The sequence below is a fragment of the Macaca fascicularis genome, chromosome 1 (genome assembly GCF_037993035.2).
Source record: "Macaca fascicularis isolate 582-1 chromosome 1, T2T-MFA8v1.1".
NCBI lineage: Eukaryota > Metazoa > Chordata > Mammalia > Primates > Cercopithecidae > Macaca > Macaca fascicularis.
In genome coordinates, this window is record NC_088375.1 from 167,033,575 (window position 1) to 167,105,663 (window position 72,089).

The 72,089-nt window shown below is 42.7% G+C and overlaps 2 long non-coding RNA genes across 5 annotated transcripts; one reads left to right on the forward strand and one right to left on the reverse strand.

Moving 5' to 3' along the window:
* Nucleotides 1–9,021: 9,021 nt before the first annotated feature.
* Nucleotides 9,022–48,313, forward strand: LOC123568364 (uncharacterized). Of its 3 annotated transcripts, none has more exons than XR_010577908.2 (4): nt 9,022–9,097; nt 17,948–18,148; nt 20,038–20,120; nt 47,625–48,313. It is a non-coding gene; the product is annotated as an uncharacterized lncRNA (long non-coding RNA). The 3 variants fall into 3 exon arrangements; XR_010577910.2 differs by having other exon boundaries at nt 47,762–48,161; XR_006691665.3 differs by lacking the exon at nt 47,625–48,313 and adding an exon at nt 21,404–21,541.
* LOC107127242 (uncharacterized) lies at nt 13,397–38,066 on the reverse strand. 2 transcript variants are annotated; one of them, XR_012418937.1, is made up of 4 exons: nt 37,952–38,066; nt 37,141–37,266; nt 29,894–29,990; nt 13,397–14,920 (listed from the first exon to the last, which is right to left on the reverse strand). It is a non-coding gene; the product is annotated as an uncharacterized lncRNA (long non-coding RNA). The 2 variants fall into 2 exon arrangements; XR_010577901.2 differs by having other exon boundaries at nt 37,932–38,066.
* Nucleotides 48,314–72,089: the final 23,776 nt, after the last annotated feature.

Below are 72,089 nucleotides of genomic sequence, written 5' to 3' on the forward strand. Positions count from 1 at the left end.
GTATTTCAAACATAAAGAAAGGGGCAAGGACCAAACATGTTCTCCTTGCAAACTCTCTCCACTTAGGGAGAAAGTCTTTGTCAAAAGGTTTGCCCTGAAATCTCACTGGCCAGAACTAACTCATATGCCTACCCCTAGGCGATTACTGGCAAAGTTTAATTCAATCGTGATTCTTCCCTGGGCTGGATAGACTGTGCACAGTTTTGATGAGATCAAGGGATCCCCATTTACTAACTGAATAAAACCAGAGTTCTGTTTGGCAGAGAAGAAAGTGAGGATGGTGGATGAATAGACAGTGAACAGTGTTTGCCACATTTACCATTAATGACTTGTGCCCATATGGCTTCTCCACCGGCTGTAGCTAGGCCTTGACCTTGGCCTTCATTTACAACTTGGAATTTTTCCCCCATTGAAAATTATTGTTCCTGCACAATGGATCTGACACATGCCAGGAAGGCAACTCAAAATTTCATCAGTAAATTCTTATTCAGAGAAAATCCCTTGGTCACGTCACATAAGATTGATGAATTAACATACCTTTATGTGTTAAGTTTTTAAAATGTTTTAAGTTAGGTACCATTTTTATGACTCCTTTGAACTAAACTGGCTAAAAATTAACCTACAGACCTCTAGTCTCAAGATAAGAATAGGTAAGTCTTTAGACACATCCAGATAAGTTTTAGATAAAAAGGCTTCTTATATTGTAGTCACTAGATTTTTTTTTGTCTTAATTCCCCATTGGATTGAAATCTAGAGGGCAGGGTTCAATGGGCTGTAGAACTGAGTGATCCAGTATAGTAACCACTAGCCACATACGGCTACTGAGTACTTGAAATGTGGTTAATGAGATGGAGGAAATGAGTTTTTCATTGTATTTTAATTTTAATTTAAAGTCTGATTTTGTTATTGAAAAACTTTTAAGTATGCTTGGAATAATTCACGTATGGGAATCTCCTTTCTCAATTGTAAGCTGTATGAAACCTAAAAGAGCTTGACTATTTCCAATGAAAATGTAGTGTTTGAGTTGAGAGGTGTCATAAGTATAAAACATATACTGCATTTTAAAGATGTAGTATGGTAAAAACTACATAAATAAATCTCTTAAATAATTTCTTATATTGACTACATCATGAAATGACAATATTTCAAATATACTGGGTTAAAGAAAATATACTATTTAAATTAATTTTACCTATTTCTTTTTACTCTGTTTCAAGGTGGCTATTAGAAAATTCTAAATTACATGTGTGGCTTTTGTTATATTTCAGCACTGCTGGAATATATACTGAGCACTCAAATGTTTGTTGAATGAACGCTTTGGTGACTTGACCAAGGTCACTCAGAAAGACTCAAGACTGAGTCCCAGGTTGCCTTTCTCTCCATGTCATCTTCCTTTCCACCATTCCTTGTGGCTTTCTGTATCCCATATTGTGCTTCCTGGTCACACTCTTATACTCACCTGCAGCACAGAAACTTTCCTCATGGAGTGAGTTTTACAAACTCTGAGGAGAGGGAGAAACATCTGTGTTGAGGGTGTGTAAAGGCAGCAGCTTATAGAAAATGGAACTCCCTTTGTTAGAAAGAAGTAAGTGATTTAGGATGCCAAATCTCAGATGACTCTTTTGTTTTATATTTTGCCATTGCTGGGTGTCTTTTCTGAGATCGCCGGTCAGCTCATTGAATGTTCTTGTTCTGAAAGTTCTCGTTTCATAAAAAGGGGGGTTTTACACTTCTGGACAGATTTCTTGCTATCCCTAGGGCTCTAGTGACACAGAGCAGACAAGAGAAACATAGGCTGTCTGAGCACAATGGGAGGAAAGCCGAGAACCAGTGGCCACCCACGCTGCTCACCAGAGAAACCCAGCACTCCCCTGGCTCAGAGAGCAGTTGCTTTGTTAGACCCTACACCAAAAGATTTGCTCTAAACCCGCTGAGACCATTCCCCCAGATTGCAATAATTACAGAACTGCGCTTCGCACTGCTCTTCATAAAACATGCACGAAACCAGCTGGGCCTGTGAATCATCCACTGAAGTGAAAGCACTGTAATTTCACATTTCCAATTTTTGGTCCTCATGTTCAAGCTGAAAGTGCCTTTATTTTTGCAGGATTTCATTCAATAGACATTCATTCACCACATATGTATTGGGTACCTGCTATGTGTCAGGCAATATGAGATGCCAAGAAAAATAATACATGCTGATTTATTGGTCTATACTATATAACAATTACTTGTGTAGCTGACCTATAATAAGTTATATATTTATTTATCTGAACTATCATAGACAAAGAGAGGCACAGATAATTTTTAAGAGCATAACCCAAAGATGTGTCTTTACATAAGTATACTCACCATTCTGGTTCAAAAACGAGATCTCTGTGGACCAATTTTTTGTCTCTGGCAGTGCACTAGAACACTTGGTGTGATTCTAGGAATCCTCTCTAAGGAAATAATCAGGGATTATGGTTAAAGGTGTATGTATATTGATGTCATTGCAGTGTTATTTAAGAGAGAAAAGAAAACTCTAAATAAGAGTGGTTTAGTAAAATTTGGGCCTGACTTTATGATGGCAAATCATTACAAATCATGTTTTAAAGAATATTTAGTAATGTAAGAAAATATTTCCCTTATATGCAGAGATTTAAAAGTCAGGATATAAAAATACACATTACATGTGTTTTTCAGTTTGGAAAAAATATCTATACAGATATGCAGAGAAAAGACTAGAAGGATATATACCAAAATAGTAGCAATTTACCTCTGGGGATGAGGTTATATATCGCTTTATTTTCCTATTTATATTCTACAGTTTTAAAATGTTTAATTGTTCACTATTCCTGAAATATGGAAAAACAAACTTTTAATTTTTATTCATTTTATTTATTATTATTATTTTAGTGAGGGAGTCTTGCCATGTTGCCCAGGTTGAACTTGAACTCCCAGTCTCAAGCTATCCTCCTGCCTTGGCATCCCAAAGTGCTAGGATTACAGGCATGAGCCACTGCGCCCAGCCATAACAAACTTTTAAAAGAAAATTGGTGCAGAGTCACCATTTTCCTCTGTGGAATTAATTTGAATTTTTAAAAAATACCTAGCCTCCCCCACTCCTCATTTCTATAGTTCTTTAAATAACCGATTCTGGATTTATCACACTTGACTTTATCTAAAACTTTTGAACCAATTTGTAACTGCCTAGGACACATTGTGTGGACAATTAAATCCATAAACTTACTTCTTGTATCACTTGGGTTAATACCATTGACTTTTCTGGGTTATTGAGAAGCCTGGATGAAGCGAAGAATGTGTGAAGTCTAGTTCAGTGCCTGGCCCGTGATGAGCCTGTGATGAGCCCTCTCTACTGTTTCCTACCTGGCTTTCTTCTCTTCACAACTCTCTGCCTTGTCTAGCATTTGTTTTATATATAATTTAAAGTCTAGGCTGGGTGCAGTGGCTGACACCTGTAATCCCAGCACTTTTTGCAAGGCCGAGGTGGGTGGATCACCTGAGGTCAGGAGTTCGTGACCAGCCTGGCCAACACGGTGAAACCCCGTTTCTACTAAAAATACAAAAAAATTAGCCAGGCATGGTGGCAGACACCTGTAATCCCAGCTATTTAGGAGGTTGAGGCAGGAGAATCACTTGAACCCAGGAGGTGGAGGTTGCAGTGAGCCAAGATCGCACCACTGCACTCCAGCCCAGGCAACAAGAGTGAAACTCCGTCTCAAAAAAAAAAAAAAAAAAAAAAAAAATTAAAAATTGATTGCCTTTTATCGTGGTAAAATATACATATTTTTAAGTGTACAGCTAAGTGGCATTAAGTGTATTCACATTGTTGTACAACTATCACCACCATCCATCTCCAGAACTCCTTCATCTGCCTGAACTGCAAGTCGGTACCATTTAAACACTAACTCCTCGTTCCTCGCTCCTCCCAGCCCCTGGCAACTGCGATTCTATTTTCTATCTCTATGAATTTGACTACTCTAGGTGCTTTTTATAAATGGAACCATACAGGATTTGTCCTTTGTGACTGACTGATTTCCCTTAGGATAATGTTCTCGAGGTTCACCCATGTGTCTGAAATTTCCTTTTAAAGACTCGATAATGTTCCATTGTCTACACATACCACATATTGTTTGTCCACTCATCTGTCCATGGACTTTGGGTTGCTGGCACCTTTTTTGGCTATTGTGAATAATGCTGCTATGAAAATGGATGTAGAGATACTTGTTCAAGCAACTCTTTTGCTCAAAGGAGAATTGCTGGATCATATATTAGGTTGGTGCAAAAGTAATTGCAGCTTTTCCCATTCCTTTTAAAGGCAAAAATTTTTTGAGAAACTGTTCAACTGCGTTCCATAGTAGCTCTACCATTTTACTTTATATGGTATGATTTTTATTCATTTTTGTTTTCCCTAATTAGATTGCTATCTTCCTGAGATCATTTACCCTATGGCACCTGAATCTCCCAGAGCCCCTACAAAATTGCCTCAAGCATTATAGATGCTCAATAAATATGGGAATAAAAGGTTTGTTTCAAGCTCCTGGAAGCTCATCTCCATTCTCAGTGTGTTCCTTCTTCTCGTCCTTGTTCTTTCCTCAGCTCTCATATCCCGTGATTTAGTAGACCTCTGCTAATAATTTCCATGTCTTTAATGACTTACAGTCTTTGGCCATGCAGCTGTTAAGAGCCTGGACACTGAGGTCAGAAATACCTGGCTTCAAGGCCTGGCTCTACCACTTACCAGTTGTATGACCATGGGCAAGCTTCTAATCTCTTGTTTTGGATATTTATTGCTGCATAATGAAACACTCCCAAATGTAGTAGCCTGATCAATGGCTATTTTATTATTTACTAGAATTCTGTGGGTGTACTGGGTTGATTCTTGTATTCCACATTGTGTCATCTGGGGTCACTCACATGGCTGCGTTCATCAGTGAGCTTGGCTAGGGTTCCAATGACCAAGAAGGCCTCACTCACATGTCTGACACTTCATGTCTTGGGTAGCTGAAATTGCTGGGGGCTGGCTGGGTCTTTCCTTCTTCCTTCTTAGTCTCTTATAAAAAATTGGATCCTTTTCTCCATGTGGCCTTTGTCCATGTGGCCTTTCTCTCTTAACAGGTTATTCAGACTTCCTGACATGGCAACTGGCTTCAAAGAGAGCAGAAATGGAAGTTGCCAGTGTTCTTAAGATGTAAGCCAGAACAAGCATGTCATCACTTCCAATTCATTCTTTTGTTGAAAGCCACCACAGGCCAGCCAAAGCTCAACAGGAGGGGAAATAGACTCCAACACTCAGTGGGAAGAGGGGCATTTGCATACTGGGATGGAGGAATTCATGGCCATATTTGCAGACAACCCATCTCTAAGCCTCGGTTTCCCCATCTGTAAAATGGGAGATAATAATAACAGCTTTCTTTGTAAGGTTACAGTGAAGATAAAATGTAATAATGCATGTAAGATGTACACTAATCGTGATTCAAATTATTCTTATTATATTATTATTTCTATTTTATTCCAAGGTTGATGTTTTTCAAGTTCATTTTGAAATTCTCCTCTCTTTCTCTATTCAATAAGATCGACACACCGCTAATCATCACCACAAAGAGTATTGCAATCAGTATAAGAATACCTACCCTCCCTGCCATAAACCAGGGCTGGCTTCCCAGGAATCCTCAGGGTTTTCCAGGCTTTGTGCCTGTGCCCCACTTCCTTTTTGAGATGTCGCTCTTGGACTGAAAGGGCATGACCATTTTTGGGATCCACTTTTGAAATCCTACAGCTTTCTGCAATTTGTTTTTATAAAATCATATTTTGCATCTTGAGAAATATTAATGCCTTCTCTCTTTGAACTTTGAAATTTCTTTCATGAAAGAAAAATAAAAAGCAGAGGTTATTAGGATGACATATGCACTCACCTCATAATTCAGATATTCAAACAAAAATGATCTTTCTTTGCTGATTTGGTCTTCCTCACCAAATCACCCCCTGGGGAGTGGGAGGAAATAAAATCTGCTCAAGAGTCAGCCTGATTTAAACAGTAGTCTAACATGATCATTTAAACAGTTCCTTTTAGATGGTGTACCATGTCTCTTGGATAAGATGCTGTGTGTCTCTGACACCCTTTCTTCCTCCTGGTTTCCTCCCTGTGATGGTTCCTGGGTCTAAGGGGGCTGGCATGGCTATTGCTCCCTACTGGACAGATGGAAGAGCTAGAGTCCTTGGGCCCTGTCCCTTCTCTGGTTTTCAGGGTGATGTCCCTTGTCTGCCTGCTTGCTGCTTGTTCTACAGGCATGAGAACCTGAAGTCCAAGGCTGGTAACTAGTCATTTCCTCTCTGGGTTTGGGTGACGGGGTGCTGCTCTTGCCTCATTCAATCTCAGCTTAGCTTTTATGGGTGCCATGGCTGCTCTGTGGCCTGGCTGTGGCTCCCTGGCTATCCTAACCCAGGCAGTCAATGCTGAGCCCTCTCTCTGGGGCAACCCTACCCTGATACAGTAACCCACTAGCATTCTCCATGGCTCTCCTCTCAGCCTCTCTGGGTCCAGCCTCTCTCTGTCTGACCACGCTGCCAGTGCCAGCCCCTCATTCTTTCAAAGCTTTTGCTTTCAGAAATAATGCCTTGGTGAGCATATTGTATGTGTCTGTTGCTTTCTAGGAATAGATATAGAGAAATAAAATTGTGGGATTTTAGGTTACATACATTTTTATATTTTAAAATAGTCCCATATTTACCTCAAAAGTCACTGTTACCAATTTACATTCTATCACTCCTCACACTTGCTAATTCTGGAGATGAGCAAATTGTTTACAGAGTTTGTCAATCTGATGGTCGTTAAAAAGGTATTTTAGTATTGCTAAGCATTTTTCTTATGTTTATTGACCATAACCATCCTGTGAATATCCTGTTCATATCTTTGACTTTTTAAAATCAGGTTTGTTTTTTTTTTTGTCTTTTCTTCTTCTTCTTCTTATAGGTTGATATATCCAGGTGTCTTAGTCAGCCTGGGCTGCCATAACAAAATACTATAGACTGGGTAGCCAGACAACAAAAATTTCTCACAGTTCTGGAGGCTAGAAATCAAAAATCAAAATGCCAGAAGGGTTAGTGTCTGGTGAGGGTTTGTCACTTGGGTTGCAGACAATGCCTTCTTGCTGTGTTCTCATAGGGCCTCTCCTTAGTGTGTGCAAGGAGGGAGGGAGGGAGACAGAGAGAGAAAGAGAGAGAGAGAGAGAGAGAGAGAGAGAGAAGGTCTCTTCCTCTTCTTAGGCCATCCGGTTGCATGAACATGGTAGCTCACACCTGTAATCCCAGCATTTTGAGAGGCCAAAGAGGGAGTATTGCTTGAGCCCAGGAGTTTGAGACCAGCCTGGGCAACATAGGGATACACCATTTCTACAAAAAATGATTTTTTTTAAAAAAGGCTATCAATCCTATTGGATTAGGATCCAACCCTTATGATCTCATTTAACCTTAATTACCTCTTAAAAGCCCTGTCTCTAAATATAATCACATTGGGGGTTTGTGCTTCAATATATGAATTCAAGAGAGAACACAATTCAGTCAATAACACCAGGATACCATTCTTTTGCCTGTTATATGTGTTTGCATTATGTATGTGTATGTATGCACATATGTGTATGTATGCACATATGTGTATGTGTGTATATATGCACATACACATATATATCTGCAAATGCAAATATTTTCTCCTAGACCATAACTTTTGTTAATGACGTCTTTTGTCATCGATAAGATTTTAGTTTTGATGTGTCAAATTTTCTCACCTTTTTCTTTGTTTTTATGACTTAAGGAGGCCTTCTGTACATGTAAGATCATGAACATACTATTTGTTCATCTATATTTTAGAAGAACATGCCTATAAGCCTTTTGAGCCTGATGCCCTTGCATGGACTGGAAGGAGGTACACATTTAACTAATAGTTCAGTTTCCGTAATGGTTTATTAATGTTTTCTATTCTTCCCAAAGTTTGGTTATTTATATTTTCTTAGAAAATCCTTTTCATCTGGGTCTCAAATTCCTTGTTATAAAATTGTGCATAATGCTCCTTTTAAGTGATCTTTTATATCTGTACAAATCCCTTTTCATGCCTGATATGGCCTATTAAGCAATAGGTAATATTGGTTTTTCTTTTTATTAACTATTCTAGCCAAATAATTTTTACCTTAAAATAAAGCAAATCTGTGGTTTTATTGATTAATTTTGCTGAGTTTTTTTCCTGTTTCAGTAATTTCTGCTTCCATATTAATTTATTTCTTACTATTTACTTGGCTTTATTTTGTTTTGCTTTTCAATCTTTTTTATATTTCTAATAAATAAATGTAAGACTAGAGTTTTTTTCTAAAAATTGGTTTGGCCATATTCCATTAGTTTTGATGTGTGCTACTTTCACTGTGGTCTAGTTCTAAGTGGTTTACTTCCTCTTTAAACCAAGAGGTCTTTAGAAGTGTGTTTTTATAGTTAAGGAGTATAGATTTTTTTTTTTGGCTCCCTGTTAATTTCTAAATTTATTGCATTCTGGCTAATGAATGTGGCCTGTAAAATAACAGTTTTTAAAAATGTGTTGTAATTTCCTTTGAGCATAGAACAGAGTCAAATTTGGTGAACTTTGCATGTGTGTTTTTAACTTTTAATAATGGTGTAATATTGAATGTTTTTACCTTCCAGTGTTGTCTTAGCTTCTGAGATAGGCAGTTGCATTTAGTAGCAAAACCATCACTGATTCATTTAATCAAAAGATATTTACTGAGTGCCTGCAAGGTCTTGGGACTGGAGGTTGACAGCCTTTTCAGAGAAGCAGACACAAATTACAGTAAAATAATGGGCTGAAGAAAATGCATTTGATTCTGTGAGTGTGTACCTTATATAAAAGAACATGGGCTAGGGAAAACTTCTCTGCTGTTTGAACAGAGACAAAGGGTGAGTGGACATTAACTAAGAAAAGGGCTGGGGAAGGGCGGAGAAGAGTGTCCTAGGCTCAACAGCGCGGTGTCGAGCCCTGTGTACAACACGAACAAGGTGTGCTGGTGTCGCAGAAGTGCCAGTGGGTCAACGTGACTGCAGCTCCCCAAGCAAGGTATTTGTGGTGCAGAAGGAAGCTGGGAAGTATGTGTGTGTGTGTGTGTGTGTGTGTGTGTGTGTGTGTGTGTGTGTGTCTGTGTGTGTGTCTGTGGCGCGCACGGTGGGAGAGAGGGTGCAGAATACGTAAGGTCTTATGAAGAATTTGTGCCTTTATTTAAGAAAAAAGAGAAGTCCTTAAAAGAGTTAGGTAGGCTCACAGGATCGTATTTGTGGTTTTAAAGGGTAACTTAAAGAGGAACTCTTAATGTTTGTTTGCTCTGAGGACCTTTTTTTTAATTCCTTGATGTTGTACATAGAGAGGTTCTATTTCCCGTCTCTCTCCCTGTCTTTAGTGAAGTTGACCTAGTTGTGTGAAGAAAATAATTACCCACTGTGTCTTCTATTAGCAGCCTGAAAATTACCCTGTGCCTTTGGAACCAAGTCTGCACTCATTGTAGATTAGAATAATAATAACAACAATCGCATAATAAGAAGATGAATAACATAGCAGCTATTTTATTTTTTAGAACTTCCTATGTGTCCTAGCTCTGTGCTAGGTCCCCTACAAGTTTTATCTCGTTGCATCTTCACTATAACCTTAGGAGACTTTTTTTTTTGGGGGGGGAGGGCTACTACACATCAATCACCTGCACTCAACAAATAGGTTGCCCTCAGTGGCTTTCATTTGCCCAATATGACTGTCCTCAAACATACACACACACTAGTGCACACACACACACACCTCTGACTACATCGGGGATGCACCCTGGGCCCAACTGCAACCATTGTCTAGCCAGCAGTTCATAGGATATCAAAAAACAAAAGGCTTTATTCTCATTAATTTTTGCTTTTAGAAAGTTCAAGTTGAGAAAATAGAGGAAATCTATTGTCCTCTATTTCACCGTAGAAACTGAAGTTGAAAGATAAGAAGCCAGAGAGGCCATGACGAGCTTGAGTGCATTGAGGGCATGAGTAAGTCATGGACATGAGTAAGCAGAAGCCATGAGGGAGAGAAAGGATACCTGGGGTGAGGGAGAGAAACTACTTCATGAAGGAAAGAGAAGCAGACCAAGGGTAGGCCAACACTTGGAGAGTGGTATTAATAGCCACATAGGTGGTGAGCACTAGAGTAAAGATCCACACATTCCTGCCCTGGGGCCCAGTTCCAGTCTCTGAAAGACCCCCATGCCCTGCTCCTCAGAATGGTTCCTACTCTCAGCTTTCATGGGATGCCTACCCTCATCAGGCCTTATCAAAACCTCATTACCAGAGTGAGCCTAACAGAATCTCTGCTCCATGGGACCCCAGAGACAGTGTTCCCATGTCCAGATAAAGAAACAGATTCAGAGAGGGAAAGTAACTTGCCCAAATTGCCACAGCTAATTGGCAGAGCAGAAACTTGAACTGAAATTAGTGTGATTCTTTTCTTGAGACAGGTTCTTGCTCTGTTGCCCAGGCTGTAGTGCAGTGATGCAATCATAGCTCACTGTAGCCTCAAACTCCTAGACTCCAGATATCCTCCCTCCTCAGCCTCCCAAGCAGCTGAGACCACAGGCGTGTGCCACCACACAGGGCTAATATTTTATTTTAGATATGAGTTCTCACTATGTTGCCCAGGCTGGTCTTGAACTCCTGGGCTCAAGCAATGCTCCCACCTTGGCCTCCCAAAGTGTTGGAATTACAGGCATGAGCCACCATGCCTGGCCCAATTAGTGTCATTCTAAAGCCCCCATCCTTAAACATATTGTTTATTAAAGCAGCAGAAATTATCTGCTCAAAAATATTTGCTCAGACTATTAACTTTTCCTTACCTTGAACACAAACACAAGGGGCACACAACTTTCATTATCAATAAGCCAAGTTATTTGGCATTATTGACCTGTTGTTAAATCTTACGACTTAACACTCTTTAACATAAGAGGACTTTTGCTTTTGAGTGGACTGCACAAAAATAGTTTTTCCACCTCGTCAGCTATGGGGTGGGTAGGGAGTGAGGAGGCAGCAGGGATACTTTAGGAGATAGGTTTATATAGTTTTATCCAAGAACTGGATAAAGCCTTGCAGCTCTGGGACCTGATTATCCATTCACTCAGGGAGTGGTCCTGGGAGAACTGCGTCATGCAAAAGAAACTCCCAGTAATCATTAGAAAGTAGATTGCTGCATTATCTAGTTTTCAGTAGTGGAGGAACAGAGCTGGGTGCCTAGTCAACTCTAATTGTGGTCCTCTACGTAGAATGTTCTCTCCCAAGTGCAGTGGCAAGGGGAGTGAATTCAGAACAATTTTAATGAGTACCTGGAAAGTATGAGGCTTCATGCCTACAGAAAGAGTAAAGGTCAGAACGATAGTTACACAGGCCTGAAGCAGGTCGCCTTCACTGTGACAGCAGGAAATCTCTGAGGCTGCAGCCTCCTGGTAAATACAACAGCCTTTTCCCTCCAGAGACCCTCTCTCTGTGTGTACATGCCTCTCCTGACTTGCCACAGGTCCTGTGCAGAGGACAGAGGGGATCCTCATCTTTCGTGTCGCTTCCCAGCAAGCCCTTGTGTGTCCTGAGCCCATTGCAGCTGAAGACATTTCGTTTCCTGATATTTGCCAAATCCCCTTTTACCTAGTTTCTGATATTTATTCTGTCAAGATGGGGCACAGCCATGACCCGAGAGATGAGACAGACCCACACAGGCATGACCAATTAGGCAAAGCCCAGTAAGATGCAACAAACCCCAGTGGCACGTCCCATGAGGGTTGGCAGACTGACAGTGTCACAGAGTCCAATAGCAAAGATCAAAATCAGCCCTGAGGGCGGCCTGAGTTTCCCCAGATCATCACCTGTGTTCATCTTCACTCTCCCTGTATCCATATATCCACTACACCATTACAGAACACTTCTCTTTTAAATGTTCACTTTCAGACTTTATTAAATAAAACTTTACATACTTATAGTATATGAAAAATGACCATCACTTATCAAGATAAAAGAAAAAGACTTTAAAAATAGATGTAACAATTAGGGTAGAAACTGTTTGTCCACTTTTCTTCTAAAACCGCAGCTCATTGCCACTGGGGCCTGCATCACCTTGGCCTGGCTTGGGGCTGGAGTGTCTAGGCCTGACCGAGAGAGTCAGCCCTGCTTGTGGGTCCTGTTTCCACCATGTGTGGTTGAGAGACTGCAGAGAGGTAACTGAAGCCTGCTTGGATCTCATTTCCTTCCCTGTCAACTGGGGATAACAATAGCCCCTGCCCCACAGGGCTGCTGCAAAGACTAGATGGAATATTGCAATGCAAGCACTCAGCACAAGGCCGTGCACATACTATACCCTCCAGCCGTGCTGTTCATTTTTCCAGAGTTTTCTCTATAAGTGCCCTTGTGACTATCAATCACAATCCGTGTTTGGGAAATGTGGTTTTTATAGGTAAGACCACAGTTCTATTTGAAATAGAAGGCTTCTAAGAAATAGTGAGAAAAGTGTAATTATAGTGCGAATATAGCTAAGGATGAGAAACAGTAAACTAGAACAATGGTTCATGGGGATCAATTAGCTAAAACAAAATGCATCTTTATGAAGACAGCCCAGGCCGGCCTCCACCAGAAGGCATTGGCCAGGTTCTTCCAGCACAGCTCATCACCTCAACAGCTCTTTAGAGAAACCTAACTTTAGGTTATTGACAGCACAGGCTAAAGGCAAATCAGGTCTGTTTGAGTCCAGAGTCCAGAGTTCTCTGCCCCACCTGGCACAGCATCAGCCCTAGGTCAGGGATTCCCAGGCGCAGCCAGAGGTGTGGCTCTCTGCAGTCAGGACACCTCCCAGCCAGACAGAGGGTGAACTTTATGACAAGTCCCCAGGCTCTGCACAGCCACCTGCCTTTTTTCTGCCATGGAATTTTCCCAGATGAAACATCCACTTCCTTCCTATACACCTAGTGCCTGCCGCCTTAACCTCCTCTCACTTAGATCCATTTCCTTGCCTTGTCAGCACCCAGCTTCCCTCTACATGCCCAGAGTTTATTCACAGTGTCCTTTCACCCTTCTTCCAGGACACTAATCTACCTTTCTCCTTTCCTCTCCTTTCCTTCCCTCTCCTCTCCTGTCTCTCTCTCTCTTTCTTCCTTCCTTTCTTTCTTTCTTTCTTTTCTTTTTCTTTCTTTCTTTCTCTTTCTTTCTTTCCCTTTCTTTCCTCCTTCCTTCCTTCCTTCCTTCCTTTCTTTCTTTCTTTCTTTCTTTCTTTCTTTCTTTCCTTCTTTCTCCTTTTTCTTTCCTTTCTTTCTCTTTCTTTCATTCTTTCGTTCTTTAGTTTTCTTTCTCATTCTTTCTTTCCTTTATTTCTTACTTTCTTCCTGCCTTTCTTTCTCCACAGGGTCTCACTCTGTTACTCAAACCAGAGTGCAGTGATGCAATCATGGCTCATTGCAACCTCAAACTCCTAGGCTCAAGCAATCCTCCTGTCTCAGCCTCCCAAGTCACTGGGATTACAGGGGCGAACCACTACAACTGATTTCTCTTTCTTTTCTTTCTATTTCATCCCTTCTTCTTCCCTCCCTCCTTTCTTCCCTCCTCTCCTCTTCTTTCCTTCTTCATAAATGTTTATTGAGCTCTTCCTCACAGGCTAGGCATTATGCTAGGACTTACAGTCCTTATGGGATTTTTAATTGAAAATGGAAGACCAACACTAACAAATAATGGCTCAAATAATTTAATTATACCAGCCACAATGCTGTAAATAAGAGATCTAATGGGCCACATTCTACAGAACTCATTGGACACTTTCCACATCTGATTGTCTTTTTGCATGCACTACATCGTGAGTACTCCACAGAGCTGGGAGTATGGCTGCTTTGCATTGTGTCTCCAGTGTCTAGTACAGAGCCTGGTATATACACAGTGTGTGTTCAACAATTATTTGTGACATAAACAAATAAGACACTTTAAAATATAACTAGTGTTAGTGCTAATGTGACCTGGGAGTCATGAGGGGAAGTCAGAGGTGGCAAATCTCCTCTTTCTTCATCTCATATTTCCCCCATCCTACCAAGAGCCAAATAGATGCCAAAGGTGTAAGGTGTCATGGAATGGATGAAGGCCAAGTGTTATCCTAGATTCTCTGCCCTTAGCTCTCCCTGTCAGGAAAGCCCACCCAGGAATGCTCTTCTACAAACCCCTGGCTTTTGGAGAAATAAAGGGACAATCACTCTGCCCAGTTTGTATCTTCTTTGCCATGGATGCAGTTTCACTCCCCTCACCATGGCTGGATAAATGTCTTCCAATTCATGCCCACTTCGGGATTTTTATTCTGACCACCTCAATTATGTAGGAAGCAGCAGGTTATTGAAAATCATGTAAATATGATCAGAAACTAGTCAGAAAATAATCAAATATGAAAAGAAATGAGTCAAAATGGGGAGTGTGACTTTGGTAGTAACAGAACAGAGAAAATAGTCAATATATTTACTCCATCACATTTTCACTTCATACAGGGAAATAATAAGGTATTGAAGGATGGGAGGAAACAAATGAACAAACAAAACAAAACCCTAAAGTTATAGCAAAGGCATCATTTTAGAGCTGAGTGGTGAAGGATCAGAGTACCAGTGTCCGTCTTCCTTGTTACCAGGCCCTCAGGAAGGTGTGCAGAATCCACGGTGGGTGAGGAGGCCACACGAGAAGCGTGGACATCATGCAGAGAGATGGCAGGCCTTGAGTTGTCCTTGGATTTGACTGGGCTCTGATAAGAATTTGTCCAACTTGGCAATGATGTGGCAATAAATTCCATGGATTTGAACAGCACAATGCATGCCAAGAAAAGTTGTTTTTTTGGCAGAATTACCCTCATTGTTACTGTGTGCTGGACAAAAAAAAAAAAAAAAAAAAGTGCAAGAGATTCAGTATCTCTAACTTTCTCGCTCAGGACACAATCATTTCTTTTCACAGGGGAAGGAGGCTGATGTAAGGGCTGGTGAGGTCACCTTCAACACACTGTGTGCATCCCAATGATGCTAAAAACGGATGTATGCTCACCCACTTTAGGACAAGCAATAGCTCAGTGTGCTAGCTGCTCATAAACTCAGAACTTTATCTTATATTATCAAGGATATTAGTGACCTCCCAGTCAAAAGCCCTGAACTAGTTCAACTCGACTGCTTGCAGGGTGAGACTGAAGTCAAGACACAGGAAATGACTTACTGAGAAAACATTACTAAGTTAGCAGCAGAGCTATGACCTGCTTACCAGGTACCTTCTTCATTGCCATTGCCTTGCTGGTAAGTGCTCAATAAATGTTAGCCATCACCATCATCATCATCATTACTTTTATGTGCTCATCACACACCCTGTGGCAATTAGATGGCATTTTCCCACTTTGTGAATACAGAAACCAGGAAATTTACCCACAGTCTCACAGCTAGCCAGTGTCACAGCAGGCCTGGAACCCAGGTGTGCTGACTGTACCTCCAGTACTTTCTCCAACCCTCATCCTGACTGTCCTGTCATCTGTGTATTGTGAAGCTATGACTCCAGAAAGGCCCTGTGAATGTAAAAGTCTAGAGAATAGCTCTTCCAACATTGTCTTCATAGCAGCTATGCTGTTGGGATGCTCTGCAGCAGACAAAATAAAAGGTCTCTTCAAAATAAGTATTTTCTTCCTCTCTGGTGAGTGCACAATGGGAATGGTGCTGGAAAGCATAAGCAGTTCAGCCATGATTCTGAAGAGGTGGGCAAAGGGCAGGTCCCAGGAGGCCCCATGTCATAACAAGGTGCTTGGTTTTATCCTACCAACAGAGCCTTTGAAGGGGCTTAAGTCAAGGATACTGTGGCAAAAAATTTGCGCTTGAGATATTTCACACTGGCGATTGGGTGTAGGATGGATTTGAGAGGATTGGGGGAGAGGCAGAGAGAACTGAGGGGAGGCAGCAGCTTGGGTGAGGTGGTCTTAGGAAAGGAGTAGAGGGGCAGATTCAGGATTGACTTGAAATCGAGATGAGAAAGAGGGAAAAGATGAGTCTCTAGTTTTTAGCTTTGATGACTGATTGGGGTAAGAGTAGAAGAAGAAGAGTTGGATTGAGGGCAAGACCAAGAGTCCTGCTTTAGACATATTGAGATAGAGGGGCCTAAAGGATATTTTAGCCTTGATTCCCTCAAAGGAAGGCCTGGGACAAAGGTTTATGCATGGGTCATTTATCTGGGAAGTGATCCCAAGAACAGAGAGAGGGATCAGGGAGGGTGGGATAAAGAAAAATGGAAAAATGGAAATCCAGTAATAGATGTGTATCATATTGGTCACTGCCATGGGACACTGATGCTGGGCCCCTGGGGCCTCCAAGAAGCATTTATGCTGCATTTCAGGACTGTCCACCTGAGAGATAAGAGGGAGAGGCAGTTATCCACTGATTCTTGTACTTTAGTAATCCAGTTTCCCCAAGAAATGTTATCCCCAACCCCCACCCCCAACCTGGGTTGCACACGCCTAGGTGTTAGCCATGTCCACAGGCAACCAGAATGACTAGGCATCCAGGGACATCTGAGAAGCCCCAAGGTACAAAGCATGGTCTAAGCCAATTGTTGAAAAAAGTTACTGTCAGTGTAAACTGAGTCAAAGCCAGGGTAGAACCACTTGCCAGAGCCACTAATGGACTCAGAAATTAGGCCAAGAAGATATGAGAGGGTGCATAAAAGACACCCAAGTCATGGGACCTCCAGGTGGGTCTCTCCAGGTGGCAGATACGTAAATCAGCTAAAGTTCTGGAGAGAGACTGGGGCTGGAGACAAAGATTTGGCAATCATCAGTATCCAGGAGGTTGTTGAAACCATGAGGAAATTGTGTCAAGTGCCCATAGCAGTGAGCTGAGGACAGCATCCTGGAGGACCCTGAAGGAATGAGCAGAGGAAAAAGAGCCCACGGAGGCACAGGAATGGCCAAGGAGATATAAGCAGAACCTGGAAAGGATGGTGCCATGGGAGCCAAAGTAGTAGCAGGTGACAAGGAGATTAGCTGAAGGTCTCCAGTGCGTCACACAATTAAAAAAAAAAAAAAAAAAGTCCCACTGCATTTGGCAATCAGAAGGTCCTGGGTGCCATCACCAAGAGGAAGCTCAGTACAACTGCAGTGTCAGAGATCAGAAAATATTGGCCTGAGGTATGAATGGGAGGTAGAAATCTGGAAAGAATAGTGTACCCTGCTTAGTGCCCTTGAACAGGGCAGTGAAGGCGTGAGCACAGGTACAGAGAGAGGCCAGATTTTAGGTCAGAGAGTGAGGCACTGAAGGGGATCAGGCAAAACAGCCTTAGTTTTCTTGGTGAAGCAATATTCTGTGCTGAAACTGTAGGAGTACGTGAACTAGAACTGGCCATCTTCCTTCTCCTGCTGAGAGCTTTCCACCTGACGACTGCAGGAGAGAGCTGGGCTAGCACTGAGTTATTTCTGTCAGTCAGTCAGTCCCTATTTACTGAATAGTAACAATGGACAAGGCCTTATGAAACTGGGCACAATACAAGATGACTGCAATTTATTCCCTACTCATAAGGAGCTTTCAAGCATAGGTCCTGGGAATTTGTTACACACCAGAGGAAGCTAGAAACTGGACTGGGTCAGGGATGCTGGCCTGTGTCCAGGAGTCTATTCATTAATTCAACAAATCTACTGAGGGATTATTATGTGCCAGGCACTGATCCAGGTGTTCAAAATATATCAGAGAACAAAACAGACGACAATCCTGGTCTCATGGACCCTATATTCTAATGGGGTCTATTTGTCAGGGAAGTCTAAGTTATACTGTATTAATAAGGGCAGAGTATCAGTGGCTTAACAAAACAATGCTTTATTTATTTCTCTTTTGCACAAAATCCATTGTGATTCTACAAGGCAATTGTCTTCCAGGCAGTGACTCAGGGGCCCAAGAGGTTTCATCTGAGGTTCCTTAGTTGTGATGGCAGAGGAAAGTGAGACCGAAGAACTTCCCATGGGCTTGTCAGTACTGCAGCTTGGAAGTGACTCACAATGCTTTCTCTCAGGACTAATCACACAGCCTCGCCTACAACAAAAAAACTAGCAAATGTGAGGAAGCACATGGAATATTTGGTGAGTGTTATTGTCTCTGCCACATGGCAGGAAGCAGTCTATAGGCTAAATAAATAAATCAGTTACATACTGTATTAGAAAGGTATGAGTGCCATGGAAAAAGCAGAGGAGGGTAAGGAGGACTGGTCATGTTGGGGGAAGAAGTGGAGGGGGTGGAATTTTAAAATCAGGGTAGTTGGTGTGGCCTCAATGAGAAGGTGGCATTTTGAGCAAAGCCTTCAAGGAGATGAGAGAGCCATTTGGATCTCTGAGAGAAGAATGATCTCAACAGAAAGAATAATCTGTGCAAAGGCCCTGAGGCAGGAAGATGTCTTAGAGGGTGAAAGAGGTAGAAAGTGAGGTTAGAAAGGTATGGGGGGAGGGGCAGGGAAGGTGAGGAACAGCATGCAGATTGGGTATGGCCTTAGAAGCCCTTTGTCAAAACTTTGGCTTTTACTTTGAAAGAAAAAGGGAGCTGCTATTGGGTTGAGGCAGAGGACATCACGGCCTGTCCGAGGCATTCATATGATCACCCTGGATGCTCTGTGGCAGATAGGCTATAGGGCAAAGTGGCTGCAGGGAGAACCAATAGAAGGCCATTGCAGTCATCTAAGTGGAAGACAATGCTGGCTTGGACCAGACTAACAGTTGTGAGAAGCAGTTGAATTCCAGAAAGTTTTGGAGGTCTGTGCCCTCACGTGGAGTTTCTGGGGCTCCCTTGCTTCATCAGTCATGACCTGTTAGGTCACAACAGCCCAGAGCCCCTGAAGTGAATTTATCTCTGAGTCCATGGTGGGCTTGGAGGGGAGGGGAGGGGCCGGAAAGGTGTCTCACGCCAGGTGGATTCTAAGGTACAGCTTCCGGAGCACGGGGACGCTGCCTCAGGAGTGATCACACTCACTTCCCACAAGATCACAAATCTGCAGTCTCCCAAACATAGGTCCTGGGAATTTGTCTTAAATCATGGAAATACACTCTGAAGAGCAAGACTGAGGCCTGCAGAGTCCAGGTGACTTGAAAGTCCAGGGTCAGAATCACAAAAGGAGCCCCAGTGGCCTGTTCCCAGCGGAGAGCTGCTGCTTCCTTCCCTGCCCTTCTCTCCTGTGACCCGCTCTTGTCAAGATTAAGTTACGTGGGAGAGGGGAAGAGGGGCCGAGGGAGTCTTTCTTATTCTCTCCTTCCCACCCCAATCTTCTGCTCTTGGCACAGGCTTTGGGAGTCTCTGCACTCCAAGAGAACTTTCGGGTTTTTTTTTTTTTTTTTTTTTTTTGAGACGGAGTCTCGCTTTGTCGCCCAGGCTGGAGTGCAGTGGCACCATCTCGGCTCACTGCAAGCTCCGCCTCCTGGGTTCACGCCATTCTCCTGCCTCAGCCTCCGAGTAGCTGGGACTACAGGCACACACCACCACGCCCCGCTAATTTTTTGTATTTTTAGTAGAGATGGGGTTTCACCGTGTTAGCCAGGATGGTCTCGATCTCCCGACCTCGTGATCCGCCCGCCTCAGCCTCCCAAAGTGCTGGGATTACAGGCGTGAGCCACTGCGCCCGGCAACCAACAGAACTTTCTAGGTCTTGTGCTATGAAGGACATGGAATGTATCAGGATGTAGAGCAAAACAGCCCATGCGGTGGTCAGAGATGGAAAGCACAGACTTTAGTATCAGAAGAACTGTTCCAATCCCAGTTTTTTCACACAAATCAGTTATAGTACCTTGTGAGGTTACTTTACCTCAGTGAGTTTTCATTTCCTTGTCTGAAAAATGGGGATAATAAACCTATCACATAGGATTGTTATAATAAATGTAATATGTATAAAATGTCTAGCTCAGAATAGAAGGATGTGACAGATCCTCTAAACTGGTTCACTCAAAATCCCTTCTCAAACACCTGCTTCTTTGCTTTCTTCTACTAGAAAGTGTCGAAGAGAAAATACCCAAACTCCCAGCTTCCCTGCAGCTGGGGGTGGCCAGAAAACTCAGCTATGGCCAATGAGATGTAAGTACCTGTCTTTGACTTTTCCAAATAAAAAGGCAAAGCTTCTAAGCCACAAGTCCTTGCTCCTCTCTCTCTGTCTGCCCCGCTCTCTCGTCTTGCCTGGAACTTAACTGTGAGGCTGGAGGTAGAGCAGCCCTGTTGATGTCATGAGGCAACAAGCACAAGGTTCACGGCTAAGGTTGATGACGTGGCAGGAGAGAAAGAGCTGGGTGCTTGATGACCTTGTTGAGCTACTGTTTTACTCCAGGGCTACCTGGCCAGGAGTTTATTGTTGTGTGAGACAAGCACCTCATTGCTGGTATTCACTTGTGTTTGTTAGGGTCGGTCTTTGCTATACGAAACTGACGTAATCAGTAATAGCTATCAATATTGTCATCATCATCATCATTATATATGTTCTCCTACAACTTCAACACCCTCTGGCTCACAGCTGTAGATTTTATTATCTAACTGGGGAGCCAATTAAGATTTATTAATCAAATCTTTAAAGTAGCATTTCCCAGGGAGTATTCCAAGAATGTTGGCTCTTACAGATATTAATAGGTCTTCTGAGAAAAAAATAAATTAAAAAAAGCTCTATTGTCAAGTTAACAAATGACGATACTTGGCAGAAATCTTTGTAACAGTGGTTTTCGAATTGGTATACTATTTGAGGACTTTCCAAAGGATTTTAAAGAATCAATTACAGATCCTGAACTATGATAAGTACACTTTCCAAAAATTAGTATGTGTAAGGACTCTTTCTTCTGGTCCTCCTCTCCTTCCTGTTCCCTCATTAGGTTCATTCTCTCACCTTACAAAAGAAAATCACACCTCACTGCTGACCAGACTTACCCTGGGGCATTGCTCCAAGGTGGAGAAATCTCTGTGCTACAAAGGGACAACTCCAGGCTGGGTACGGTGGCTTGTGTCTGTAATCGCAGCACTTTGGGGGCCTGAGGTAGGCAGATCCCTTGAATCTAGGAGTTCAAGACCAGCCTAGGGAACATGGCAAAACCCCGTCTCCACAAAAATTAAAATTAGCTGGGCGTGGTGGCACACGCCTGTAGTCCCAGCTACTTGAGAGGCTGAGGTGTGAGGATGGCTTGAGCCTGGGAGGCAGAGGTTGCACTGAGCTGTGATGGTGCCAGTGTGCTCCAACATGGGTGACAGAGTGGCGCCCTGTCTCAGAAAGAAAAAAAAAAAAAGGACACTTCCAAATATCAGTATTTAACTGGATTCTAATGACTGAGAAATAAATCTATTTGCAAGTCATGTGGCTTTCAATTCTTTGCTTTCAACAGAATTGAAGGACATCAGAACTGAATTGTCAGCTGATAGATCATTTAAAACATCTTTGTGGTAAATGACTATGTGATCTTTGTCTTATATCTATGAAATAGTTTAAACTTAAGTGTCAATGCTATGAAATCTATTCCTACCTACTTACTTATGTGAACACAGTTTTTCAATGTTTCTATCCGTAAAAATAACAAATAGAAATAGAATGGATACTACACCCTGTCTCATTCTAACAATAAATAATTCATTCATGGATACAAGAAGCAATTGAGAAAAAGTGCTACTCAGCTTATCAATATATGTAATTCTAATAAAAACATTTTATGTTTAACAATTATGCATAAAAATTTATAATATTTCTCTGTTGTATTGGTTAATTCTGTGCTAATCATAACTAAATTCGGAAAAAATTTAAAACACTTGCAGCATTTAACTTACATATTTATTTTGTTTTGTTGTAGAAGTAGAAAAGTATAATAGAATGATAAATAAAAGGTTTTTGAACATTATTATTTTAGAATGAACTTCTGTGTAGAAGTGAAATGGAGAAAAATGATGAAAATGTATATTAAAGAGCTTGTTTATATAATTTTAACTAGATGATGGATATCAAATCACTCTAGTTGGTATCAAATTGCTGTGGTATTAAGAATTCTTTGACATTTAAGAGAGTAATGTAAGAGCTTTATTTTTTTTTTTTTAATTTTTTGAGACAGAGTCTCATTGTGCCACCCAGGCTGGAGTGCAGTGGTGCGATCTCAGTTCACTGCAACCTCCGCCTCCTGGGTTCAAGCAATTCTCCTGCTTCAGTCTCCCAAGTAGCTGGGATTACAGGCACAGACCACCATGCCTGGCTAATTTTTGTATTTTTAGTAGAGACATGGTTTTGCCGTAGTGGCCAAGCTGGTCTCAAACTCCTGACCTCAAATGGTCCCCCCACCTTGGCCTCCCAAAGTACTGGGATTACAGGCATGAGCCACCATGCCCAGCCAAGAGAGTAATATAAAAGCTTTATTTTTAAATGGTACTATTTATAATATGTCAGAAGTTACCTCCTTAATTCAACAGCCTTTTATGCTAAAAATTCTCAACAAACTAGGTATTGATGGGACATATCCCAAAATAATAAGAACTATTTATGACAAACCCACAGCTAATATCATACTGAATGGGAAAAAACTAGAAGCATTCCCTTTGAAAACTGACACAAGACAAGGATACCCTCTCTCACCACTCCTATTCAACATAGTGTTAGAAGTTCTGGCCAGGGCAATCAGGCAAGAGAAAGAAATAAAGGGTATTCAATTAGGAAAAGAGGAAGTCAAATTGTCCCTGTTTGCAGACGACATGATTGTATACTTAGAAAACCCCGTTGTCTCAGCCCAAAATCTCCTTAAGCTGATAAGCAACTTCAGCAAAGTCTCAGGATACAAAATCAATGTGCAAAAATCACAAGCATTCCTATACACTGATAACAGACAAACAGAGAGCCAAATCATGAGTGAACTCCCATTCACAATTGCTACAAAGAGAATAAAATACCTAGGAATCCAACTTACAAGGGATGTGAAGGAACTCTTCAAGGAGAACTACAAACCACTGCTCAACAAAATAAGAGGACACAAACAAATGGGAGAACATTCCATGCTTATGGATAGGAAGAATCAATATTGTGAAAATAGCCATACCGCCCAAGGTAATTTATAGATTCAATGCCATCCCCATCAAGCTACCAATGACTTTCTTCACAAAATTGGAAAAAACTACTTTAAAATTCATATGGAACCAAGAAAGAGCCTGCATTGCCAAGACAATCCTAAGCCAAAAGAACAAAGCTGGAGGCATCATGCTACCTGACTTCAAACTATACTTCAAGGCTACAGTAACCAAAACAGCATGGTACTGGTACCAAAACAGAGATATAGACCAATGGAACAGAATAGAGCCCTCGGAAATAATACCACACATCTACAACCATCTGATCTTTGACAAACCTGACAAAAACACAAAATGGGGAAAGGATTCCCTATTTAATAAATGGTGCTGGGAAAACTGGCCAGCCATATGTAGAAAGCTGAAACTGGATCCCTTCCTTACACCTTATACAAAAATTAATTCAAGATGGATTAAAGACTTAAATGTTAGACCTAAAACCATAAAAACCCTAGAAGAAAACCTAGGCAATACCATTCAGGACATAGGCATGGGCAAGGACTTCATGACTAAAACACCAAAAGCAACGGCAACAAACGCCAAAATTGACAAATGGGATCTAATTAAACTAAAGAGCCTCTGCACAGCAAAAGAAACTACCATCAGAGTGAACACGCAACCTACAGAATGGGAAAACATTTTTACAATCTACCCATCTGACAAAAGGCTAATATCCAGAATCTACAAAGAACTTAAACAAATTTACAAGAAAAAAATCAAACAACCACATCAAAAAGTGGGCAAAGGATATGAATGGACACTTCTCAAAAGAAGACATTTATGCAGCAAACAGACACATGAAAAAATGCTCATCATCACTGGCCATCAGAGAAATGCAAATCAAAACCACAATGAGATACCATCTCACACCAGTTAGAATGGTGATCATTAAAAAGTCAGGAAACAACAGGTGCTGGACAGGATGTGGGGAAATAGAAACGCTTTTACGCTATTGGTGGGACTGTAAACTAGTTCAACCATTGTGGAAGACAGTGTGGCGATTCCTCAAGGATCTAGAACTAGAAATACCATTTGACCCAGCCATCCCATTACTGGGCATATACCCAAAAGAGTATAAATCATGCTGCTATAAAGACACATGCACAGGTATGTTTACTGTGGCACTATTCACAATAGCAAAGACTTGGAACCAACCCAAATGTCCATCAGTGATAGACTGGATTAAGAAAATGTGGCACATATACACCATGGGGGAAGGGAGAGAGAAGGTCAAGTGTTGAAAAACTACCTATTGGGTACTATGCTCACTATCTGGGTGATGGGGTCAATCACACCCCAAATCTCAGAATCATGTAATATAACCATGTAACAAACCTGCACATGTACCCCCGATCTAAAATAAAAGTTGAAATGTTTTTAAAAAAGAAAATACAGTCCATAATAAACAGCTTCAAAGAGAAGTACATTTGAAGAACAAAATACAGAAAAAAAAGAGGATAGGGCTCATAACAAAAAGCAAATTAAATACGTTGCCAGTGAGGCTGAAGAGAAAAAATAGGCAATGACAAAGCGATGATCGCTACACTTTCCACCCCAGCTGTCTTTTGTAGACTATATTTTCTATTTTTATGAGATACATATGTTGGGGCCCTGCAGTTCTAGAAAGGGATGGAAAAGGCAAAGAATAGCAATCAAGAATAATAAAGAGCTGATTTTGAGAGGCCTGGATACATCTTAAAGCAGTATATTTACTAAAAGATTTACGTTTCTGTCTAAATGTAACAGGAAGTCAAATGGCAACCCAAGGCATGTTTTAGAAAGAGCCAAACTTTGAGGAGGAAATTATTTAGGGTACATTAGGATGTATTTCAATTATTTTGAAAGGTTTAGCTTTAGTAAAGGATCTTTGGTGATCAAATTCCTGCTGAGATTTCTTCCACTATATAAAAGAAAAAAATACAATAAAAGGAAAATAAAATGTGGGGTTAAAATGGCATTACTGGGCTGGATGCGGTTGCTTATGCCTGTAATCTCAGCACTTGGGGAGGCCCAGGTGGATAGATCACTTGAGGTCAGGATTTAGAGACCAGCCTGGCCAATATGGTGAAACCTGTCTCTACTGAAAATACAAAAATTAGTGGGGGTGTGCTGGTACACGCCTGTAATCTCAGCTACTCTGGAGGCTGAGGCAGGAGAATTGCTTGAACCTGGGAGGCAGACGTTGCAGTGAGCAGAGATCATGCCACTGCACTCCAGCCTTGGAGACAGAGCAAGACCCCATCTCAAAAAGAAAAGGCATTACCCCTATTACGAGATGATCAAATTGTAGCTTGAAATAATTCTAAAAACTAAAGGCAATTTTTGGTTATGAATTTAATAATCATGGATGTTTTTAATACTATTATACCAATAACCCCATTATTAACAATATTAATAACTGAGTATTCAGTTTTATACCTAGTTTTCAAGCTTCATTTAAGCAGGAAATCCTAAAATCTCTGGTAGAGGTGTCAAAATGGTCTAAAGGCAGAGGGATGTGTAAAAGACTTGAGTGATTCACAGTAGAGATTTTTTATGTGTGAAAATTAAGGAGCCAAGTGAATATAGCAGGAAAGTGGATGTTTTGTTTCACTTAAGAAAGAATAGGCTTGCCTTTTTTTTGTTGTTGTTTTTTTTTTTGGAAACAGAGTCTTGCTTTGATGCCCAGGCTGGATTGCAATGGCATGATCTTGGCTCACTGCGACCTCCGCCTCCCAGGTTCAAGCAATTCTCCAACCTCAGCCTTCTAAGTAGCTGGGATTACAGGTGAGCACCACCACGTCTGACTAATTTTTGTATTTTTAGTATTGACAGGGTCTCACCTTGTTGGCCAAGCTGGTCTCAAACTCCTGACCTCAAATGATCCACCTGCTTTGGCCTCCCAAAATTCTGGGATTATAGGCGTGAACCACTGCACCTAGCCAAGGCTTGCTTTGAATAAAACAAAACAATTGTCTCAATTGTGGTCCATTCCAACATCATATATTAAGTGGTGGTACTTAAGTGGTGGGATCAAGTGTAAGGCTCTTCTTCATTGAACTTGTGCCTCCTTCTGCATCTGTGAGTCCACAACCTGCCCAACTGCACATGCCAGCCCTAATCCACTACCACCCATTTGCCTAAACTAGAAACCTGAGACTCATCCTTGATTTCCTCTCTTATTTGTCTTACCCACTTATCTCACTCCTGACTGCTTCTGCCTAGTTCCTAAGCTGCTCCTGGGAGTGTTTGTCTCCTAGCAAAGAGTTCAGTGAACATGTATAGAATAAACGACTTGATTTGATATGAGCTATGATTAACTCTTTTCTTCAGGAGTGCTCTGCCAAGAATGGACACAAAAACCCCTTGTTCTTTACACTGTTCTGGTGTCATCTCCTCCAAAAAGCCCTTTGGATTCTCTCCCTCCAATCAGACTGCGGCATGTGATCCTCCTCGGATTTTCCAAAGCAACCTGTGCTTACCTTTACCAAAAACACAATTCTGTCTCATAACAATCAATTTACTTGTCTGCATGCCCCACTAGATGGGGACTTTTACACTTGGATCCTCAACACCTCACATAGTATCTGGTACAAAGTGCAAAGACAGTGAATGTTGTTGAATGAGTGGATGAATGATATAGAGAGCAAGTGCAGTAAGAGGTACATACAAAGTAGTCCTAAGGGGAGACAGATGAAGGAGAAGCTAAATCTGCTGTTGGGGTGAGTAACAGTGCCATTTGAACTCGTCTTGAAGGATGAGTTGTAGTTCTCCTAGTGATCAAGGCAAGGAAGGGTATTCCAAGCAAAAGGAATAGCATGAACAAAAAAGCATGTAGGCAAGAAAGCACATGCAGTATTTAAGACCATGGGAGCCTGGCAAAGCTCAAGAACAGCTTTCAGTTCTTGAGCAGATGTGGAGGAAAGGAGGAAAGGAGGCAGATGTGGCTAGAAAGATTGTTTTAAACAAGTTATGAAAGACCTGGAAGTGATACCAAGGGGTTTGAAGATTATAAGATAGAAAGCCACTGAAGTTTTAAGGCAGCGTAATAACACGATCAGCTCTCTAAAAGAAAAAAAATGATATTTTGTTTCCTTTTAAGTGACTAAAAGTCATAGATCTAACTTCCTCCATTTTTAGATTTCTTGATACTTCATGAAAATAAAAAGCAAAGGCCAGCTGAAGCAATTCTTCCCCTGACTGGTCTGAACGAGGGATTTTTCTTTTTTCTTTTTCTTGTTTTCTGGCCAGTCACTTGGTGAAGTGAGTGCATCATACAGCTGGGAAAACACGAGCTTCTCGAGTTTGTTTGGCTTCTGAGCGATGTGGGTGAGCGCGAGTCTGGGCAGTGTGTCAGCTCCTTCCTGAAAGTCTGGGTCAAGGAAGTCCACAACACAACCTTGTTTACTTGATTTTGCTTTCAGCATTGAGAACGCTGGTTCTGATTACTGCAAAGGTGTATGTGGTTGCTGTTGGCTCACAACCCTGTAATTCCTTTGAAAAGATGATCTGATTGGGACAACTGTGACTTTAATACTTCAGTTCCTTTGGAAACATCCAGATGAAAAGTGATGCATTATTTTCCTAGTGGCTTTTGTTCCTGGCTAACCGTAATAGTTTGTTGGATCACTGGGAGTAATTCTGTGGAGCTGAGTTTGCTGGGCTGGCAGATTTGGAGGGGTAGACAAAGAATGACCAGTCTGAAGCAACCCTTCTAGCCCAGACACGTGAATTTACAACAAATGTTTACTGAGTGCTTGCTATGTGCCAGGCACTGCATCAGGCACAGGGCAATGAAGATGAACAAGACAGTTTCTACTAGAGTCTGCTAACTAGACTGAAAACTCATCAAAAATAAATGCCAACTCTTAATTCTGTTTACATCCCCCAAATTGTCTAGGGCAGTAGCTAGCTTAAGGCAGAGTCCCCAACAAACACCAAATGTTTAAACAGGCATATTTCCATTTTGCACAGTAAATATTTACTAAGTGCCTACTAGGGGCTGACGTTGTGTTAGATAGTAGAGATACTCAAGACTACTAAAATAGAGCTCATACCCTCAAGCTGCTCACGGTCTGGTGGGGAAGACAGACATTAAAACATTAATCACCTGTAATCCCAGCACTTTGGGAGGCAGAGGTGGGTGGATCGCTTAAACCCAGGTGTTGGCAAAACCCTGTCTCTACAAAAAAATCAAAAAATCAAAAATTAGGCATAGTGGTGCACACCTATAGTCCCAGCTACTCAAGAGGCTGAGGCAGGAGGATCGCTTGAGCCCAGGAGGTCAAGGCTGCAGTGAACAGTGTTCACACCACTGCACTCCAGCCTGGGCAACAAAGTGAGACCCTGTCTCAAAACAAAAAACAAAACCACAACGTTATTCAACTTGTACAAATTTGAACCCCCTAGGAGCCCCTGAGCCCCTGAGAAACACCTTGTCACCTAGTCCCTCCTCTGGAGCCCCCAGATCTCCCTACAAAATGGATAATAACTGGCATAGAAGAGAGACCCCAGGATGCTTCTCTAGCAAGCACTATGTCCATTCTGATTGGCCAATGCATTTGTCTTTTTGGTTGATAATATTTTAGTATCATTCCTGCAGGGGGTAATAGCAACACAAGACACTCATGTATGGGAGACAGAGGAAGAAATAACTTCATCATATGAGAGGGCTGCCCAATTCCATTTGGAGGAGGAGTATGCAGCCTCCAGCAAAACCCAACACAGCAGGCGATATTTTGTTTCCGGGAGTCTACTCAAAACCCCTGCTCCCACAAGCACGAGCACAAGTACAGACCCCAGCTTCAAGGAACTGTGTGCACCACAGGTGAGGGGGCACCTGAACATTATTTCATATTAATAATTATGGATTTTAGGCTGGGCCTAGTGGCTCACATCTGTAATCCCAGCACTTTGGGAAGCTGAGGCGGGTGGATCATTTGAGGTCAGAGTTCAAGACCAGCCTGACTAACATGGTGAAACCCCGTCTCTACTAAAAATACAAAAATTAGCTGGGCGTGGTGGCAGATGCCTGTAATCCAAGCTACTCAGGAGGCTGAGGCAGGAGAATCACTTGAACCCAGGAGGCAGAGGTTGCAGTGAGCTGAGATCGTACCACTGTACTCCATCCAGCCTGGGTGACAGAGTGAGACCCTGTTCCAAAAAATAAATAAATAAATAAATAAATAAGGATTTTAGATACAGAAAATCATTTTGAAGTGATATTGTAAAATATTTTAAGTTTAAGGTTAATTTTTTAAATTTCTCCTATTCTAGGCCAATCGTACCCATAAGCATAGTGTTGTAGTCTTCATTCAAATAACCTCATTATCTACTGAGTCATTAGATGCACTTGTGAGCAGTAATGATCCAGAGAACCTCCTGAGAGCTAGTTTAAAAATCTTTGGAGCTAATCCTTCTCTCAGGGGAGAGAGGAATGCTTTGGTTTCTTCTTCATGCCTTGCAAAGCTGAGGTTTAGAGTCTAGAAATGTTATTGGAGCCTTTGATAGTCTGCAAAATTGAAAGAAAGGGAAGGAGAGAGAGAGGAAGAAAGGAAGGAAGGAGGGAAAGAAGGAGGGAGAGAGGGAGAGAAAGAGAGAGAAAGGGAGAAAAGAAAGAAAAAGATAATCAACCAGGTCAGGCTTGGTGGCTCCCACCTGGAATCCTAGCACTTTGGCAGGCTGAGCAGGGAGGATCACTCGAGGCCAGGAGTTTGAGACCAGCCTGAGCAACATGGCAAAACCCTGTCTCTACAAAAAATACACATACACACAAATTAGCAGGGTGTGGTGGTACTCACCTGTAGTCCTAGCTACTTGAGGGGCTGAGGTGGGAGGATTGCTTGAGCCCAGGAGGTCAAGGCTGCAGTGGGCCGAAATCACGCCATTGACTGCAGCCTGGGTGACAAAGTGAGATCTTGTCTCAAAACAAACAAACAACAACAACAACAGCAAACATACAATTCTTCCCAAACTTCTCAGATTTTCAAAATATTGACTCATGAGAACCTAAAGCTGAAAGGGTCAATTTTCCAGTTGCAAATCCGTCAAACAGCTTGTCTAAGCTGGTTTCTCAATAGGAACCACAATTATTCAATGGAAATATGTCAACTGTTCCTGGCTCAAATTTTATGAGAAAAACAATGAAACAAATTACACTTGTTGGTGTTTTATAGGTAATTGAAACTGGCTTCTTAAAATTCAGGTGTTGGACTGTTGAGAATATGCCTTCATTAACTCTTTTGTTGTTACCTCCTTTTACTCAAGGCAGGATTTCATAATATTGATTATTTAAAAATAAATTAGTGGGTCAGGCACGCTGGCCCACGCCTGTAATCCTAGCACTTTGGGAGGCCAAGGTGCGCTGATCACTTGAGCTCAGGAGTTCAAGACCAGCCTGTGCAAAATGGCAAAACCCCATATGTACAGAAAATACAAAAAAAAAAAAAAAAAAAAATCAGTAAGGCATGGTGGTGGGCGCCTGTAGCCCCAGCTATTTGGGGTCTGAGGTGGGAGGATCACTTGAGGCGAGGAGGCAGAGGCTGCAGTGAGCCGAGATCATGCCACTGCACTCTAGCCTGAGTGACAAAGTGAGACCTTATCTCAAAGTAAATAAATAAATAGAAATACATTGCTGGCATGAGACTAGGTTACTTTCTAGTCACTTCTCCAGCCTCATCTTCCTTTACCTCGTGTTGTACACACAAATGATAGCACTCCATCCCCAAGCAGATTCTGTACTGTTTCCCCTCCAGGCATTTAGTCACTCTGTCCCCTCTCCATAGAATGACCCCTCCCTCAATTTTCTCTGAAAATGTTTGTGTTCTCCAGGATGTCTCTCCTCATCTCCTTTCCTCCTCTGGATAAGGAGCTCTTCCTTTGTGCTCCTATTTCACACTCAGCACCTCTCCATCACCGCAATGACCACCTTCTATCATAAGCACCATGTTTGTATATATATTGCTGTCTTCCCCTCTCCCCAGACACAGTGACAAAATGAAGCATCACTCATTTTTCACATTTTAATGGCGTCACATACTACCTGAAAATAGTAGGTACTTGTATCAGTCATCTATTGCTGCATAACAAATTACCCCAAAACTTAGCTTTTGAAATTCACAATATTTATTATCTCACAGTTTCTGAGTCAGAAATTCAGGAACAGGTGCAGCTTAGTTGGGTGATTGGGGTGCAGATCTCTCACAAGGCTGTAATCAAGGTGTCTGTCAGGCTACAGTCTCAAGGGTCAACGGCAGGGGGGGATCTGTTTCCCAGCTCACTCGGGTGGCTGTTGGCAGTCCTCAGAAAATCGACTTTCCAGCTCAGTCACGTGGTGTTGGCAGATGTTAGGATCCTTGCTGACTGTTGACTGAAGATACTATTTCCTTGCCACACAAATTTCTCCATAATGTTACTCAAAACAAAGCAGCTGGATTTCCCCAGACTGAAGTCTGAGAAAGAGTGAGGTGGAAGTCACAGTCCTCTTGTAACCTAATCTCAAAAGTGACATTCTGTCACTTTTGTTGTATTCCAGTTGCTAGAAGTGAGTCACTAGGTCCAGCACACATTCAAGGAAAGGAGATTGCACAAGGATGTAAATTCTGGAAGGTGGAGATCACTGGGGACCATCTTCAGGCTGCTGACCACAGTGCTCAATAAATCTGTAAACAAATGGACACATCTCTCCAGAAAGGAATGAGCCCTTCCTTCCCTGAAGATCCACAGTGTTTGAATTATTAGAGAATGCAGCACAATGTGACTTTAGCTGGGCATGTGTTCATATACATTGCCGGATCATCAGCAACTGAGTAAAAACGGTGCCAAACATATGGCTGGCACGTAGTAAGTAATTCCTTGAGTGGGTGAATAAGTGAAAGAAAGGGTGGCAGAGACTAGGACTTGTCCATTATGTTCTTCAATGATACAATTTTTTTTATTTTTAGCTAGGCACATAGGCATGCCACTGGAGACTACATTTCCCAATATCCCTGCAACTGGAGGTGGCCATGCTACTAGTATTGGGCTAATGGGATGTGAGAACCTTGGGCAAAACTTTTGTTTCTCCCTTTCCTTTGACTGGAATATAGAGGTTTGAGTGAGACCCTGAGCAGGGAGAGATACAATGAGAGTGGCAGGACCATCCTATCAGACTACTGACTACCAGACAACCTCTGGGCTAGTCCATGAAGCAGAATTAAACTTTTTTCCTTTTCTTTTCTTTTTTTTTTTTTTTTTTTTTTTTTTTTGAGATGGAGTCTCACTCTGTCTCCCAGGCTGGAGTGCAGTGGTGCGATCTCGGCTCACTGCAACCTCCGCCTCCTGGGTTCAAGCGATTCTCCTGCCTCAGCCTCCCAAGTAGCTGGGACTATAGGCACATGCCACCACGCCCAGCTAATTTTTTTCTATTTTTAGTAGAGACAGCGTTCCACCATGTTGGCCAGGCTGGTCTCGAACTCCAAGACTCAAATGATCGGCGCGCCTCAGCCTCCCAAAGTGCTGGGATTATAGGCGTGAGCCACCACGCCCAGCCAGAACTAAACTTTTATCCTATAAAAACTACTGTTCTCTAGAGTCTCATCATTATACCAGCACAGAGTATTCCTGTCAAATACAGAATTTTAAAAGCAAACAAGAAGGCACCCACCATCCCTTCCTCTCCTTCATAACTAGCCCATGCTTTAAACACACCCAAAATACTTGTTAGATGTAATTGCGTCTGTGGGAACACCGGGCCGTCTTGGTGGATGAGAAGGAGTATTTCAGTCATCTTTCCCCTTTGTTAGGCAAGTGCAGGCTTCTTTCAGTCAGCACTTGTAAGATTCAGAGACTCTGGGGCTCCTCAGAGAAGTGGCCTACAGCAGCACAAAGTGGCCTTAACTTTCAAAGGTTGTGGCAGAAAGAGGACACATCAGAGTGGATTCGTCTCAAGGAAAATCTGTCCAGCCTGAGGTTTCCTTGCAGGGTTTGATTTGTTTTCCAAAAAAGGAGAAGAGTTCTCAGCACAAGCCCTGCAAAACACCAGGCCAGCAGCTCCTCCAGACCCCTGCAGCTGTCAAGGGCCAGTGTTCCACTGCGCAGAGGCGGCCACAGTCGTTCTGGCTCCCCACTCGTCTGCTCTCAGGGCACTGGCCACGCTGCAGTTCTGGAGGAGCAGGGTTTCTGCCTTCATCTGAAACTGGAGAGGATCCAGGACCTGAAACTGGATGGTTTAGTTCTGTTTGTATTCTTTCACAGTATACGGATGGAAGGCTCCACCAACACCATCTTCAAATGCCAAAATAAAATGCTCATCCAGCCAAATCATCTCTGCTGAGGCTAGCACAAGGAGATGACAAAACCTTGTTAAAATACAGGAAGGAGCTAGGAAGGAAGTGGAATAAGGGTTTCTTGCCTGGATTGAAAAAAATCTGTTAATGGGGTAGATATATGCCAAGTATAGAGTCATTTGAAGATATTTCTTTTTCATGGGCAGGCAAATTTGAGAAACCAGAAGAGAAAGAAGGGGTGAAGAACTCCAGGTTAAAGTCACAGATTCAGTTGTCTTAGAATGTGGGGAAGTTTTAAAGCACCTGCTCTCTGGGACCTTCTAGAAATATCCAAAGCACTTAAGAAGTCAGCTATGTCCATTCCCAACAACGATTCTGAGTGTGCAAAGACTTAGTTTTTTAATGCTGTTGATGGTAGAGGAGGGAGACAGTAAATCTGACTTGAAGGATGATTCAGATTTAATAGGTGGCCACTGGCAGACGGTAGAGAGCATTTCAGGCAGGGAGCAGCATAAGCTACATTCCTGGGGTCCGAGAGTACAATGGGTGTTTCTGGAACTCCCGATGACCCAGAGAGGAAGGATCACAGGGTACTTGAGTGAAGTCTTTGATAAGAAAGAATGGAGATGATTTCAATTAAAAATAGTGCAAAGGATATGGGAAGAAGTAAAGAAGGGTTAATGGAGCAGAGAGAAAAGAGACATTCTATTCTGTAGAATCCAGCTGCACAGCAGTATAGTGGTTAGCTCTGTGGCTCACGACTCCATGGCTTAAGTCAAAGCCTCTGGGGTCACCCACTGTATTAGTATCCTCGGCTGCTGTAACCAAGTACCATAGATTGGTGGCTTAAATTTATTTCAGCCATTCAGAAATTTATTGTCATGGTAACCATCTCTTCCTCTACTTCATAACTAGCCCATGTTTAAACACACCCAAAATATTTGGTAGATATAGTTGTGCCTATAGGACCATTGGGTTGTGTTGATGGATGAGAAGGAGTATTTAAGTCATCTTTCCCCTTTGTGGGATTGTCACCCACTGTATTAGTATCCTACGCTGCCATAACAAAGTACCACAGATGGGTGGCTTAAATTTATTTAAGCCATTCAGAAGTTTATTGTCTCACAGTTCTGGAGGCCAGCAATCTGAGATCAGAGTGTTGACGGAGTCCGTTCCTTCTGAGGCTATGAGGGAGAATCTGTCCCGTGCCTCTCTCCTATCTTCTCGTGGTTTGCTGGCAATCTTTGGCTTGTGGGTGCATCACTCCGATCTCTGCCTTCATCTTCATATGGCGTTCTCCCTGAATGCATGTCTGTCCCTATCTTCAAATTCCCCCCTTTTATAAGAATGCAGCCATACTGCATCAGGCCCACCCTAACAAACATATCTTATCATCTGCAAAGACTGCTTTTCCATGTTAGGTCATATACACAGGTACCAGGGTTAAGACTTTCATATATTTTGTGGGGACACAATTCAACCCCAAACAGCCACTTTGTATTGCAAAAGGTGCTTGGTCTTTTAGCCCCAAGAACCTGTCTAAAACAGGAAGAAGGGTGTTCTTGGTGCAAGGATTGGCATAAAGTCAGTGCCTAACACACATCAGTGGTACTACCATGCATACAGAGGACCCTCTATAGAAGCCAACCCCTGGCATAACTTCTAATTCAGGAACGTAGACAGAGGGACCGCTGACAGGTCCCCAATTTACTGATTTTCCCCACTCCCAACCCCAGTGCCTAAAGTCTTAGGGGCTTGATAAATATTTTCTGTAGTTTATGACTCTGTAACTTGACCTAATTTTTACTTGAAGCCACTATACTCCCATGGTAACAGAAACTGAAATGTCATCCATTTGAGGTTTCTCTCACCCTCTTTCCTGGGATTGTGGCTAAATTTCAGTGAGTCATGCCACGCCAGGACTCAGGGCAGAGACATGGGAGCTGGTTCTTAGTTCACTGGTCCAGCTAGGCTTCTGATGAGACTCCCAGTATCCTGCTGGTCCTAAGGAAGCAGTGCCCACAGGCATTGTTCCTGTCCCAACAGTCCCTGAGGTCTGGCAGGGCCCTCTATCATCTCTATGCCTCACAAGGGCAGAGGATCCTTCGACTGCCTCCATGCCAGGCTGGAGCAAAGGACTCCTCTGGGTCTGCAGCCACTCCCTCATGGGGTCTTCCTGCTTTCCCCCAGGGTTCTTCCCCCAGGGAAAGAGGTAGAGCACTCCTGCCTCGGGCTTCCCAAAACTTTCTGTGGGACCTGCAGTGCCTGGGGACTCCCCATGTTAGACTGGCCCACCCTGCTCTCATTAACTTCATCCTCTACCTCCTCAAACCCAACTAGATGGGGGGAACCTTCTGTCTCCCTTTACTGTTTCTCCCCAGACATTTTGGAGATACCTTAATCCTAATCCTCTTTGTTCCACTGAGGACACAAAGTTTTAGAAAGCAAAACCAGAAAGACAGAGGGGGCAGGGCACTATTTGTGCCTTCATCCTTGACACCCCTTCCACTGAGGTGTGGACTCAGACCAGCATACTGCATTAACAGGAAAACACCAGAGGAAATAAGTTAACATTTTAAAAATATTACCTCAGCTTGTTTTGGTGGATAAATAAATAAATAAATAAATAAGGCACTTGGGGCCAGATCCTGAGCCAGCTTCATGAAAATCCTCACTTCTGAGGTCCCACCAACACCTAGGTTTCCAGTGGGAGGGCCCAGAGCCCCCACACCTTTTCCGCCCAGAAGTCAGAGCTCAGGCTGTGATTTCTATGGTGTCCAAGAGCTCCCTGACCACCTGCCCCAAGCGGAATCACTAATTTCTTCTGCTGTGCTCCCAAGCGTGGCTGCAGTTCTAATGAGCAGGTACCCATGCTGCCTGGCATTACTACAGTTAATATTCTACAGAATATTCCGCCAGCTCTTCCCCAACCTATGCAGCAAAGGGAAAGCTCTGTCACTTACTACCCGGGTGATTTTTCTGTCCTCCCATTTTCCTCATAGGTAACATGGGGGTAAGGATCCCCACCTGCTGGGTTGCTGCAAGGGTTAGGTAACGCAGACTCAATGAAGTCCCAAGCCACAGCCCAACAGGTGGTGGGTGTGTGTGAATAGCTAGGGCTGGGGCTGGGGCCTGCTTGGGTACACTCTCCTTGGCCTCACTTGCACAGGCCAGGGGGTGAGCCATCATGCTAACGAGGCTGCTCCAGCAGAAGGGCCTCAGCCTGTGGACTTCACCCAACAGAAGGGCGATCACTAAAACCCACTCATGCCTTAAACCAGCCCAGGTTGAGGTCATGGTGACCCATTCAATAACTAAGCTCTCCTGGAACGTCAGCTATGAGCCAGGGGTTTTCATGCGCCTGACATCGGGCTCCGTGGGGTGCTGGGGGAGGCCGATACGGACAGAAGAACAGGATAATAATGTAAAGAGCTAAAAACAACTGGGCTCAAGGTGCTATGGGATCACAGAAGAACACTGATTGTTTACTTGTGGTCATTCATTTATTCATACCACCTTCATAGCCACCTGTTTTTCCAGAAAGGATGTAAGGAGGCGTGGGAGAAATAAAGAATTCTACGCCATCAGTCATCTGGAAGTCTGGCCCTGATGGCTGTCACTAAGCATATCAGGAGGACAGATTGTCCAGGCTCAGGGCACAGCAAGGACAAGAGCATGGATATGTGGACACACCAGCCTGAGATGCTGCTTTTCCCAGGCAAGTGCTTTTCCCAGTGAGTGCTGGTCCCCAGATGTCCCCAGGCCTTACGCCTTCACCTCACCTCTTTCAGGTTCCTGTTCAGATGTCCCTTTCTCAGCAAGGCCTTCGGTAATCACCAGTGGTACACCAGGGCTGGCTAGTCCCAGTTCCCAAGAGCTGATTGTTAAATTTCCAGGAAATTTGCCAGCTGGTTAGTAAACACAGACATTAGTGAAAACTAAACTATGTGAATTTATAACTAAATAAATTGTATTAGCAGCCCAGGTTTTAAACATACTCGAAACACCTCATTGCCTAATTATTTTACATTTTACTATTACCTATACTTGAGGTTATTTACATCTACTACATCCGTATGGTAGGTATACTACATAATACTGTGCTAATGTGCACTCCCAATTTCCCATTTAATGATGTTGAATTCATAGTTTTAAATAAGCCAGGCATTGTGATGTGTGCTTGTAGTCCCAGCCGAGGTAGAGGCTGACGTGGGAGGATCACTTGAACCTAGGAGTTCAAGGCTGCTGTGAGCTACGATCGCACCACTGCACTCCAGCCTGTGCAACAGAGCAAGACCCTGTCTCTAAATAAATAAATAAAATTTATAGCTTTGATCTTCCATGGCAAGGATATTTCCACCATTGAAATTGGCCATTGCTACAAATCAGGGCTTTTTCCTGCAGAAAGCCAGTTGTTCAGCATTTACCAGCACACCACTGCTAGCCATCTTATTCAAAATTGTAATCACCCTCCCACCTCCAATCTCACCTACTCTCATTTATTTTTTTCATAGAACATATTGCTTTCTAACAGGTTACACAATTTATTTAGCATTCTTATTTCCTGTCTCACCACATCAGAAAGCAAGTTACATGAAGGCAGCGATGTTTTTCTACTGTGTCCTTCATGGAATCCCGGTGCCCAGAAGAGTACCTTGCACTTAGCTGTGCTCGGCAAATCTTTATTGAATGAATGTTGTCGAACGCTGGGACTCTCTGTGGGTATGACTGGCAGGGATAGGGGTTAGGGCTCCTCCCATCACCTTGCCCTTGCCCAGTGGGGCTGTTCCTGACTCCAGGCTGACCCCTGCCTCCCTCCCTGCCATCTCCTCCATGCCTACAGACTCAGGGGAGTCTCATGTAAATGTGTTCCTCGGGACCCCGAGTCTGTGGGATTTCTCTTTACTCTGCCAACTCTGGCCTGAGACCAAAAAGTACTCACTTAATGTTACGGAGAATAAAGCTTTGTTGGCCTTTAAGACAGTGGTTCCCAACTGGCACCCAACCAGCACCCAGGAACTCGTTAGAAATGCAAGTTCTCAGGCCCCACCCCAGACACATTGAGCCGGAAATTCTGGGGATGAGGCCCAGCAATTTGTGTTTCTGAGAGTCCAATGCAGGAGACGCCAATGCATGCTCATTTGAGAACCACTGACTTAAGTCATTCTGAGCCAGTGGTTCTCAACGGGGACAATTTTGTCCCCAAGGGAACATTTGTCGGTATTGAGATATTTTTGGTTGCCATAGCTGGGGGGCAGGTGCTACTGGCACCTAGTGGGTAGAGGTGTGGATGCTGCTAACCCTCCTACAATGCACAGGGCAGCTCCTACAACAGAATTATCTGGCCCAAATGTCAATAATGCATAGGCTGAGACCCCGCTTTAAAGTATCCTCACTTTCCTACATCCATCCAGCTCTGCTTTCTTGTCTTTTCTACAGTAACCAACCTGCCCACCTCTGACAGTCAACTCTGAGGCAGACAAACAAGACTGGTGACCTGCCTCATGGATATTTTCTTGAACTAAGGAACAGGGACAATTAAGCTGACCTTCACAATCTGGTTTGTTAAGTGTTATGATTGGGAAAATAGCAAGGTGATGCCCCCAGCCCAAGCCTGAAACTTCAGGGAGGGCTTCTGAGGAAAAGGGGCCTCTGTTCTCAGCCTTCAAGGCAGAGTTAGATTTAATCAGGGCTGGGGTGGGTGGGAGGTAGCTTTCCTTATGCAGCACTTACTGTGTTTCAGTTACTGTGCTCAGTGTTTCAGCAATACTGTCTCAACACCTTCTGAGATAGACACTATTGTTAGCACCATTTTATGAATGGAGACACTGTAGCCCGGAGATATTAAATAGCTTGCCTAAAGCCAGACATCTAGGAAATGTCGAAGCAGGAACTTGAATCTGGTCTGTAGACTCCAAAGCCTAAAAGGAGGTGGCTGCAGTTTACAGAGGGCAAAGAGAGTGGACTGGGATTTTTTTTTTTTTTAATACAGTTAACCCTTGTGTTATGGGTTAAATTGTGTCCACCCCATCACCCTAAATTCATCCCGATCTCCAGGACCATAGAATATAACCATATTTGGAGAAAGATCGTCAAAGAGGTGGTTTAGTTAAATGAGGCCTTCTGGGTGGGATCTAACCCAGTATGACTTGTGTTCTTATAAGAGGAAGGGACTGAGCATGGTGGCTCATGCCTGAAATCCCAGCACTTTGGGAGGCTGAGGTGGGAGGAGCACTTGAGGGCAGGAGTTTAAGACCAGCCTGGGCAACATAGTGAGACCCTGTATCAACAACAACAACAAAAAGTAGCCAGGTGTGGCAGCACACACCTGCAGTCCTAACTACTCAGGAGGATCTCCAGCTTGTGCAACAGAGGGAGACACTGTGTCAAAAACAAAATTAAAAAAGAGACACCAGGGATGCGCATGCACAGAGAAAGGCCATGCGAGGACACAGGAAGAAGGCAGTCATCTGCAAGGAGGCCTCAGGAGAAACCAATTTTCCCAGCACCTTGATCTTGGACCCCTAGCCTCCAGAACTGCAAGAAAATGAATTTCTGTTGTTTAAGCCACCCAATCTGTAGCACTTTGTGATGACAAATGTAGCAAAGTAATACTCCTTGTTTCCTCTTTGGGGACACTGCTTTGATAGTAGGAAAATTCAGGGGATGTTTTGTTCTGTTTTCTCTGCCATAAAGTAAAAAAAGACAGATCTGGGGTTCTGCCCTCCTCTCTCTACATACATCTCAAGAGGATTGCTGGGCCCCTCCAGTTTCCTCTGCCTCAGGGGCTTGTACTGAACCAAAGCTGAGAGACAATTTCTCTTCCTGGCTTTTGGAGGAGCCAAAATTCATTAAGAAGACAGTGCAGTGTGTCCTGGAGTGGGGGAGAGAGCCTTAAGTGGCAGAGGCAGATTCTCTGAGGTACAGAGGTGATAGTGATCTGAGGGGTCAAAAGGGCACTCAAGCCTCCTTTCCTGGCAGCACCACATAGAGTGGCCATTGGACACCTGGCATGGCTGACTACACTCACCTTCTCATGCAATAGAGCACTGGGCCCTCAAAGCATACATGATGCGCATTTCAGCCACTGCCAGCAGGGATCCACGACTGCAGCCACCACTGAGAAGTTTTTCTCTGCTTATGGGCTCTAGAACTGATACTGCTTCTGAAGGGCGTGAGATGCAGTTAGCACCAATGACAGCTGAGACCAAATCTCCCATCAGCCCAGGGAGATGGGGGGCTTATGTTGGATTGAGCTGAACTTAAAGCTAAAAAGAAAGCAATGCGATATTTTCGCACACCCAAATGTGTGCATTAAGAGTCAAATTGACTAGGCTTGATTTTTAGAATTGGGCTACCAAAATACAGGGCAGAAGCCAATTCAAAACAAAGCTGAAAATACATTTTTCAGCAAGAGAGACAATGAGCCAGCAGAGGAGGAATAAGCTATCCAGTGTTTTTCTTTTGGCTCTGCTGCTGTCTCCTGGCTCTGTGTTGTCTCTGTCCAGGACTAATTAAGCTTGTCATCTGCATCAGAGGGATGGGGCGAAGATTAACAAGTTAAGTGGAGAAAGGCTCTTGAAGCTCCTTAGATGAAAGGGGATCTAATTAGCAAGGCCAGCAATGACCGCAGGCAGGCAGGCAGGCAGGCAGGAAGGCAGGTAGGCAGACAGGCAGGCAGACAGGCAGGCAAGGGCAGACTCTGCCCCCTTGCACTTACCAAACAGCTAGTTAGAGCTCCCGGAAGGGGCTTCTGCAAATTCCACTCAAGCCTTCAGCACCAAGAGAAGAATTTTCCACATTTTCTTCCAGTCCTAGAATTCTGAGATTCTTTATGAGTGGAGGAAAAAAAGAAAATGTGTGCACCTCTCTAAACTGATTGAGAGAAGAAAAAGGTACAATGCTCATTCCTTTCTCCTCAGCACAAGCTGATCTGCATGGATAGGAGTTAATGATACACAAGGAAGCAAGCAGAGTTGAGAAGTCCAGCAAGTTCGGTGATGGCATGAGGCAGACATAGGTTCTAATGCTGACTCTGCCACTTACTGGTTATGAAAACCGAGGCCAAACACTGAATAATGTCTCGAAATTCAGGTTCTTTATTTGCCCACGTGGGGATAATACTTCCTACCTCATGGAATTGTATGGCTTAGATTTGTTTGTGCTGAGCACATGGTACCCAAATAAGTGGATGTTTTTATAATGTCAGTCAATAATGCTACCGCTTGGTATGTAATAGGTGCTAGAAATACTGGTTGGCTGAGCCCCTTCATTCAGCAATTATTTATTGCACTATTTATTATGCCCATATTATTATATATGCCCTGGGTGTAAAATGTTGAGCCACGCAGACACAATTCTGCCTTCACAGAGCTGATGTGTATTCAGACGATGATCTCCATAAACCCTCAAATCCTCCCCTCAGTGCCTTGTTTGTACTCTTGAAAGGCATCACTTGAGTATTTTTTTAGTATTTTAATTTTTATTTATTTTTATTTTGATAGTTTTAGGGGTGCAAGTGGTTTTTGGTTACATGGAGGAATAGTAAAGTGGTCAAGTCTTGGTTTCAGTATACCTGTCACCCAAGGAGTGTACATTGTACCAAATAGGTGATTTTTTAAAATCTCTCACCTGCCTACCACCCTCCCCATTTCTGAGTCTCCAACGTCCATTATACCCCTCTGTATGCCTTTGCATACCCATGCCTTAGCTCCCACTCATAAGTGAGAACATGCAGTATTTGGTTTTCCCTTCCTGAGTTATTTTGATTAGGATAATGGCCTTCAATTCCATCCAAGCTGCTGCAAAATACATTATTTCATTATTTTTATGGCTGAGTAGTATCCCATGGTAGATATGCCACATTTTCTTTATCCACTCATTGGTTTATAGGCACTTAGATTGATTCTATATCTTTGCAACTGTGAATTGTGCTGTAATAAACATACCAGTGCAGGTGTCATTTTTATATAATGACTTATTTTCGTTTGGGTAGATACCCAGTAATGGGATTGCTGAAACAAATGGTAGATCAACTTTTAGTTCTTTGAAAAGTCTCTATACTTTTTTCCGTAGAGATTGTACACATTTACATCCCCACCAACAGTGTATAAGCATTCTCTTTACACCACATCCGCACCATCTATTTTTCTTTTAATTTTGATAATGTCCATTCTAAATGGGGTAAGGTGGTATCTCATGGTGATTTGAATTTCCATTTCCCTGATAATTAATGATGTTGGCCATTTGTATATCTTCTTTTGAAAAATATCTGTTCAGGTTGTTTGCCCACTTTTTAATGGGATGCTTCATTTTTTTCTTGCTGATTTGAGTTCCTTAGAGATTCGGAATATTAGTCCTTTGTCAGATGTATAGTTTGTAAATATTTTCTTCCATTCTGTAGGTTGTCTATTTACTCTGCTGATTATTTATTTTGCTGCGCTGAAGCTTTTTATTTTAATTAAGTCCCATTTATTTATTTTTCGTTTTGTTGCATTTGCTGTTGGGGTCTTAGTCATAAATTCTTTGCTTAGGCCAATGTCCAGAAGTGTTTTTCCTAGGTTTTCTCCTTCTAGAATTTTTATGGTTTCAGGTCTTTCATTTAAGCCTTTAATCCACTTTGAGTTAATTTTTGTATATGGCAAGAGATAAGGATCTAGTTTCTTTCTTCTGTGTGTGGCTATCCAATTTTCTCAGCAACCCTTGTTGGATAGAGTGCCCTTTTTCCAGGGTATGGTTTTGTCTGCTTTGTTGAAGATCAGTTGGCTGTAGGAATTTGGCTTTATTTCTGCATTCTCTATTCTGTTCTCTGTGTGTCTTCTTTTATACCAGTACCATACTGTTTTGATTACCATAGCCTTGTAGTAGAATTTGAAATCTGGTAGTGTGATGCCTCCAGATTTGTTTTTTTTGTTTGTTTGTTTGTTTGTTTGCTTAGGGTTGCTTTGGCTATTTTGGCTCTTTTTTGGTTCCATATGAATTTTAGGATTATGATTTCTAATTCTGTGAAAAATTACGTTGGTATTTTGTTAGGAATTGTATTGAATCTGAAGATCACTTTGGGCAGTATGGTCATTTTCATGATATTTATTCTTCCAATCCATTAGCATGGGATTTTCTCCATTTGTTTGTGTCATCTATGATTTCTTTCATTAGTGGTTTGTTGTTCTCCTTGTAGAGCTCTTTCACTTCCTTGGTTAAGTATATTCCTAAAGTTGTTTTTTTGTTTGTTTTTTGCAGCTATTGTAAATGGGATTGAGTTCTTGATTTGATTCTCACCTTGGTCGTTCCTGGCATATAGCAGTGCTATCAATTTGTGTACATTGATTTTGTAACCTGAGACACTACTTAATTCATTTGTCAAATCTAGGAGTCTTTTTCAGGGTTTTCGAGGTATAAGACCATATCATTGGCAGAGACAGTTTGACTTCTTTTCCAGTTTGGATGTGCTTTATTTCTTACTGTTGCCTGATTGCTCAGGCTAGGACTTCCCACTCAAGTATTTTTTTTAAATGAAAATAATTTTAAAAACTGCTCACAGTTATGTTTGTCTAGAAGAAAGAGTCAGTTAATTCTACTTTAAGAATTAAAAGTGATTATTAGTTTAGAACACTCCAAATTAGCCAACAAGGAGTTTAGAATTTTTAAATGCAAATACTGGAGCAAATCTTTTCACCTTTTCCCTTCAGTTCCATGATGTAGGACCCAGAGTTGCTGTTTTACCTGTTATGTAAATGGAAGCCTGGCAGGAATAAAAACAGAGGCAGAAGCTGTCCTGTTCCCAGAGACTGTAAGAAAGACCAGTCCTTCTCAGCACTTCTCACCACTGCCGCTGAGCACAGATTGTTGTAAATATTCAGTTAAGGTCTGTCTCCCACACTGGGCTGGGAGCTGCAGGAGGACAGGGACTCTGACTCTATGCTGGGTTCCTGGTTGAACCTCCCAGGCCTAGTGTCACCTTCTATGCTGGGGCTCATGACAGGCAGCATTCTCTAAAGCTCTGCAGGTGACTGTGATAAGGATTCTCTTTACCTATGTTTCATCTGCTCCTCACAGCTGCCCTACAAGTTGGGTGCTCTTATCAAGCACTTTTTGCAGATGAGGAATATGAGGCATAGCAAGGTTTGTGACTTGACTTGACTTGATTCTATAGCCAGTATGAGTCCCAGAGCCACGCTTGCTCAGAGCACGTGGTCAGGCTCCAGAGTCCTCAGGCTTACCCATTTCTCCCTGCTGCCTCCACAGATGTTTGTGGAATGGGATGGGTGGAGGGTGGGCTGGCAGGAGACATGGGGGAGAGGTTGGTTGGGTACAGCACGGGCCACATTCTAGGCCCATGGGCTTTAGCGGCTCAGATCTAGAACTGCCCCAGGAACAGAGTAGAGTGCAGGCTGGTCTCTGCACTTTAAGCTAGTGATCTTGGCTAGGTTATCTCATATTTCTAAGTCTTGGTTTTACCTTCTGCAAAATGGTGATTAAAAACGAATAAACCATATGGTCAGAACCACCGTGAGATACCATCTCACATCCACTAGTATGGCTGTATCAAAAAACAAAACAGGAAATAACAAGTGTCAGCAAGGATGTAGAGAAATTGGAAACTCTGTACACTGTTGGTGGGAATACAAATGGTGCAGCCACTATGGAAAACAGTATGGTGGTTCTTCAAAAACTTAGGAAAGAATTACTGGGCCCATGCAGTAATTCTGTATCACGCCTGTAAAACTTAGGAAAGAATTACTTTCCTAAGTAAATTCTTTGGGAGACAAGGTGGGCCAATCACCTGAGGTCAAGAGTTTGAGACCAGCCAGAACGGCATGGCAAAACCCCATCTCTATTAATACAGTACAAAAATTAGCCAGGAGTGGTGGTGCACGCCTGTAGTCTCAGCTACTTGGGAGGCTGAGGCATGACAATCGCTTGAATTTGGGAGGTGGAGGTTGCAGTGAGCCAAGATCACACCACTGCGCTCCAGCCTGGGGGACAGAGTGAGACTCCATTTCAAAAAAATAAAATAAATAAATAAATAAATAAAAATAGAGAAAGAAAGAAATGAAAAGAATTACTATATCATCCAGCAATTCTACTTCTGGGTATTTACCCAAAGGAATTGAAAGCAGGGTCTCAGAGATTTTTGTTTACCCATGTTTACAGCAGCATTATTTACAATAGCCAAAAGGTGGAAGCAACCCAGGTATGTATCAATGAATGAATGGATACACCAAATGTGATACAGACACACAATGGAATAGTATACAGCTTTAAAAAAAAAAAAAAAAAAAAAGGAAATTCTGATACATGCTACAACATGGGTGAATACCGAAGACATTAAGCTAAGTGAAATAAGTCAAAGTGCAATTACTACATGACTCCACTTACATGAGGTCTCAAATTCATAGAGACAGAAAGAAGAATGGTAGTTGTCAGGGGCTGGGGGAAGAGGGGAATGGGGAGTTGTTGTTTAATAGGTCTAGAGTTTGTTTTGTAAGCTGCAAAGAGTTCTGGAGGTAGATGGATGACAACAGTGAATGTACAATTCACAATGCACTATGCACTTAAAAACGTTTAAATGGGCCAGGCACAGTGGCTCATGCCTGTAATCCCAACAGTTTGGGAGGCCGAAGCAGACGGATCACTTGAGGCAAGGAGTTCAAGACCAGCCTGGTCAACATGGTGAAACCTGTCTCTACTAAAAATACAAAAATTAGCCAGGTATAATAATGGGTACCTATAATCCTAGCTACTTGGGAGGCTGAAGCATGAGAATCACTTGAACCCAGGAGGCGGAACTATACTTCAGCTTGGGTGACAGAGAGAGAGTCTGTCTCAAAAAAAAAAAAAAGGGGGGGGGTTAAATGATAAATTTTACGCTGTATGCATTTTAACACATTTTTTAAAATAAACTAATAGAAAGACACATACATTAGTCTACCTCCAAGCAGTGTTGTAAGGCTCAAATGAGATAGAGCTTGGCACATACGCTATATTAGTTGAGGGGTTGTGGCCCAAGTACCTTAGACTCTCCCTCAGGACCTTGCATTCTTAGAGAGGGTTTCTATACCTCTGGCCCTAAAGAAGTGGTGAGCACTGTCAGACTTTTTTTGTTTAGAATGGCAGGCCAAGTTGGGATAGGTTTGGTTTTTTTTTTTTTTTTAAAGCAGAAAGGACTTTGGGTGCAACTGCTGACTTCAAAGCAGACACCTCTCACCACCCACAGTCACATGGGGCGTTTAAAATTAACCTCTAGGAAGGGCAGGGCCTGAACAGGGCCTGACGGGGTGGGGCCCCAATTTTTATGTCTCTGCTGGACACTGGTGCTAGTTTGCTCCCAGCTGCTGGAATCTTCCAGTGCTGCCAATAAAAGATTCAGGAATGCTCACCAAGCCAGAAATGCCAGGCTCTGTCCTGGTCAGCACTCAGCACAGCTATCTGCACGAACAGGCCCTCTCTGCAGAACAGGAACAATAGCTCCCATTTAAGGACACCATGGTATTTTGCATGTATTATCTCATTTAGTCCTTACAACAGCCCAATAGAATGAATATTATTTATTTTTGAGATGTGAAAACTGAAGTTCAAAGAGGTAAAGTGGCTTGCCCAATAGTGAGTCGAAGAAACCATAATTGAAATTAGGGCTTGTCCAAAATTGTTATCCTTTCATTATGCTACATTGGAAATGAATGAATGAATACATGAAAATTGTAGAGGTTATTTTCAAATACCTTTACCTAAGGATTTCAAAGCATTTTTCAATAATTCCACCATAATTTATTGCGTATCTACAGTGCAGGCACCACAGAGTATTGAGTTTATAAAGTTGTCCTTGTCCTTATGGGGCTTGCGGCCAACTGGGGAGACAAGTATGTGATAACTAGTAATAGCTAACATTTAATGACATTGCTGGGCTAGCTTTCACATGGGGTTTGTATGTTTAATCCATAACAACAGCAAAAAAAGCTTCTGAAAGAGATACTAATTCCCATTTCTCAAATTAGGATACTGAGGCTTAGATGGGTTAAAAAACTAACCTACAGTAGTATAACTAACTTAGTGCTCCTGGAAGTTTTGACCTTGGACATAACTGCTTGTCAGTGGTCTGCTAAAAAATGAGTACAGAAATTTAGTATAAGTGTTTTCTAGCAATTTGATAGAGTATTTTGTGTCAGTTGAATAAACTTTTTTTAAGTTGGCCTTGTATTTCGTGTGTTCATTTCTTCTTAAAACTTCATTCTTTTTAAGTAACTTGCTTTATTTTATTTTACAAAAGTATTGATCTGCGGTGGATTGGGGGAAAACAACTGCTTCTTTGCCACTGATAGTTTGAGAAGCAATGAAATAGCAAGGAAAAGCAGACCCGGGATTGGATGGGGACAGTCTAACTCCAGAGCATCTGCTTGTCCTCAGGGTTGAAAGATGGCTGCTGCACCTCCAGGCTCTGCATCTGCATTCCAAGGAGAAGGAAAGGAAAGGAGAAGGGCAAAGGGGATAACTAGTCGAGGCCACAAATAGCCACCTTGCTATTTTTCTGTCATGCCAAATTTATTCCCACCACTCTGCCTTTGTTCTTTGTAGTCTCTCTTCTCCAGATACCCAGACAGCTTGCTCCTTTGCTTTGTTCAGACCTGCATTCAAATGTCACCTTCCTCAGAGACACAGTCTTTGATCATCCTGTCTAAAATATGACCATTGTCCTTTTACTCACTAACCGTCTATTATCCAACATAGTAGCCACTAACCACCTGTGCCTACTGAGCACTCGAAATGTGGTTAGTCCAAATGGAGATGTGCTGTAAGGATAAGGCACGCACTGGATTTCAAAGACTTTGTTTCCAAAAAAAAAGAATGTAAAATATCTCATTAATAATTTTTATATTTGTTACATGTTGAAATGATAATATTTTGGATATGCTGTATTAGGTTAAATAAAGTACATCAATAAAATTAATTTCACCTCTTTCTCTGCACTCTTTTAAATACGGCTGCTAGGCAATTTGACATAAGTGACTTTCATTGCACAGTCGTGCACCACATAATGACATTTTGGTCAACAAAGCACCACATATACCCTGGTGACCCCCTGCAGTTGCAGTGCAACACATTACTCACATGTTTGTGGTGATGCTGGGATGAACAAACCTACTGCGCTTCCGGATGTATAAAGGTATAGCAGATACAATTCTGCAGCATACATAACCCACTTGATAATGACAATAATGACTGTTACTGATTTGTGTACTCACTATACTATTCTTATTTCAGAGTGTACTGGTTCTACTTATATCTATTTTAAAATCAACTGTAAAATAGCCTCAGGCAGGTTCTTCAGTAAGTATTCTAGAAAAAAGCATTGTTCTCATAGGAGATGACAGTTCCATGCCCCTGAAGACCTTCCAGTGGGACAAGATAGAAAGGTGAAAAAGAGTGATACTGCTGATCCTGACCCTGTGTACACCTATGCTGATGCATGTGTTCATGTCTCAGTTGTTAATTAAAAAGTTGAACAGGTAGGCCAGGTGCAGTGGCTCATGCCTGCAATCCCAGCACTTTGGGAGGCTGAGGCAGGTGGATCACTTGAGGTCAGGAGTTCAAGACCAACCTGGCCAACATGGTGAAACCTCATCTCTACAAAAAATACAAAAATTAGCTGAGCGTGATGGCGGGTGCCTGTAATCCCAGCTACTCCAGAGGCTGAGGCAAGAGACTCGCTTAACCCAGGAGGTAGAGGTTACAGTGAGCCAAGATTGCGCGACTGCACTCCAGTCTGGGCAACATGCCAGCCTCCGTCTCAAAAAATAAATAAATAAATAAATAAATAAATAAATAAATATAAAGTTTAAAAAGTTCCCCAAAAAAGTTTAAAATAGAAAAAAAAGCCTATAGAATAATGATACAAAGCCAAAAAAAAAAAAAAAAAAAAACTTTCGAACAGCCATACAATGTGTTTCTGTTTTAAGCTGTGTTATTACAAGGGGCCAAAAAGTTTTTTAAAAATTAAGTTTATAAAATAGAAAAGTTACAGTAATCTAAGGTTAATTCATTATGAAAGAAACAAAAATATGCTTTTTTAAATTTAGTGTAGCCTAAGTGTACAGTGTTTGTAAAGTCTACACTAGTATATAGTAGTGTCCTAGGCCTTCACATTCACTCACCACTCACTCACTGACTCACCCAGAGCAATTTCTGGTCCTGTAATCGCCATTCATGGTAAGTACCCTATACAGGTGTACCATTTTTTATCTCTTATACTGTATTTTTACTGTAGCTTTTCTGTTTTCAGATTTGTTTGCAGACACAAATAGTTACCATTGTGTTCCAATGGCCTACAGGATTCAGTACTGTGACATGCAGTACAGGTTTGTAGCCTAGGACCGATAGGCTACACCATATGACTTAGGTCTACAGTAGGCTACACCACATAGGTTTGTGAAAGTATATTCAGTGATGTTCACCCAATGATGAAATCACCTAACAACACATTTCTTAGAATGTATCTCTGTTGTTAAGTGACGCATGACTGTATTTCTATTCAACAGAGCTATGTCAGCCCTGACATTGCTTTTGCTTCATAGAAACTATCACCACCAGCCATTAAATCATATATCTATATTTTCTTTATTTATCATCAGCCTTTTCCACTGGAATGGAAACTCCAGAATGGCAGGGACTTTATTTCCTGTTCACCACTCTAATCCCCGTACCTGCAACAGTGCCTGGCATAATATAGGTATTCCAAAACTGTTGTATGAACGGATGAATAAATGAATGAAAAAACCTGGCTGGACCAGAGACTTTCTCAGGTCCCTTTCATCTTTGTGTTTCCATCATTTTGCCTGTGTGACAATTTGCTTAAAAATATGCATTTCGGAAAAGTATAATATGAATGTGTATAGTAACTTTAATATACAATCTCAAGGTAGTTAGGTGATATTCAAAGTACCCTACTCAGAAATCCACACTCTAGAGGAGACTGCTTGAAGCTTTTCAAATATAAAAATCCACACTAGGAGTTCATTAATTAGCATTAGGAATGTCAAAAATAAGTATTCATTGCTGGAGAAAGAGCAGCGCTGAAGGTAGCTTAGCTAGAAAACCTTCGCAGCTCAGCTTCTTTGCACAACAGGGTATGAACATTAAAAAAATTCAGCAGACTTGTACCCTCAAGGTCCTAAGCCCCCTGAGTTCCATGCTTCCCTCTTCCCCCAGGACTTTTATGCTGACCTGGGTACCTGGTCGGTTGGTCTCTCTTGGAGTGAATATTTCCTGCAGGGTGCCTGTGGGACTCCCTTCTTCCCACACTTAAAAGAATTGATTGTGGTTTTTGTGCCTAACTTGCCAATAAATACAAGACTGGCAGAATTTGGTCTGAGACCTGACTTCATAACAACATACCTCCAGGTAGCAAGGTTAACGGGACAGGATGTATGGCCCCACCTCACCCCATCTACCTCTGATCACTGGAGGCTACTGATATCGATCAAGAGAAGCTGACATTTGTTAAACCAACAGATTGGTTTAGGCCTGTCAGTAAGAGACCGCTAGACTTTTTCATCCCAGAGGCTGCTTCTTAGTTTATGCTTTCTCTTCAAGCTCTCTCTCTGCCATAACAGAAAGCTGACCCTAGCTCAGACAGTGCTTGTCTGCAGTCAGGCTGCAGTGGTTCTGGTCCCTTCCACATCTGTTGAAACAAGCCACTGCAAGGGTGTTGGGCAGCAACCCTGCAGCGTTAGAGGTCAGGGTGAGTTGTTCAATCTGAGCCAAAATTTGAGAGGCAGCCATCATTCTCACGGCCAAGCCTCTGGAACTAGCCATGGGCCTTTATTCCCTCTTGATATGATTTGGCTCTGTGTCCCCACCCAAATCTCACCTTGAATTGTAATAATCCCCACATGTCAAGGGCAGGGCTAGGTGGAGAAAGTTGAATCACAGGGGCAGTTTTTCCCATACTCCTCTCATGATAGTGAGTACATTTCACAGATCTGATGGTTTTGTCAATGGGAGTTTCCCTACACAAGCTCTCTTGCCTGCCACCATGTAAAATGTGTCTTTGCTTCTCCTTTGCCTTCCTCCATGATTGTGAGGGCTCCTCAACCATGTGGAACTGTGAGCCCTTTAAACCTCTTTACTTTATAAATTACCCAGTCTCAGGTATGTCTTTATTAGCAGCATGGGAACAGACTAATACAACCCTCTTGGAAAACAGAGTCTTTAGAAACTAGGGATAGGCCTGGTTTCAGGTTTCCAACCCAGGGAACATTGCCCTTGGTGGTCTCAGTATAGCAGGCAGGACCTGAGTCCACATGCACACCAAGAATTGCCTGTGGGCTGAAAAAAATATGTTTCTCATAAGCAATATGCATACACCATGTTCTGCATGCTTATAGATGAGTAAAATTCATTTGGCTTGTGCTACTGACTTCATAAAAACTTTTGTCAATATCTGAATCAATAGATCCTAAAGGAATAATTCTATCCCTCAGGGTCCTCATATGCAAAGGTTGAGTGTTGCTGAGTTGACTGCAACTTTTTGAGCTGGAAGGGAGTTCAGAGAGCATGTGGTAGACCAATGATTTGCAGATTTTTTCAGGGTAGAACTTTTTTACTCCCAAATTAACACTCAATTTTTTAAAAAAGAGCAATAGAAGCTATGAAAGTCTCCCTACAGAAACAAGCTCTGTGTATAGATAGAGGGTTGGCCTACTGTGTGCTGAGGCAGATCTGGGCTGAGATGACATTGTTTGTGCTCCACAAATGTCTGCAGAGCCCCACACCCCTTCAGCCTGGGACCCACTGTCTCTGTCTCTGGAGGAGTCATCCATTGATTCTATCATTTGACAAACTATAGAGTCTCTGAGTTGAGAGGGATTGTGAAGGTTGTCTATTCTTGGGTATCTTTTGTGTAGCAGATCTGATAACATTTCGACAAACATTTATGAGCACCTACTGTATGCTGGGAAGAATGGTAGGCCCTGAGAAGAGTGGTAAATAACCTGGAAGGGTGCATCCAACAAGGACACAGTGGTATTATGGGGGAATAGGCAGCTACAGGAGTGCAGTGGTGGAGCCTGTGTCCCCTCTAGGAGACCAAGGAAAACTTTCAGGAAGGGATGTCTCAGGTGACCCTTGAGTAAGTAGGTAGAGGGAGAAGTGGAGAGGGACAGCAAAAATGGTATGTGTATTCCCTGCTAAGAGGATGGCATGTGGAGGGAATGACTATTACAACTAACCCACATGACAGATAGACAGATCTAAGTGCTTTTGCAAGTATACCACTCTCTAATGTAGGTCCTATTATTTACCCCATCTTGCAAATGAAAGCACTCAGATTCAGAGTAGTCAGATACCTTGCCCCAGGTCATATAGTGAGAAAGTGATAAAGCCAGGTTTCAAACCCAGATTATCTGGAACCAGAATCATTGTGCTTAACCACTATGCTGTATTGCCTGAAATACTAAGAGAGCAAGAAAAACTTGCAATTGAGTTCAGTTCAATGCTGTGGCAGACTCAGAGGTGAGGCTGGGGAGGTAGGAAGGACCAGACTATGCTTGGCTTTGTTGATGGTGCTGAGGAGTCTGAACTTGATCCAAAGGGCAATGAGAAGCGAGTAAAGGGTTGCAATCAGAGAAGTGAAATAAACAGATGTTATTAAACTTCCTGCTACAAAACCAGATTCTCATGAGATTATCAGCACTAATCCCATCATGTCCCACCTCCCTGTTCACCTCAGTCACCTCCAGAAGGTCAAGTTCCCATCCAAGTCATCTGGCATCACCCCAACCTTAGCCCCTTGGTGGATCTGCACATCTGGTAATCTGAACCAATCGCCCCCGCACTGCCCAGCCTCTCAGCAGCCTCCTCCTCTTCTCTATTCTTAATCCCTTCTCAGAATGTTTCCCTCACCTCTTACCCCGTCTAGTGCCTGGATTTGTCCTAAAACTTCCATTGCAGCTACTTAACAGCAGGTTGGCTTTTTGTTCTTCTCATACCCTGCCCATGTACCTGGAGATGGGACAGGTGTGTGCCTGACCTCCGATTGCCACTTCCAAGCCATTTGTTCCCTTCTTCAACCCCTCTTCCTTTGAAGTGTATGTCATTGGACTTTGCACCTCTGAGTTGCTGCCATCTCCTGCCCACCCTGTCTCACTCCTTTCATGAATGACTTTACCATCATCTCATTTCCTTCAATTGCCACCATTCTTGGTTCCTTCAACATTTGGATGGCTTATCCATCCAATATCTCGGCTGCTTGTTCTTCAGCCAGCTCATACTGATGACCTTTTCCCCCACCCACCTAGCTATCTTCTTCCTTGGTCATGCCCTTCCATATTGTAAACCACACTAAATGCGCCACCTCTGAAATTGCAACCTCAAGTATACCAGCCTCTACTCCCAGCTCACTTTTGCTGGTCCTCCAGTGCAGTACGTATGCAGATCTCATAGAGATCTTCAATTATTATCAGCACTACCACTTTTTCATCAGCCACCTCACTCTTAACCCAGCTTAGAGTCATGATTCTTTCTTACAACCACTGCCCTGCAAACTCTGTCCAGCAACCTCACATGCCAAGCTCCAGCTTTCCAGCTATCATGTTTGCACCCAAGCAGCTGCATGTTTTTGCAGAATCCACTGATCATGATGATGGGATCCTTTGACATGTATGGACACAAATCTCAAGCCACTGATGGACAAACACTTTCTCAGTATCTTCACTTCTAAAACTCTTCACACCCTCTCTCTTCTCAAGCTTCCTGTATCTCCTCTCCTTTCCTCACTTGTAGCTGATGGCCTTCACCTTCAGTTCACTGAGAAAAAGAGAAACAACCACTTAGAAACCACTTCATCTTCTTACTAACAAAACTTCCAATTTAACTCGGCCTGTGCCCACATGCTGGGCCTTTCCTCCTGTTTCTACAGAGGGCACGAGCCTGCTCCCCTCGGAGGCCAGCTCCTTTCTCCCATCTTGCCTTCTCCCAGGGAACACTTCTGTAAGAATCTCCTCCTCCGTCCTGCAGCACTGTTTTCCTTTCTACTGGCTCACTCCACTTCCACTTGCCCTCCCTCTCCCTCCACAGAGGGTCAAGAATCCAAAGCCAATGATTTTCCCAAGGAATTGGGTGGGAACTTGTCAGATCTGCTGCAGAAAGAAAGATAGCCAAGGATAGACGATCTACATAATCCCTCCCAACTCTGAGCATCTATAGCTTCCGCCTTTATTCTCATGGGTCAATAGTAGTTAGAGGTAAACATTCCTTCATCTTCCTCTACTTTTTTTTTTTTTTTTAAAGACAGAGTGTCACTCCATCACCAGGCTGGGGTGCAATCGCGGGAGTTCGGCTCACTACAACCTCCACCTCCCGGGTTCAAGCAATTCTCCTGCCTCAGCCTCTCGAGTGGCTGGGACTACAGGCATGTGTCACCACGCGTGGCTAACTTTTGTATTTTTAGTAGAGATGGGGTTTTGCCATGTTGACCAGGCTGATCTCAAACTCCTGACTTCAGGTGGTCCACCCGCCTCTGCCTCCCAAAGTGCTGGGATTACAGGTGTGAGCCCCTATGCCCAGCCCATCTCCCTCCACTTCTAAGTGGAGCTCCAGCTCACCTGGCCATGGCGTTATGGGAATACAGGTGAGGTAGTTTGGTGTGATGCTCATTAATGTGAAAGCCAGCTGGGTTTGGCCACCACTCCTGCACTGTCTTGGGTGAGTGTGAGCAAGTTGTTTTATCTCCTGAGCCTTCATGTCCTTCATCTATAAAATAGGGATACTAATAAGATTTACCTTCATGGATGGTAAGGATGGAAAAGGTTAACACACATAGCATGCCTATCTTCATGCCCATAGAACCAGGCAAATATTAAGAGAGGCCTCCCCTAAGTGGTGGTTAAAGTTATTATTCCCTCCTGTGAGGCCCTGGGTGAACAGTGTATTGTTTAAGGACCTAGGGCAGTTGTGTTTGTGCAGAATTCACTTCCTACCGTGAGGCCTGTTGGATTTGTAATGTGCAGATTAGAATTTGTGAAAGTGTGTAAGAGCCAGGACGTGAGAGGGCTGGATCCCTGTGCAGAACACATAATGAGGCAAACAAGTTATGCTGTTCCTGTTTTTGAGTTACAGGGAAAGACCAAGGGCTATTTTTAGCTTGGTAGGTTTGGGTTCTGGGAGGGCACTGCAGCGGTGTTTGTCACATTATGTTTTAACATAATACAGAGTCACCCCACTAAAGGGATCTGTTTCAGGTTGTTTTTATTCATCAGAGTGGGTTTTTTTCAAATTGAGATGTTCAGACTTAATGGGCGGCAAGCAAACAGTACCCAAGATGCAGATTTAACCTAATAAAAAATAAATCCTTTGTTCTGTCAAGTTTCCATGAGGTATCCTAAAAACAGGAAAAAAAAGTCATAAATATAGCATTGCCTTACTCAAAGAACTTGAGTAAGTTGTTCTTTAGGGAAAAAAAATATTTTGTGATTATTCTATTGTATGTCTCACAAAAATAAACATTGGAAGTGTATGTTGTGGTTTAGGAACGAAGGCGAGACCTTCCCATGGAAATGTTGTGAGCCACTTCAGGTGCAGGCTGATGTCTATCTGTCTTCTGAGATGACAACAAGCACAAAACAGCAGAGGGCAGGGGGCGCGGTGGGAGATACTTACAACAAGTACAGATAATTTGGGTTTGGCAGGTTAAAAACAAAATGTCGGGATTTTTATTCCATTAGGATGGAATAAACAATCTCCCCCAAAATCAGACCCAACACATTCCACTCAAGAAACCTTAGTTGAGCGCCTAGGACAGCCTGCTGCTAGTGATACAAAAGGGAACAGAGGGGTTGGTCCTTGCCTTAAGAGAGCTCACGGCTCAACAGAGAAGATAGATAAGAAAACAGTGTGACGGAAGCTCTGACCCAAGAAATATCCTACTAGGCCAACTCGACAACTTGCTAGGTTGCTTAATAATCCTAAACTTCAATTGCTTCATCTCTGACATAAGGCTAAGAATTCCGATTAAAGATGGTAAGTTAAACATGTGCCATGGGCTCAAAACAAACAAAACCCTCCCTTATCCTCTTATGCTCCAAAATGAAAAGATATTCCAAGAAAGAGGAAAGCATGAGACCCAGTAGTAAGGCACTCCAACCTAAGAGAGAGGCCCAGGGAAGGCCCAGGACAATGGTGCGGAGATCCCGGGGTGACAGCTGAGCTAGAAGGCCCCCAGAGAGATTGCCTCAAAAAGATGAAATTGATAGAATACCAAATGTATTTGGAAATGTTGGGAAAGTATTTCTGTCACGGTGGACAGGTTTCAGGCTTACTTAGAGATAAGTACACAGAAAATGAAGCAACTTTTTATTTATTTATTTATTTATTTATTTATTTTTCTGACACAGGATCTTGTTCTGTTGTCCAGGCTGGAGTGTAGTGGCAGGATCACAGCCCACTGCAGCCTTGAATTCCTGGGCTCAAGGTATCCTCCTGCCTCAACTTCTCGAATAACTAGGACTACAGGCGCGCACCACCGTGCCTGGTTAGCTTTTGTTGTTGTTGTTGTTGTTGTTGTTGTATGCTGCCCAGGCTAGTCTCGAACTCCTGGACTCAAGCAGGCCCCCCACCAGAGTGCTGGGATTAGAGGTGTAAGCCACTGTGCCTGGTTGCAAACTTTAAAAATAAGAAAATAATTCCAAAGAAAACAAGCAAAATAATGTGTGAGAAAAGTAACAAGTCTAGTGTACTAGATGACCAGCTATAAAAATACTGCTCTGGCTGAAACTGAGTTACATCTATATTAGATGGAGAAGAGGGGAAAGTGTATTTGTATGTTGCACATGGTGTAGGCGGTTGATGGCAGAGCTAAATCCTCATCTTTCACAGTGCAAAGCCAAAAGATAACACCTAAACTAAGAAATCACAAAGTAGCAATATAAGCATGATACGAGGTGAATAACAAAATGAATCAGCAAAAATGTTGGAGGTGGTTGTCTCTGGACCATGGGAAACTGCACTGCAGAGGTTTGGGGAAGCTGTGGGGAACAGGGAGGTAATCACTGACATTTGAACCAAAGTACGTAGAACTTTTTGACTCTTTAACTACATGCACATATAATTTAGATCATCATAGCACCAAATTTGAAATAATAGCTATAAAAGAACACGGAGTGCTGGAATTCCTTGCTGTGTTTATTAACAAACATAAAAGTCATGTGCACATCACATGAAACCTTTCTGAGAAAGAATTGCTATCACATGGTCCACCCAGGCTGGTCAGCCCTTCATATTATTTCTCAGATCTGCAAAGTCAGCTTGTTGATAAAACATCATCTGCTTGAAAATGGGAGTGGGGATAATAACAGTATTTATCCCCATAGGGTAATTGAGAGGGTTGAATTAGAAAAGGCACATAGTCAGTGCTCTATGAATATTGGCAAGTTGCCCTGTTACCCTTCTGTGTTATAATCATAGATTGTTTTATCTCCAGGAGCAAGGAAAAAGGGCTTGCTCTCTTTACTTCCATTTCTTCCATTGTATGGGATGGATGGCTGGAATGTTAGATGTGGTAGTGAGCCATCTGGGACCATGGTGGCAAGGCCACTCCCAAAGGATGGTGAAACTGGAGGAAAGAAAAAGGAGAAATGACCTCCCAAACAGTCCCCAACCTCCAGTCTATTTTATGAGAAAGAAATACACTTCTGTTTTGCTTAAACCCCAGGCGGCTATCTTATAGTCTAATACCACTCTTAATTTTATTAATAGTTGTAGTAGTACCACTAGTGTCAGCAATTATTTATGGTTTGCTGAGAAGGGAAACTTGCCTCAGAGCTGGAGACCTGAAATCCTGACACCTGTGCAAGAATGAAGGAATTGTTAGGCATCTGGCAAAGGGACAGGCAAGAACGTTCTGGATCTGGACAGAGAGAACAGCATGAATAACAGTGCTGACAATAAAAAAGACACATAGTATTTGGGAAAGAAAAAAAAAAGTTGAGAATGGGGCCAGGTGGGGTGGCTCATGCCTGTAATTCTAACACTTTAAAATGCCAAGGAAGGAGGATTGTTTGAGGCCAGGAGTTCAAGATCAGCATGGGCAACATATTGAGACCCCTTGTGTACAAAAAAAAAAATTGAAAATTAGCCAGGTGTGGTTGTGTGCACCTGTAGTCCCAGTTAATCAGCAGGCTAAGGCTGAAGGATCCTTTGAGTCCAGATGTTCAAGGCTGTAATGAGCTATGATTCCACCACTGCACTCTAGCCTAAGCAACAGGGTGAGACTCCATCTCTTAAAATTTTTTTTTTAAAGAAGATAAGGATGAAGTGGAAGAGGGAAGTTGCAAGAAGTGAGATGGATGAAGTAAGCAATGTTAAGACCTCATAACCCACGTTAAGGAGTTTTGACTTTCACTTTCACTCAGGGGCCTTGGGGAACCACTGAAGAAAAGATGCTGTGATTTGATTTTTAATTAAATGGTATTTGTAGTATGGAGAATAGATTGGAAATTAGAAAGAATGCAGGCAAGGTTACTAGTAAGGAAGCTGTGTCGATAACCTAAGCAAGAAATAAAAGGGGCCTGGACAGTGGTAAGAGTAGGGGGATGGAGAGAAAAGTACAGAATTGGATGGATTCAAATGGCAGGAGGTGGAATCAACTGATTCAGCATGAAGTTAGAGAGAGAAATGGGCATTGAGAATCAGGCCTATGTTTCTGGCCATTACTCTGGAAGGGTGACTGTGCCACTCATGGGAACAGGAAACAAGGGAGGAGGAATGGGTCTAGGGTGGAGCGGGGAAGATGTGGAACTGAGTTTCAGACACACTCTGTAGGAGGAGCCTGCAAAGCATCCAAATGCTGAAGTTCAGGAAGCAACTGGATGTTTGAGCACGAGTCTAAGGCTGTCTCTGGCTTTGTACTCCGTCCAGAATTAGTCTTTCCAAAGCATTTTTCAAAAGTGAATCAGGCATATTTCTGAGTAGCCACATTCAGTTGGTGATAGGGTAATCCACCACGTTATAGCAGAGGAAATTTAGGCCCAGAAAGGTCCAAACCTGCACTCAGGAGTATTAGAGGACTAATCCTTTATTTTGTTCAAAAACAAAAATCTAGGCCATACATTTAAACACAATGTGCAACCCTAGATCTTTGCAAAACTGCTGCTCTGAACCATCAGTCAGTCTTCTCATTAAGTCAATAATTTATTCATGAAACAATAACTGGGACCTATGTGTGCTTTGTGCAGTTCTAGGAGTTGCAAAACTATAAGATGAAGTCCTGCTTTAATGATTTTTTTAAAGAGGTTATTCTAATTGGAGAAGATGGAAAGTAAGCAAACAACTACCGCCACCACCCAGAGAATGTCAGGTAGTGAATGGTAAGCTCCAGAATGAAAATAAAGTAAGGTGAGAATGATTGAAAGTGGCAGGAAACATACTTTCAATTGGATGATCAAGAAAGCACTCTCTGAGGATGTGTAACGAATAGAAAGAAAAGCCAACCGTGTAAAACATCTAGGAAAAGAATATTCCAACAGGAGAGAACTGTCAGTGCAAAGGCCCAAGGTAAGCCTGAGCTTGGTGCAAAGGAGTGGAGTGCTCAGAGGCCAGTGTGTCCATGGTGGGGTGAGACAGGGAAAGAGTTACAGGAATTGGGGTCATGGAGGTGGGTTGGGGTCTTGCATCCATCTTTCATGGATTTTATTCTATGTACAACGGGGAGTCATTAGAGGGATTTTAGCAGGAATGTGACCTTATGGAGTATATATGCAACCAATCAATCTGCTGCTGTGTAAAGAGCATATACGGGGTGGGAAAGCAGGCAGGAGTGGGAGCAGGGATGAGAAACCCCACTTCCCTCCTTCTCTGGCTCTATAATCAGTCTTCACATCTTCATGACGACCACGAGAGGTGGGAATTACTACCCTCAGTTTTCAATAAGGATCTTATTTTTATATCTGTCCACAAAGCCAAGCACAGTTTGGGGCATGTAGCTGTCCCTTTAATAATGTTTGATGCTTGATTAATAAGTTAAATAACCCATTGATTCCATTTATTCAAAGAATCAGACCAATTAAAAGGCCTAAAAACAAAGACGAGACATACCAGCTGTTTGCCAGCACTAGGCAGTTGCTTGAGCGAGAAGGCTTGTCAAGCTCAATCAACAAGGTGAAGCCAACAGCTGACAGTGACACAGAGGTCCCCAAGCCTGCCATTGTTCTGTCTCACCAATATTAAGCTGTGTCGTCTTGGTGCCTCCAGGAGTCTGGAGGAAAACAAAAACATTTTTTTCAAACATGGTGTTTTCTTCAGTTTGTCATCATTGAGCTGTCACAGGAGCACCCACAGGCTCAGATGTGGCTCCATGGAGCACCCTGGGCAGCCTGCTGTCCATGCTCAGTCAGCTTCCTCCAAGGTTCACCAGTTAACAAAAGATCTTTGGACTTTCGTCACAAACAGGGCCTGAATCATTGTAGAAGCCGGGAAAGGCATGGTCACACTTCCTATCCTTAGCGGTCCAGTTCCTGAACCAGCAAGCCATCAATGCCAACCACTGGATGACTGCCATCCTGAGATGAAAAGCACAGTGTACCAGAGCTGCCTGCCCCACTCAGTCCCTCCTGGGGGGGATCCCCACCCAGCCCTTTTAGAGACAGGACAAAACTCCATGACCTGATGGTCTGGGAGTGAAGCCCTGACCCTAAAGAGTTCCCTACATAGAGTGGCCTTTAATTTGCTGCCTGGCATGAGAAGATGAATGAAGTCAAATTACTATCCTAGGTTTTGGAACCCAAAACAAGAGGCACTGGAGTTGATAGTGAGCCCTGGTCTGAGAAGTGAGGCAGTAAAGGCAGAGCTCATAATTGTGGTAGGCTTTGTGCCAATGAGGATGCAGAGGAAGCTGGGGTGGGGCGAGAGAAGGAGGGAGGAGAAAGGTCTGGAACTGGGCTGGGCAATACAGTAGCCTCATAATTTAAAAAAAAAAATTATTTTATTTAAATAACAATTTTAATTAATTGATCAATTTAAGTTAATTTGTTTACATTAAGTTAATTTACTTAAATTATTAGAAATGTTAAACTCAGTTCCTCTCTGCAGATACAGAATATTTCCATCATTGCAGATGGTTCTATCGGACAGCACTGGTCTAGAAGACACACTAGGATGGAGAATAGAGTCTTAGTGCCAGGTTTGCAGTTCCTGATTCCAAGTCACCTGAAACTCAACTTCATCTCCTGTCCCCTATCCCATGAGGTAATTTGTACCCTTATAATAATCTACCACCTTGCCTTTCCCATCACTACCTTTCTCTTGAGCTAGATTTTAGTTCTTATTTTAGCTCTTTATAATCAAAAGAAGCTTGGCTAATACATTGGCTAATATGATATTAATAATAAAACAATAATTACCATTACAATTTATAGAGTGCTTATGTGTATGGACAGCATGTCTTCACCATTTTATATATATGTTCTTATTTAATCCTTTTAGAAACCTAATAGAGGCATTTTGTCTCCATTTGACAGCCAAGGGAATCAAGACACAGAGAGGTTAAGCAAGTTGTCTAAACTCACAGAGCTGGTAGGTGGAAATCCATCTTCCATCTTCAATGATTGATGCACAGGAACCTGGCCTGACTTTTAACCATAGAAGCAGGCTATGAAAAGTGATCACCTAAGGCCCTACTCTAGGACAAAGAAGGCAGGAACTACAAGTCCAAAACTACAGAGATCTACAGATTCTGGGACACCTTCTTAGGACAGCTGGTCTGGTTCCAATCATCTCTTTGCCTTGTACTTTTTTTCGCCTACTAAAGGACAGGAAGTTTGAGAAGTGACAAGGTCATGGGCACAGGCTGACCCTGCTAAGAAACAGCCCATTGGGAGCAAACTGCACATCCTGTGAGCTCAAGGACCTGCCAGCAAAATCCCTGATGCTAGAACATTGGTTAGGAAACCTAAGTTGTGTGCTGATTGGCATTGAAAGGCAAGTTTGTGGGGCAGGATGGGATGGTGAGGGGGAGTCAGCACATGCTTCTCTGCTGAATTCCATTTCCCATTTGGTTTGACTGCTTATTTTTAATGAAATGAGGCCAATCCAAGAATTCCATGTCAACATCGCTCCTTTTACTGGAACCACAAAATTCAGCCCCCTGGGACCTGGCTCTATCTCTGGGCAGACATCAAAAACGACTCTTTTTTACTTAGAAACCAAAACAGTCTTCTAAGAGCTACCCACTTCCTCACCTTTCCTTTTCCCCTCTGAGGAAGAAAGTAAGGGCCAGAGTTTGCGGGCTGCGGCACCCCTAGATTTATTATTGGCAGAGAAGGCCTGAGGGCTGGCCAGGCTGCGGGGGTTCTCCTGAGCCCAGCTGTTGGTTTTCCCTTTCTTGTGCTTCCAAGGCCTCATGGTTCCTTCCTTCCTGCTTTTCTCCCTTTTAGGACTGGTTTGATGAGTAGGCATGGCCTTCTGCAACCCTTCATCACTCTGCCACAGCTGCACTCATGCTGGGACTTCATGGGGGTTGCTACTGCATCCAAACTCCTCTCTCAGCCAGGGAGTAAAGCCTGACACACATCCCTCAAAGCTGCTGCAGTTCTCCAGCACTCTTCTTTGGAGAGAGAAGCCACTTCTTAGCTGCTCTAACACCTGCAATCCCAGCAGTGGGTAGGGACGGGTGTGAGGGTAGGAGGAAAGCAGACATGTTTTAGAAAGGAGAATAATAGTAATTGGTGATTTGTGGACAATGAAGAGTGGATTTGTTGGCAAATGGTATGCACTGGTAGGACATACAGACAGCTGTGGGGTTTGCTGCACACAAGGTTCTCCCAGTGAGAAAGGAGGTGGGAAAAGGGTTGATTCATGCCCTGTGCCCCAGGGCATTGGATGACCTGGCTGCAGATCACCTTTCTCTAGAAAGACTTCTGTGACTCCTGACCTCCCCAAGTATGGATATGGTCCTCACAGCATCCTGCGTTTACCTCCTCTGTGGATCTTTACCTGTCTTCTTGACCACTCCTCTGTCTTCCTCACTTCTTTCTCCCATGGACCCAGCACCGTTGTGTGCACATAGTGGAGCTTAACAAACCTTTGTTGAGTGAATGAATGGGTACTGGCAGCTCCTTGAAAAAAAGAGCTCCTCCCGGAAACACAGATGAGGGAGCGATGGGGTGACAGCTGCTCTAACAAGGTTAAGGCTCAAATCTAAGGACAGTATAGTGGTTATGAGTGTGCCTGGGGTGGGCATCTAGGCCCAATCACTTATGAGCCTTATGCTTGGGCAAGCTGTTTAATTGATCTGTGCTTCAATTTCTTCATTTATAAAATAGGGATGATAGGCCAGGCGTGGTGGCTCACGCCTGTAATCCCAGCACTTTAGGAGGCCGAGGTGGGCAGATCACAAGGTCAGAAGTTCAAGACCAGCCTGGGCAATATGGTGAAACCCCGTCTGTACTAAAAATACAAAAAAAAAAAAAAAATATTAGCTGGGTGTGGTGATGCAGGCCTGTAATCCCAGCTATTCAGGAAGCTGCATCAGGAGAATTGCTTGAACCCTGGAGATGGAGGTTGTGGTGAGCCGAGATCACACCACTGCACTCCAGCTTAAGTGACAGAGCTAGACTCCTTCTCAAAAAAATAAATTAATTAATTTTTAAAAATAGAATAGGGATGATAATAATACCTAGCTCATGAAGTGTTTTTTAAAGAAATAAATGAGCGAATATATCTGAAGTCCTTAGAATCTGATACATAGTAAGATTTCAATACATTTCAGCAAAACAAACAAACCAAATGAAAATGAACCTTAGGAGAGTTAGCTTTTTGCACTACTCTCATGGGCTGCTGACTTTGTCTCCCCCTTACTGGATTCCTTCTGTGACTCTGAGATGCCAGCCCACACTTGTCTCAGAGCCTTTGTGCTTCTCTTCCCATGGGCCAGCGTGCTCTTCCCCAGGTATTCACATGGCTTCCCCATCACTTCATTTAGGTCTTTGCTAAAATATTTCTTCTGAGCCTTCCCTTTAGACTTATCTAAAAGAGCACACCCTTGCCCTGCTTCGGATTTCATCGTAAAACACTTATAGTGTCATGCTAGACATAGGATTTGTGCATTAATTTATTTGATTTTTGTTCCCATCCACACTAAAATGTAAGCTCATGAAGACAGGCATTTCGTTTTATTCACTACATCATTCCTAGTGCCCAGTGTAGTGTCTGCCACATAGCAGGTGCTTGAAAAATAGTTGTTGAATGAATGGATGAAAGAACGCATGAGTCCACTGACCCTTTCTGGAAGACTTTTGTGTCCATTTCCACCAGCTTCTCCTCCTCAGACTCCCAATCACACTCCCTCATATGCAGCCGTTCCCCCGACTCCCTTTCTATACCCTGGGCTCCCCTCCCCCGCCCCAGTTGGCCCAGTTTGCCAAAGCCACGCTGTGTCTCAGGAGGCAGGTTTCTGGCACAAGCAGTTGGGATTTGCTGACTAGTCCAGAAAGATCAGCTGTCCCAGTGTCAGCTGTTAAGGGGACACAGTGAGCAAGACAGAGGTTGGCCGGTGGCAGAGACAGTTGAATAGAGAGACAATTACATCTGCATTGGAGCAGGATCAGAGAATCCCAGGGAGTGTAGGACCTCCAAGGAAGGGCCCATGCCCACTCCTAGGGCAGAAGTCCCCCTTACACCCAAAGTTAGGCCTCATCATAGAGCTTCATCCTAAATGAGGCTGAATAGATGACACATAGATATTAGCCTGATCTGAAAAAGTACCTGGAGAACCAAGCTCTTGTGAAACTCAGAGCTTTTATCAGTCAGGAGCTCAGATTTCATATCATCAGAGAAATATTTTAAAGGCCTCAGGGAATGGCAGGCAGTGTAATTAGCAGTGAGTAGAGCACCTTCTACTTCCAAGGGCAGAGAGAACTTGGGTTCCAGATGCTGGGCCCAGGATGGGGACAGGAGTGACCCTCGGACTTCTGACTGGGAAGGAAATGTTTCACCAGCCTTGGTCAACTGTCAATCACATACCCAAAAACATTTCTTTTTTGTTTTTATAGTCCTAGGAGACTCCTGCTGATCGGCGGTTCTTTGATGTGATTTTAAAACAATTTTCAGAAGGACAGTGTTATTGGGATGAATTGTGACCCCCTCAAAATATTCCTATGTTGAAGTTCCTCAGTGCCTCAGAATGTTATTAGAGAAAGTATCTTTACAAAGGTAATCAAGTTAAAATGAGATCATTAGGATGGACCCTAATCTACTATGACTGGTGTCCTTACAAGAGAGGAAATTTGGACAGATAGGAAGAGAGGAAAGAGACACAGAGAGAAGAAGCCCCCCTACAAGCCACCAAGAGAGGCTGGATCCTTCACAGATCCCTCCCTCACAGCCGTCAGAGGGAACCAAGCTTGTTACTTGATTTCAGACTTCCAGTCTCCAGAACTATGAAACAATAAGTTTCTACTATTTAAGCCACCCAGTTTGTGGTACTTGGTTATAGCAGCCCTGGGAAACTAATACAGAGAGTAAACAACAACTCCTTTAGACAGAGAAAAAAAGGCTCCATTCATGTCTTTCCTAATCAATGGTAAATTCAAGCATTTTACAGGATAGTTTAGTTTCTCTGTGGGAGTATATACATTGTATGTTTATTATATGTGTGACTTGGTATAGGAGAAAGAGAGAGACAGAGAGAGGGAAACCACGCCTTTAAAACTTGTGAGGGGGCACATATAATCAGCTTAATTTAACAAATATTTATCGATCTTACCATGTGGCAGGTGCTTGGCTAGACACTCAGGAAGCACAGTCCCTGCTTTCATGGAATTCACAGTCTGGCAGAAAAAAAACACAAGTGTATAAATAATGACACTTCAGAGCGATAAGATCAATGATTAAAGTGTGTGCAGAATGCAAAGGGAGTACAAGGAAGAAGTGACGATCTTAAGTAAATGGGGCCCATCAGGGATGGCTTCTCAGAGGAGGGTCCAAGCTGAGTTAAATCTGTAATCTTCTCCTTGAGGTCAACCTACCAATCAATGAGATAGGTTGCATTTATAAATGCTAACAGTTTGAATATATTTTCAGTAGCAGTAAAATCACTTGCAGATCATTGCATCATTATTTATAAAAGCAAAAAAGAGGAAATAATCCACATCTTTAGTAATACATAGTATTAAGTAAACTATATATTTACAACTATGAATATTGTATATTCACCCAATGATCAACTATGGAAAACTTAAACTGAGGTAAAGCTACATGTGTCATCATGGAAAGATCTTCATGATGTATTGCTAAGTGAACAAAGTAAACGGTAGACTAATGCGCATGGTATGACACAATTATGTTATTCATAAAAGGATATGTAAATACTTACTTTCATTTTTTGTTTTTTCTGCTCCTGAAGGCTACCTTAACGAATAGTTACTTATAATTCTGAATGCATGGAAAGAACTCCACAAGAATGCATTAAAACTGACATCATTAATTGTCCAGAAGGACAGGGAGGAGAGGCAAAAATAAGTGGAAAACTTCAGATTTTATTTAACCTGGGTGTACATTCATTAAACCTTTTATAGTAAACAAGTTTTTAAGGAAAAACACGTTTTTGAAAAATCTATTCTGTAAATGACTAGTCTATCTCCTTGGGCTTGAGGTGCTGGGAACTGTCTGAGATGCTTGAACAGAAGGATTGTTGGAGAGCTCACCTCGCCCATCACAGTGTAATTGTGAGACTTAAAAAAGCAGTGCCCATTAAGTGCTCAATAAATCATAGCTTAAATAAATAACAGAAAGATAAATAACAAGAATCAGCTGTTGACCGTGTTCAGTTGATTCTCCACCAGCCCTCAGGTTACCCTTAACTCTGGCCGACGGGGCTGTGTACCTCATCTTACTTGGTAGACTTCTCTTGTTTTAGTGAAAAACTAAACCAAACCAACAGGAAATAAACAATGGGATTTGTGAATTTCATCAAGAGTGTACATTTTCAGTAAATCACAGATTTCACTTTCTCTCTCTGTCTTCATGCCCACCTCAACACACACACACACTCACACACACACACACACTTTAAAATCATTAGAAGGTTGTGCAAACCTGCCTGTTCTCAGAGGAAGAAAACCCAATATGACACCATCCAAATGTGCAACCTTGCTATATTTTATCAAAGCATTTATCAAAAAGTTTCTTTAAAATGTTCACCCTATAGCATTTAGCATATTTACAGAATAAATGCAATTCATCAAATATTTATTTAGTCATCATAATATTAAAAGTAATAATGAAGTGGACCCTTATCATTTTCAGCTACCTAGTGTTTGAGCCCACTTCCTATTTTAGGAAATCCTCTCATTTTGTGGGTTTTGGGAAGAGACGGGGACCCGCTTCCCGCTATAGAAGTTGGAAGAAAGCAGGCATCTTTTTATCCGTTACCTGGAAATGATTTTTTTAGGGATTTCCTGGCCCACATGCTGGGCTCAGTCATTTGGATGCCTCTATCTGGAGCTTTAAATACGGAGCAAATGATACAAAGACACGGGGGTGGCCTGGGATGATCCCAGTCAAACGACTTGAGCGTTTGGTGGCAGCCTCAGCAGCAAGCCTTCAGTGGCAGCAGTGCCAGCACCAGGCCCTAAGCAGACAGTTCCTGGGACAAGGCCTGGGCTGTGTCTTAGCTGCCCAGTCTACCTTTGTTCTGCCCATGTTCCACGCCTGGTTCTCCAGTCTTCCTGTTGATTCCATGAGCTACCTGTTATCCTTCCAAGAAATGCCTATTCTCCTTAAGTTAAACAGAGTTAATGTCTATTTATTTGTAACCAAAAACCTTGACTGAAACAAACAACTGCAAATTGTTGAGCAGCTGTAAGCTAGGAATTATTCCAAACTCCTTACCTGGAGTATTGCACTTTACCTTCATAACAACCCTCTGAGAATGGAACATGTTATTCGCATTTGACAATGTGAAAATTGAGGTTTGCTAAGACTACATAGGTTACTCAAGGTCAGCAGTTAGAAAAGAGGCAGAGTTAGGATTTAAACTGAGATCCATCTGCCTGAGAGGCTCTTCCTCCTAGTAGGCTCCCCAGGTATTTGTGCATTGGTTTGCTGGTAATTCAAAGTGTCTTGTATCCTACGTCATATAATCCTCACAACTCCTTGAGGTTGGAATTTTTAATCCCTGTTTTACAAACGAGGAAACAGACTCAGGGGAATTAAGAATGACTCACACAAATATTTATCATCAACCTTAAAAGTATGCCTACTCTTTAATAATTCCAGGTCTGGGCATTTATCCCAAGGAAAGAGTCAGAGATGTGACCAAAGACTGTTCATTGGATTGTAATTTATTACAGGGAAAAAACTAACACCATTCTTATGTCCAACAACTGGGAAACGGCCAAACAAATAAGGGCATACCATAGGATGAAATATAATGGAATTATTAAAGTCAGGCTAGAAAAGGAGATCAGTGGTTATCTGGGCCTAGGTGTAGGAGGAATTGATTTCAAAGGGTTTTCAGGAAACTTCCAGAATGGTGAAAGTGTTCTAAATCTTAATTGTGGTGGTGGTTGCCTGAGTGCACACAGTTGCCAAAAGTCATCAAACTGTACACTTAATATGGGTGTATTTGTTGTGTGTAAATTATACCTCAATAATTTTTTATAATTTTTTTTTGCACTCCATCACCCAGGCCGGAGTGCAATTGTGCAATCATAGCTCACCACAGCCTCTACCTCCTGGACTGGAGAATCAAGCGATTCTCCCACATCAGCCTCCCAATTAGCTAGGACTATATAGGTGAGTGCCACCATGCCTGGCTAATTTTTTATTTTAGTAGATACAGGGTCTTGCTGTGTTGCCCAGGGTGGTCTCGAACTCCTGGGATCAAATGATCCTCCCATTCTGGCTTCCGAAAGTGCCAAGATTATAAGCATGAACCACTGCACCCAGCCAATAACTGTTTTAAAGAAAACTCTTCTATAGAAACAAGTTCTACCAATGACAATGTCCATTAAATATAAAGTGAAAAAGATTACAAAACAATATTGACAGTATGTTTATTTCCATCTGTGTTACATGCATAGACAAGAAGAAGATTCTATACCAAAATAACAGTAGTGGTTATCACTTGGTGGTAGAAATGGATAATTTAGACCTTATTTATATTTTTCTGTGTTTGCTTAGTGATCAATGAAAACAAACAAAAGTTTTAATTCTTTGTATGTTACACAAGGATCAACTAGAGAGGAGGCTGGAAATCAGGATTACAGGGCCAATCCTAGTTCAGCTGTATTTTCTACTATGCCTCAGAGTTTAGGAATTGCTGCGTTTGCACGCTTTGGAAAATTGCCCATGAAACATGCTCTTGCCTGCTGGAAACTTGAACTCTGCAAGGAAGGGTTGGGAGTCAGAGATTACATCTGGTTAGGGAAATTAGGAGAGGCTTGATGGAGGTGGACTCTGTGATGAGTCAAGAAGGATGAGTGGGGCTGTGGCGGGTGGAGACCGGGGGCAGGAGGGTGAGAGAAGGACATGTTTGTGGGAACAGAGTCTTCAGTCCAGTCCCGGGAAGTGTGAGTCGTGAGGAGAGTGGCGCTGGGTGATGAGGCTACAGGAAGAGTTCACTGTGGAGGCTCCTGAATGAGGACTGAACAGTTGGGGCCAATATACCACTTCACAGATGACAGAACCGAGGCACCCATAGGCCAGCAGGGCTTAATCCCTATTCCTGATAACAAATGTGAGTTGCAATGAAATCCATGAGAAAATAAAACATAGTACTGAAAATCCAATTTAAGGCCACAGAGGGGACATACATGACAGATGTGCCTGTTTTGGAGTAGGCCCAGGCCCCCAGCAGGACATCGGACTTGCTCAGGTCACTCAGCTCCCTCTCCCCAGCACACCACAGGGACCTGGGGGCAGGACCAGGGTCTACTGGATTTTGTATCTCATGGGCCCATCACAATGTGTACCTAAGACTGGTACAGAGTGGAGGGTCAGTATATGGTTGAGAAATGAACAGGAGGTCAGAAAACAAGATCAGTCTGGGCTGGATAAAGAAGGCAGGGCCTCTTGGAAGAAATGGGATTTTACTGTGGGACCTTTAGGGTGGAGAAATAATTAGGACAGTGACTTTCCACTTTTTGTGTGGAGGGTAGCTTGGAAACATCACCCCACCCCCAACTCCACAGACGCCCACCCGCGTTACAGTGAAAGGTGCAAGCCCTTTGCAGTCAGACAGTCTAGGCTGGAATCTGGCTCCATCACTTATCAGCTGAGTGATCTTGGGACAGTCACTTGCTGTCTCCAAGCCCCAGGGTCTTAATCTGTCCAATGGAGGTAAAACTACCTTGTTTGCAGAGTTGTTGTGAGAACGAAGGAGCAAATACATGAAAGACACAAAAAGATGAACTGTGATCAGTCTTGTCTCTTTTTTTGGCCCCCATCTCTGGCCCACTGATGAAGAAGTCTAGTAATGCTTCTATAATGAGGGATGGGTTGCAAGCTGGAGACAACACAGATAAAATTAATCACTAGAAGGGCTTAAATTATCTTCCCCTGAGATCAGGCCTTTTTTGTTGGGGTGGAGGGTGAGGTGGGTTGTTGAGGGTGGAGGAAATACAGGCTTTGTAAGGGGGTGTGTGGCATGAGGACTACAGGAGAAGGGCCTAGAATGGGAGAGGTGGCCACTGAGGACATTAGGTATGTCCAGCCCCCAGTAGGATGTCACATTTCCTTTGGTGGAAAGGGAGAGTACCAACATTTGTTGAGCATGACGAAGTGCCAGACACTATGCTAGGTACCAGGGATACATCCTTGATATATGCACAACCCTCACACTAGGCAGCTCCAGTTTTTTGGCAAACATAAACAGGAAAATAAACCACTATAATCCAGGTAATTATAACAAGAACAGAACAAGATACAGAGCGCAGAAGACAATGTAATTAATACTGTAAGGCAATCATATGGAAGGTGGGTTTTGAAAGATGCATAAGAGTTCATCATGAATCCAATCTAAGAAAGGGAAAATGAAGTCAAGTCCAGCATCACTGGAGTAAAAATTGTGGGAAAAGATGAGTTTAAGAGACGAGGCTGGCCATGCGCAGTGGTTCATGACTGTAATCCCAGCACTTTGGGAGGCCAAGGTGGGGGTATCATGAGGTCAGGAGTTCGAGACCAGCCTGGCCAATATGGTGAAACCCCATCTCTACTAAAAATACAAAAATTAACCGAGCATGGTGGCTCATGCCTGTAATCCTAGCTACTCGAGAGGCTAAGGCAGAAGAATCGCTTGAACCCGGGAGGCAGAGGTTGCAGTGAGCCGAGATCGTGTTACTGCACTCCAGCCTGGGTGACAAAGCAAGATTCCATCTAAAAATAAATTAAAAGAAAAAAAAAAAAGAAAAAAGACGAGGCTGGGGAGGGAGGTAGGAGCTAGATGATAATGAGCCATTCTTTATGCTGGAGTGAAGGTAGCCAGTGAAAGATTTTGAATGAATGAAACTATGTCCAATTTTCAAGTTAGAAAAACCTCTCTGGCAGCAGAATTCAAGGTGGATTAAAGTGGGGCAAGCTCAGAAACAAGGTGCTAGTGAAGATGCAGTTTACTGTGGTCAAGGGGAGTGAATGAGGCTCTAAACCAGGCAGCTAAGTGGCCATCTTCTTCTGAGCTCCTCAACCGCAGGCAATCTTGTCCTCTTCTAAACCCACAGCATGTGGCTTCTTTCACTCATGGCCTATGACC